Source organism: Cyprinus carpio, chromosome A17 (assembly GCF_018340385.1).
Source record: "Cyprinus carpio isolate SPL01 chromosome A17, ASM1834038v1, whole genome shotgun sequence".
In the NCBI taxonomy this organism is placed as follows: domain Eukaryota; kingdom Metazoa; phylum Chordata; class Actinopteri; order Cypriniformes; family Cyprinidae; genus Cyprinus; species Cyprinus carpio.
In genome coordinates this window covers 25257875-25329963 of record NC_056588.1, presented here as the reverse complement: position 1 = coordinate 25329963, position 72089 = coordinate 25257875, and the positions used below count along the sequence as shown (strand labels likewise).

Genomic DNA, 72089 nt, shown 5'->3' with positions numbered 1-72089 from the left:
CTGTGTCAAATTACACATGACATCAATCGAGGAGAGCACTGCGGTAGTTCAGATCACGTCTATTATCAGGATTTTAAACTAGTGTCTGATAACATCCAGCGAAGGGAAATGTAGTGTGCTAAGGATGTGTTTTTGTGCAGGACTCGTGTCTCACAGCGATCTCGACGATCGAGCGATTGAGGCTCTGAAAGAGTTCAACGAAGAGGGCGCTCTGCAAGTTCTCCTGCAGTTCAAAGACAGCGACCTGTCGCACGTTCAGGTATGTTTGAGAAGACCTGACTAATGCAGTCGCACACAGAAAGTACTGAGAGTTTATTTTTTGTAATGCTGTACTCATGCTGTTACACAAATCCTCACTATCTTAGGATGTAAAGGCACTTTTACTCACCCTTGGTAGCCATTATTGTTTATTTTATGCTATAATGTATCTTTTATTGAGATTTGTAAATCATAATACTTAAAATGACTTAAATAAAATGTAAATTTATGTAAAAATTAAGTTTGATTTACATTTATCAATGATATGTATTGCTTATTGTTTTGCATACAATAATAAAAAAAATTATAGTTGTTTTCTAGTTATCATTAATTCAAATTTTGTTAAATTTAAAGATTTTCGATTCCAGTTTTGATTGCACTGCAAAAACTACTTTAAAATAATAATAATTAATAATAATAATTTTACTTTTTAAAATAACACTGTCTTCGCTGCATGGATTAAATATTGATGAATCCTTATTAAAGCTACAGAAGTTATTCAGTCAAGAGCAGCGAGTGATTTTTCTGTCATTTTTCCAATGCACAGATTTAACCCTTTAACTGTCACCACCCATTTTTTAAAATAGGCATTAAAGTGCACTATCCAAACTTAAATTGTTGTAATTTATGAACACTTTGGAATATAGACCTGAGGTTGGTCTCTTTTTAAAGAAGAAAATTAGAATTTGGAATTTTGTGGAATTTTTTCAAAAAATTTAAGTATCAAAAAGTTATAGAAGTTTAAATGTACTGTAAATAAAATGTGCTATATTCATTTTATTATATTTTATTTATTATAAATATTTTACATAACAGGTTTTACTCTAAAATTGGCATAAAATTAAAGCCTTGTGTCTAAATAAGTTATGTTCCAAATTTGAAGTTCATATGAAAAAGAAATTGAGGTTCCTGTGAGATTTTATTTAGGGCGTCATACCACAAACAGCCACAGCTTTTATTTAAAATACAACTTTTGTAACAATATACACTACCGTTCAAATCCTTAAGGTCAGTGTTTTTTTAAGAAATGTTTGATATTTAATTTTAGTAACAATTTATACATCGGTTTTATTGTTTAATGTTGTAGTTTCTTTTTATTTATCAACGGACCCCAAAAAAGTATCACGTCATGTTCCCAACAAACAAAAAATTTAGTACAACTTTCAACATTGACAATAAATCATCATATTAGAATGATTTCTGAAGATCATGTGACACAAGACTGGAGTAATGATGCTGAAAATACAGTTGCATCAGTAGATCATGTGACACAAGACTGGAGTAATGATGCTGAAAATACAGCTGTGCATCACAGAAATAATGTTTTAACAGATTTTATAAATGCAGGCTTGATGAGCAGAAGAGACTTAATGCTGCATAATTATAATAAAGTCTTTCACGTCACCATTTCGGCAGCCTGCACTTCACCTAATAGGCCTGTAGGGGCACTTGGGCTTCATTAAATATGATAGTTTCGTGAAATGGTAAACGGTGTATCAATATACATAAATACAAGTTAATTAAACATTACTAAACATTAATGTGAGTTCTCGTGCTGCACAGTTAACATCCATTTTCTCAGCGATGCAGTTTGATTTATAAAATGAGACGAACTGCAGATTCAGATCACTTCACAAGCGCAAGTCCATCCGTCCATGTCATTTTCAACTGATTTATGAATAATTATACTATGTCATTGCTCGTGAACACGCGTAACAGTTAGCGGAAGCTAGAGATTACAGTTTATAAAGTTTTAAATATGGGTATTTTTCTAAAAAAAAATTTAATAACACTGCCATTATAATAAAGTTTGGAAGAGTCAGGAGATTTTTAATATAACTCTGATTGTATTCGTCTGAAAGAAGGAAGTCATACACACCTAGGATGGCTTGAGGGTGAGAAAATCATGGGATAATTTTAATTTCTGAGTGAACTGTCCCTTTAACACATAACACAGTCTTACGAGGGTATTTGTCCTTCTTGTATTTGTGTGATGAGACACAAAAGAGTCAGCTGTCCCGGGCCATTGATCAGTTCTTATTGTCGAGCCCTGGTTTTTATCTCCACAAACACACCTGCTCACCCACTGCTCATGTTTTGAACAGAATAAAAGTGCCTTCCTCTGTGGAGTGATGAAGACGTACAGGCAGCGGGAGAAACAGGGGACCAAAGTGTCAGACTCCACTAAAGGACCAGATGAGGCCAAAATCAAAGTAAGTCTCTGCAGCCAGTATTCAGGTTTTTTAGTTCCTAAAGCTGTTTGTGTTGCTGCTTTCTTTTCTATTGCTCCGGTACCTGTCTGACGGTCAAGTGTTTTTATTTTCTACTTCGCAGGCTTTGCTCGAGAGAACTGGCTACACACTTGATGTGACGACAGGCCAGCGCAAGTACGGCGGTCCTCCTCCGGGGTCGACCCATGCTGGAGTCCAGCCCACCGTCGGCACAGAGGTTCGTGCTCTAGTCGCTCAAACACACTACTAGATTGTGTGAGGGACTGATGCCGGTTTTATCCTGCACTACTGTTAGATTCTGTTTTGAAGATGTGTTAAAATGCACCGTATGGCATCCATTGCTTAGACGCGTAAATCAGTTCATTAAAACACTCAACTGGAGCTTGCATAAAAACCAAAAATAGACTGCCGGATAATGAAAGTGTTGCACTTGTCTCCACTGTAAAGCATAATGCACACTGCATGGAAGGGGAATCAGTTTAAGTAGTGTTTTAACTTATCAGTTAATTGCTGGAGTAGAAGTAGACTCGTGCACGATCCCTTAAATGTACACTCTACAAATGCATACATTTTGTATAAACATAGTGTTTAGTTCTTGAATGATTCAACATTTTTGAACAAATCATTACTCCATTCATAAAGACGAATCCGTTTTGAACAAATCAGTTGAATGACTTGAAGTTTTTTTTTTTATTATTTGAATTCATATTCAAAGTATTAAAAAAAAAATAGATTTCATTTTCATCTCATACTATTATGAAATTGTAATTGCAGTATAAATAAAAACATCTAAGTGCTACTTGTGTAGTGCAAAAATGGATTTTGTTGATACTGATTTAATTTGATTTGTAATTATCTATAATGTCTTATGTTTAATCAATTAGATTATAAGAATAATAATAATAAAAAAAAGTTGGTAATTTATTTTACGGTGTTCTTTGGGGATGCACCGATCATTTTTCTTCATGGCCGATACCGATTTCCGTTTTTTTTTTTTTTTTTTTTTTTTTTTTTTTTTTTTTTAAGCAACAAACAAGTAAGAAGGAAAATATACATAAACAAGATGTTTATTTGGTATTTAATAGGCCAAACTGGCTTTTGGCTATTGAAAACAATAACTGTAACCATCTGAAATTAACGGCAGTGACTGCACAGTAAGTAGCCTACATTCAATACAAACATAGATGGTACAGACATCAGCATTTAGCTTTTGTTTTTGAATTGGGTTGAAACTACAGTACATAGAACTGGCCTTAAATGAAAAGATTAACTGTAACCATGTGAAATTAAAGGCAACAACTGCATAGTTCTACAATCTAAACAACACAATCAACACACATTCAAGAAGGAATTTCTTAATCAGCATTCAGTATTTGTTTTAGTTTTTAAATTTGGTTTTAAATAAAAAAAAAGGTCTTTACCAGTGAGACTAAATAAAAGTATGCTATATAAATAAATTATTAATGTTAAAATCATGTTGGTGCGAATAAAACAAAGATGCAAAGTGTTTCATTCGTCCAATTAAAAAATAAAAAATAGGGTAATGATTCACATCTGTATTTTTTTACTGGAGCCAATGAAAAATAAATAACTATTGGCTCAAGTTAAAAAAAAAATATAGATGTGAATCATTACCGTAAAAAATGTTAATTGGATGAATGAAACACTTTTTTTCAGTGTGCTACAGCAGGTGAATTTTAAATCAAATTAAGTCAATGTAATTTTAAGGTAAAATAAAATGCGAATGATTACAATGTAGTCTGTGCACGCGGGCGCACTTCCGGAAAAATTGGCCGAAAAAAGACCAAAAACTGATTTATGGACGGTCAACCGGTGCATCCCTAGTGTTCTTGTTACATGTTAAATATACTTACTATAGAAATGAAAGCAAATTCTGCATAATTACTATCAACTAACCTTAGCCTTATGCCTCTATAGTATGTTTTTATTAATATTACTCCGTATTTAATTGTGTAATTACTCTTTAACAAGGATGCCTTAAAATATAGTGTAACCAAAAAGACAAAAATCTCAGAGAGTAGTGAGATGTCTTTTTTTTTTTTTTTTTTTTTTTTTTTTTTTTTTTTTTTTTAATTTTATCAATTAAGTCGAATTTAATGTTTTGCCACGATTTTATTTTTTTTATAATTTTAACGATTTTGAATCGAAATATTACCAAATGTTAGAATTAGACACTTTGAAATTGTCAATGTTAACAGTAAAGAGAAAAGAATGATCCACCTGCATGTTGGCGAACCTGAAAAACATTCTGAAAAAAATCTACTTTTTATTTTTTTTGTCATATAGCCCAGTGCTACTGACAATATAATGTTTGTTTCAGTAAAATGGACTCTGTACTGTATTTATGGACATCAGTCTGTATCTTATGGCTGATCTTGTTTGTTCAAATGCTCATAGATTTTTGTGGGAAAGATCCCGAGAGATCTCTTTGAAGATGAGCTGGTCCCTCTGTTCGAGAAAGCCGGGCCCATATGGGATCTGCGTCTGATGATGGATCCGCTCAGCGGGCTGAACCGAGGATACGCCTTCATCACCTTCTGCACTAAAGAGGCTGCTCAGCAAGCCGTCAAACTCGTAAGTGACTGTCTGCTTGTTCTTCTCTCCACCTGTGATTCTTCAGATTCTGACTGTAATCTTTCCTGCAGTGTAACAACAATGAAATTCGTCCTGGGAAACACATCGGTGTGTGCATCTCTGTTGCCAACAATCGTCTGTTTGTGGGCTCCATCCCCAAGAGCAAAACTAAGGAGCAGATCGTGGAGGAGTTTGCCAAAGTTACCGGTTAGTGTTGGTGTTATTAACTGTTGAGATGTCCGTGTATATATGTGTGCGTTAGAAATGGACTGACGCATTGCTTTTACAGATGACCAGGAAAATCTACACCAGTAGTTTGCTGTTGTTTTTATATTTGTGCTGGAAGGTCCTAGCAATAAGACTTCCCAGCTTTCAGCTTAAATCACATAATTCAGTTTTATTTATTTTTAAGAAGATCATATGTGACCCTGCACCGTAAGTCGCACGGTTATATTTGTAGCAATAGCCAACAGTACATTGTATACATTGTACATTTTCTTGTCATTAGGATATTAAGTAAAGTTTATGTTCTATTAGGATATTTAGTAAATTTCCTACCGTAAATATATATAAAAATTTATTATAATTTGTAATATGCATTGCTAAGAACTTCATTTGGACAACTTTAAAGGCGATTTTTTTCCAACTCTTTCTTTAAATTTTCATTTTTTTTTTTTTTTTTTTTTTTTTTTTTTTTTTTTTTTTTTTTACAATCAGATTCCAGAATTTCAAATAGTTGTATCTCGGCCAAATATTGTCTGTTCCTAACAAACCATGCATCAATGGAAAGCTTATTTATTCAGCTGTGTGTATATATATATATATATGTATATATATATATGTGTATGTATATGTATATGTATATATATGTGTATGTATATGTATATGTATATATATGTGTATATATATGTATATGTATATATATGTGTATATATATGTATATGTATATATATATATATTCAGATGTATAAATTTGTGTTTTGTGGTCTAGGGTCACATATTTGTTACAGTAATAAAAGCATGATGAGCTCTCTCTTGTTTAATCATAATTTCAAGTTAATATCAATCATGTTAATGTGAAAAATGCTGTTTTTGCTTGTGCAAAGACAGAGCACTTATATTGTGCATATGTACATGCACAGCACCAACCTGTTTCTGCTTTAGTTTTCTAAACCTATCTAAATCTATTCTAACAAAGTGAAATGTTTATTCCAAAGAAATATAAATTACATTTAAAATGCATGATTACCTACACAATGCTTTAAAATTACCTTATTAAAATACCAGATTTTTCCCCCCTTGTACGTTATTTGTATTTAGTTCAGTAAGTAAAAATTCAATTGTGTCAGTAGTAATTATTAAAAAATTACTAGTTATCACTATTAGTAATTTTTGAAAAGGTTCAGCACTATTTAAAGTGAAAAGTTTTTGTTCATATTAATTATCTGTTATTGTAATGGAAAAAACGGTTTGTCTGATACTGAAAGTATATTCAGAAGAGCTGCACGTCTGCAGTGAATTTGTCCGCTTATGTTTTTGTTTGATTAACTGAAGAGTCGAGCGTTTGTGATGGATTCGTGTCAACAGACAGTTTTCCAGGAAATAACTTTCCGTCCTCAATCTCCACAGAGGGCTTGAACGACGTCATCTTATACCATCAGCCGGACGACAAGAAGAAGAATCGCGGCTTCTGCTTCCTAGAGTATGAGGATCATAAAACGGCAGCCCAGGCGCGGCGCAGGTTAATGAGCGGCAAAGTGAAGGTGTGGGGGAATGTGGTGACGGTGGAATGGGCTGATCCCATAGAAGACCCCGACCCTGAAGTCATGGCTAAGGTACGTTATTTTCCACGAGCAGCACTACACAAATCTGTGAGGTAAGGGTGCTGACAAAACCAAAGTTTTATATCACGATGAGAAATTTTATTCCACGATAACCATATTTATCACAGTATACTGGATTTTGTTGGAAATATGGTTATGATACCGCAAAAACACGATTCAAACCTTACCGTGTCAGTTTTTACTGATATCATCTCTCTATCTGTGGGTTTGTTCACTTGCGTGATTGCATAATGTAGCACATACATTCCTCAATTCTGAGAAACGCCTTATAATAATTTTCTAAACGCCTTTGTCTTTAGACTTCTGCTTGATGCTTTTAAAGCTTTCAAATCTGCATACATACAATGTTTTTCTGTGCATGTAAGAAAAATGCAACTCTTTCAGCTCTAGACTACTTAAAATAATCCTGTAATCTCTTATTTAGCATTACAGTAATTACAGAAGCCGTTCTAATGTAAAGTGCATGCATAAATAGAATGTGTATGCTGAAGATTATAGTGAAGTTGCAATGAGAATCACATTACAACAATGAGAATGATTTTTAAATTTGAAGGTAATTTGTGCTTATTTGTTATGCCAATGTTAGAGGAGAAAATATATTAAATTGTCTTTACGCAAAATATTTTCCTCTGTGCTAAATGAGATTCACATGCCTTGAATTATAAATGGTTAGGTTTATACTGAAGAAGTTTTTGCGTGTATTGTTCAGGTCAAAGTCCTCTTTGTAAGAAACCTGGCCAGCACAGTAACGGAAGAGCTTCTCGAGGAGACGTTCTGTCAGTTTGGCAAGCTGGAAAGGGTTAAAAAGCTTAAAGACTACGCCTTCATCCACTTTGAAGAGAGAGATAACGCTGTTAAGGTAATTATCTCTTCCTCTGCATCATTTGGGAGGTTGTTGGTAATTTATGCAAAGATTGTAACCAGTGTTTTTCCGCAGGCTCTAGCTGAAATGCATGGGAAGGATTTGGAAGGGGAACAAATTGAAATCGTCTTTGCAAAGCCACCTGACCAGAAGAGGAAAGAGCGAAAGGCCCAGAGACAAGCTGCTAAAACTCAAATGTAAGGCGATTTATGAGATCTGTCACATAACTAACTTCCCTTGATCTCACACGGAGAAATATAACACAAGAATGCTCTCAAGGTCTAAAAATGACTTGAAAATACAGAGCAAAAGTCTATAGGACGAAATATATTCGCTTTCTGAAGTCACCTGATGCGTTGTGTGAGGAACAGACTGATATTTATATCTGCTATACTGTTATAAAGATCTCATTGATTTGCATTACAAGCATCAGAATTTCATCTTTCTGTCTAAGTATCAGCATTAGCACTAAAGTGCATATTTCTTCTCAGTTTGAGTTTCTGAATACAATGGAGCAGTTTTTCCTTCATATTCCCACTGTATGAGCCACAAAAGCCTATACTGCTCAACAACAAAAAAAAAACATTAAATATTTTTTAATATATTATATTTTGTAGAGTTCAATAAACCGTTGCATTAACAAAAAGTACAATATTTTTGGATACTATATATACTGTATTTCATATATCAGACTTAACAGTAGGGATCTGAACATTTTGGCCGATAATTCTTTATAAAAGCTGATATGTTGACCGATAAAGCTAAATCCAAATTTTTATATAATTTAAGTCTCACCATTAAAAGCCATTTAACACTAAACAGTTAACACTTTAACACGAAGTGTCTCTGCAGAAGATAATGCATTATTTGTTGGCTTTAATATATCGGCAAAATCTTTTTATCGGTTTGATAAAATTAACATTTATCGGCCGATACCGATATGGTGGCCGATATATCGTGCATCTCTACTTTACAGGGTTAAAATACAGCAAAATGACCCCAACTTTTTTTTTTGTCCACTCACATGTTAATATTCATTACTCTGTAGGGCTGGGCGGTATGCTGTATATATCATTACCGCGGTATAAAACTTCAACCGATTTTTTTCCTTTGTGTATGCCGTGATATGTAAATAAGTGGGCGTGGTTAACTCTAGTGCAGCGTGTGACACTGAGACGCTGCAATCTGTCAGAGAAACCGGGAGAAAGAGGAACAAGCAGATCAGGAGGATCTACAAAGGATTCAGTTTTCTGAAGGGCTCTTAATAACGTGATTTTGCTGCAACAAAGGTGCCGCGAGTCAACCGCGAGAACAGCAGCACCCAGACAGCTTAGAGGAGCACACAGCGTTATGAATACAGCTTACTTTACTACAACAGTTATCATGTATCATATACATGTATATCAATGTCATAACGAATACAAATAGCCTTAAATAATGTGTAGTTATCGGCATCTTTCCATCTCTTATGTGTACAGCTTATTTCTACACACGATAAAACAATAACATTAGATTTAAAAATAATTAATAATTCCGAAACTACAAGTTGCATTTAATATCAGTCAGTTTGGGGGCAGTTCATCTAAAAGTTGAGTGTGTTTTTTACTAAATAAATAATTTACCAAATAAAAAATAAATAAAACAAATGGAATACTTTTCATTTCTGAAGTATTTGAGTTTATTTATTGTATAAAGCCCATTATTGTTGATTTTCATAACAGCTACATATATAAACAACTATATTGTGTAATATATTACAGTGAAATAAAAGTGACACAGATTCCTCTGTATAATGAGAGTTGTAGTTCTGTGTTTTAGTGGCTGTTGTCTCTCCTCTTCAAGCCCACTTTTCATGCCTTACACGCTTTCAAATCTGAGGTGTGAGCAACCAGTGCGGAAAAGATTGTAAACACGTGCGTTTGTTTCAGGTATGATGAGTATTATTACTACGGGCCACCACATATGCATCCCCCGACGAGAGCGAGAGGACGAGGCGCTAGAGGAGGTTATTCGTATCCCCACGACTATTACAGCTACGAAGATTATTACGATTACTACGGCTATGACTATCACAACTACAGAGGCGGCTACGACGACCCCTACTACGGCTACGATGACTTTCAAGCTCACGTCAGAGGAAGAGGAAACAGAGGAGTCCGGGGCCCCACGCTGTCCAGGGGCCGCAGCTCCACCGCTCCCAGAGGACGGGCCGGTTTCTCTCAGCACATGGGTCCGGGGTCCAGCCGAGGCGGCCGGGGGTCCAGGGGAGGCCTCCAGCAGAGATGTCGAGTGGTACGTGATGTGTGGGTGGAGCACTCCTGGAGTGTGGGCAGGAGGTTTTGAAGCGCTCTAGGCTAGATGTGCACTTATTTAATAAGTCAAATTCGACAAAGGACATGGTGATCAAAATACATGTTTTGGCGTTTGTTTTTTCCTTCCCCTCCTTTTCGTATTGCTTACATTTGCAAGACACCTTGTGGACGAAACGGACCAAAGGTTTGCACTTTTCTTTCATTCCTGGTAGTTAAATTCACAGCACTTACATACACAGATTCATTTTAGACTGCTACATATGCGATTAATTAGCGCTACTCTGTTTTAACATTAAAGGATAAACATGAAAGTTACAATTTGTTGTTTTAAACCGAGATCTTGTAGTCTGTGCTGGTTTCTGTACACCGTTTTCCAGCCATAGTTTAAAATTGTATTTTTTAGAACAACAGAATGGAGTAAAAACATAATTATATAATTAAAAATTTAACTGAAAACTGCCTTATGTGCTATTTAAATATTTAGTTTTTGAGTGTTGATTAAATTCAATGAATCCATTACATTTTATTGTTGGTTTTCAGATAAATTAAACTTTTTTTTTTTATGCTCGGCTTGTGTTTGCTCTGAAATGGTTCAGATTTGCTTTTTACTAATGAGAATATTTAAAGTAAAATACAGCAAAAATCTAGTTACAATTTTTATTTTGTAACTACATAAACAAGGAAGAATTAATCATGTAAATTTTACAGTAAAATAATGTGAAAAAAATTGGGGTAGGAATGACAAACTATTTTAATTCAGAAATTGCTAGTAAATTTCACAGATAATTACTAAGGAATGACAAGTAATACTTTTTAATTAAATGTCAATTTAAAGTAGAAAGACAAATAGTTTTTCTAGTAAACCGTACTTCAATAATTTACATAATTTTTTTAGTGTCCAATATTTTATTGTATGAAAAATGTAGCTTTTATGATGATATGCAAATATTATGCAGATTACTGAATATGTCTTAATTTGGTTCAGTGTAAAATACTCAGTTGACCTGATTCACAGAAATAGTTTAAACTTGTGCAAAAACTATTTTTTTTGGTTTCTGCTAGTTTAAATAAGAGGCTTTTAAAACACCCGTGTTAACATTTGCATGCGCTCCAGACAAGGAAGGATTGTAAACAAGTCTGAAGATTGGCTCATTGGGAAACTTCATGGGCAGAATTATTGCCTTCGCTGTAATGCATCGCAGAGCCTGTCTGTTATAAACGTAATGATTCAATCGTATACGTATCAGGTGCACTCCTGCAGCTGGACATGCTCGTGCTTCAGCACATGCATTAATATCAAAGATATTAATGTACAGATTTTGTGCTACTCATGTCCTCAGCGTTCTGTTTTTCTAAACTTTGGATGATCCATCTCTTGTGCTTTTATTGTGAAGGTCTTGCATGAACCTGTTTCTGTACAGCTGCTTGTGTTTGTGTGAATAAAGCATGCATATTTTCTGTTTCTCCAGGGAAAGGGGGTCGAGGCTGGTCCTGACCAGGTAGTATGAAGACTGACTTGTTGTATGGGGTTACACCGGATGCTACCAGTGTTCACAAGGTTAAAGCCAACTCAAATGTCCAATGATAATCCAGCCTGTATTGAAGCAAATCTCCTATACTGCCATCCCCGACAAACCATAAGAGTTCCTGAGTCGAAACCCCCAGTTCCCCCATTCGGACCCCATCTAAATAAACCAACTCACTACTACCCCCCGGTTATATAGTCTAAACTCGCCCCATTCTGGAACTGAACTCAAGGATCCCCATACGTCAGATGTGTTTTGCACTTTTGTTTCTTTTTCTTTTTTTACTCCTGCGTTTGAAGTGGCTCGGAGGAGCTTGATGCTGATGTATATTTTTGTGCTAACTACAATTGTGTTGTCGGATTGTCCATGTTAACCTAAAGCGCTTGGATTCGGCTGGAGGACATCTGCGGGTGTTTTGGTGTAACCGCCTCACATGGACAAGTCAGGCATTCCAGGAACGTGGTTCTTTTCAGAACTTGTCTTTTTAAGGGTCGGTTAACTACCTCAGTAGAGAGGATTCAACTACCCTGCCTGTACTGTAAATAGGGACACGTCGAAGCATAGGAGCAGGGCTTGTTTCTTATGAAATATGCACAAGGGCAGCAGTGATTCTTAATGTAATATAGTCAATCCGCTGCTGCTCTGACATTGCAAACAGTAAAACTGGGCATGTAAATGAATCTCATATGATGAGCTGGAACAAGCCCTGCTTTTATCCTCCTTTCAACTGAATTAGCTGCCTTGCTTCTTCAGATTATGTAGTTACTGGGTGTATGATTGTATGATAGTTTGGAATAAAATGTTACTTTTCTATTGGCTTAAACATCACAAATGCATCCGCTGCATTTGCTAAGCCCTGCAGTGTCCTTTTTTCTGCCAACGCCGGGCAGTTCTCGAGAGCACCAGTCGAACCGCAATGAATTATGTAGGTTTATAATCAATCATGACTTCAGGCGAGCAGTCGGTAATAGCGCTTGACACTTTCCCGAGATGAACTGGTTTTTGTAGAAAAAGGGATACTGCAGCTTCAGTTTATATTCCATATATAGCAAGCAGGTGACCGAACCATTCAACCGGTTTTGTACACAGTTAACTCCCTCTCAATAAAGCTGTAACATTGCAACCTTTTGAAAAGATGTGAGCAGTTTTAAACTATTGTTGGTGGCCAACAACGTTTTTGCATTCCAGCAAATAAATTGTTTTATACTGTAAAATGAGGTGAGTGTAACTTATTTTTGTAATAAAGGTTTTGAATTCTATCTTAAAACCCGTTCACTGTCTTAATCTTGTCTGCTGGAAAGATACGAAAATGCTGCCGATTTCTTTTTGTACACGAGTATGATACTCCGGGTTGTATAGAGTAAAACCAAGATATTTCTACACTTGATGCCATTTGTCTAGATTTACTTTTGAAATGATTTTCACTCACAAATTGCTAGTAAATCTGTTTAATCTCTATAAAGTAATTTCTACACTTCATTAGGTATTTGTACTGTTTTGATGAGGATTATTCATCTCTTTGTCAGCAAAGGTAAATTGTGGAAACTTTGGACACTAGGTTGCTGTATAATAAGTGTATTTGCTTTTTAGTTCATAACTCTGCAATCATAGGAGGGTCACCAAAGATTAATGAAAAGATTTGACCCATATTTAGAGTAATTGACCTGTATCTTTCAAACACATTGTCCAATCTTAACTAAACTTGGGACTCATAGACAACAGGACATTCTGATGATGAGTGCCAATTTTTTTCCAATTCTGCCTATAGGGGGCGCTAGAATTACAAACCCCTCATAAGTCCACAACCTATTTGATCATGTAAAATTTGATGTCTTTAGGGTAAGTGCAAACCAAGCCATAAAAAAAATAAATTGTAGAAATCAACAGAAAGGGACACCAGCGGCCAATCGAAATTCAGCAAAAAATAATTTCAGTAAAGGACATGAGACTGTAAAAAATGAGTGAGAACTCGCCACAATGTAGGGCTGTAAAAAAACCCCGATTATTTTGATAGTTATTTCAAAGATCAGTAGTCTTTGTTCTATTATTCAGATTTAACAGCTAGTTAAAACGTTACACATTCCAACTAATAAATAAAACAAGGTAATCACTTCAGCTTTTGAAAATTTCTATTCTATTACTATAGCACAATTACAATTATTAAAGGATTTTTTTATTTTTTTACACGATACAAATACATTTGGCACACAAAAAGATGACAAAGACATTCTCATTCACCATTTAAATTAACTGCATGAAAGAGACTGACTGATGCATCATTCTGCCCAAAATCTTTTGTCATATGGATATGGGACAAAATAAAAGGTAAGTGATAAGACATTTTATTTTTGGATAAATTATTTTATTTACAACGTTGGTTCTATTGCGACATTGTTCTATTGTTCATATCATATATACGTGTCCATTTCCATATCATTTAGATTATATGATCCAATACATTTTGGGGTGTGGCGCACAACAACAAATTTGGCTTACCTTGTGGGTGCAATTTCCAAACATTGCAAAATATGGTACACATGGACAACTGGTCAGTCTGAAAACACTTGGTCATTTATTTGTAACTGAGTGACAGATGAAGGCTGTAACGTAATGTTCTTCACTAGAGCCACAGAATAAGAAATGACTCTAGGTCCAATCTTTCAGCATCAGTAAACAGAAACCTCATTCCAAAAATCAAACAGCATCCCCATGTGACTATTAGCCCAACTAGAGGAGCAAATCTGAAATAATAGTTCTAATTTAAATATAAACGTGGCCCCCTCAATCTCTGTTGTGATTACTTCACTAACTTCAAGAAGCAAATAGTTGAGTCTTTTCTCCTATTGCTTCCACAAGTGGCAAAGTGAAAAATGTGACCCTGGAGCACAAAACCATAAGTGTCTTAAGGTCATAAGGGTCAACATCATCTGAAAGCTGAATAATAATAGACCTTAATAATCTTTCCATTGATGTATGGTTTGTTAGGAGGACAGTATTTAGCTGAGATACAACTATTTGAAAATCTGGAATCTGATGGTGCAAAAAAATCAAAATATTGAGAAAATCATCTTTAAAGTAGTCTTTTTATATAAAGTGTTTTGATATATTTGCAGTAGGAAATTTACAAAATATCTTCATGGACACATTAACTTTATGATTTCTGAAGAAAAATCTATAATTTTGAATCATACAATGTATTTTTGGCTATTGCTACAAATATACCCCAGCGACTTCAGACTGGTTTTGTGCTCCAGGGTAACAAATCACTCATTGTTTTGGGTGAGTTTACAGTGATGTCGTTGGAAAACACTACAGGAGTGTTAATTTGTTTTGTTACAAACTAGTTTGCTTGGTTATAAAACCTTATAATATAAACTTATATTTTTGAAAAACCGTGCTCAAACTTAAAAGACCTTGCTGTGAAAGAAAGCTAGAGTGAATTATAGTTAAATTTAACACTAAAATCACACCAACTTTAAACAATGAACATGAATATGCCAATAAACACTAAAGACTGGACTTTGGTTTGCTGTCAACTGATGTCTTTATTTTGCCAAATGCAGACATACAAATCATGTTCAATTCATGCATTTCAAACTTATTACAGAAGAAATTAAACTCTGATTGAATCTAGTGTTTTCTGCTCTCAGACCCCCAGGAGTTTCTTGGCCATATAGCCAGGCATATTGTAGAGGAACAGGGCCAGAATGGCAAGAAGCATCAGCACAAACACAATTTTGATGACCAGCCACTTGTACTGGTTGCAGATGAGATGACGGACTGCCTTTAGCGGGCTAAGGAACCACAGGAATGTAATGTCGGGGCGGCTGGTGGGACAAAACCATTGAACAAGCTTTTAAAAATTTGGTTTTAAATAATTGTGAACGTGCACTGATTTAAAATGTGTCTCATTGATGACATGCAATTTTGGCAGGTTCAGGTGTGTAATGGCGCACATCAGTGCTCATAGACTCGTGAAGTTAGTCAACACTGCGTTGTTCTACTTAAGAAATTCAACACTAGAATTATAAGATGATAATAAGATAATATAAGAAATATTGAAGGATGGGTATCCACGACTGGACTGTTTTTATATAGGTGTAACTGTTAATAAATAAAATGCATGCAGTTTTCTTTATTGATTTATTAGTAGCATCCAAAGCACACAGTAACACATCGTTCAGTGTATAAATGTAACGTCCAACAATTGGAAAACCCCAGAAACCTATGAATTGATATAAAAAAAAAAAAAACATATTACATCAGCACTAGATATGCAGACAAACATGACAACTACGTTTTTAGATTTAGTTTGTTTTCTGAAACACAACGAGCTAACGACTATGATTGGAAACGAGGTTCTCAACGATTAAAATGTGAAAAGCCAAAACTAGTATTTTCCAAAAGAACTGCGACACTCTCCTGTCAGCGTTTGATGATCATCAGTAAGGGCTTTGCCGTTTAATAGTATGTTTATAGTCATCATTCAAAACTAATGATTTTTAACACAGATGAAAAACAATAAGTATGCATATGACTTCTCCAACAAACAAATAAATCATTCCAAAAACAACTGCCTCAGTCAAGTGGCATAATATTGCAGTGATGCTGAATGTTGCAGGCATCGAGAAAGCTTTTCAAGCCCCTAGAAGCTTTTTCACCATGTAACCTGGCATACTGTACAGAAACAAGCCCAGCATCGCTAATAACAACAGAACCACCACAATTTTGATGACCAGCCACTTGTACTGGTTGCAGATGAGATGACGGACTGCCTTTAGCGGGCTAAGGAACCACAGGAATGTGATGTCGGGGCGGCTGGTGGGACAAAACCATTGAACAAGCTTTTAAAAATTTGGTTTTAAATAATTGTGAACATGCACAAATTTAAAATGCGCGTCTCATTGATGACATGCAATTTTGGCAGGTTTAAGTGTGTAATGGCGCACCAGTTGGACTGGTTTTTCAGAGTATAGGTGTAACTGTTAATAAATACATTTTTTTATTGATTTATTTGTAGCATCCAAAGGTTCTCAACGATTAAAATATGAAAGGCCAAAACTAGCATTTTCCAAAAAACTGCTACACTCTCCTGTCAGTGTTTGATGATCATCAATGAGGGCTTTGCCATTTAATAGTATGTTTATGGTCATCATTCAAAGCAGTAATGATTTTTAACACAGATGAAAAACAATAAGTATGCATATGACTTCAACAAACAAATACATCATTCCAAAAACAACTGCCTCAGTCAAGTGGCATAATGACTGAAAATGTTGCTCTTACTTTGGTTTCTCCAGAGGCTCTGGTTCATTGCGTCCTTCACCAACAGGACTCTTCTCGGCCTCCTCACCTGTCAGCAGCTGAAGTTCTGCTTCTACTTTCCCTTGAGGGATAAAAAACATGTTGAACTAAAAAAAATGCTACAAGTGCAGACTGATGGTTTAGGATGAGCATTTATAGTTTGAAAAGTCAGATCATGCAAAAATTAAATCCTGTCATTTAATTTGTATGATTTTCCTTTTTTTCATTAAACATAAAGTTATTCTGAAAAATGTTTTAAGCACAGTTAAAAGAGAAAGGTGGTTTTTACTACCAAGTCCCGAAAACAACAAAAAGGCACCATAAAAGTAACATTACAGTAGTCCATATGACTTGCAGGAGGTCACAGGATTGTCATGTTTTAGTTGTTAAGCGTGTCATGTGAGAGAGTTTAAATATGTAGAAGTGTAAGATTTGAAATTTAAATGCTTGGAAGGGAGCATTTTCAGTGAATCATTTAATTTTGGTTAGGAAGAACAAGCAATAATGGTAACACTTTCAGTTAAATTAATGTAGTTACACATTAAATGTTCTTACTATAGTAAAATGATAATTATTTACAAATAGCCCTAAACCAGACTTTAACCTTATTCTAATTACATGTAGTTAAATCATTTTACTCGGCACTTATTTGTGTATTTACATTGTAGCAACATCACCTTAAAACTAAGTGTAATGGAATATTGCACATATAGCAATCGTAGTCATATTTAATGTTCTACCAGCCAACAGTTGATTGGTCCTGACGTGTTACATTTTAGTCATTTAACTTGCATGCATTTAAATAGTCTTTGCGCTAGTGTTGCTGTGAATGAGTTCACATCACTTTCAGTCAAATTCCCTCCTCCTCCCCAGCACCACCTGTCTAGAGCTGTTTATGGGGGAATTATGTTTGTCTGTTTGTGCCGCTGCAGCTTAGATGCTCACGGCACATATCTGCGCATATCTTATGCTGGGTTTCTTTCACGCTACATGACTATTTCATGAAGTTGCTGTGGATTGCACATTATACAATGGAACAAACTTCACACTATGTGATCATCGCTTGCCTAAAAAAACAACGATTTGCCTCAGATTTTGGGCTTTTGTCAGCATCTCAAGAAAACTGTTTGCAGGTGAAAATCGGGCACAAAATCATGTAGTGCATACCCAGCAGCATGGTAAGTAGATTTAGCCATTTAGTCGCACAGTTTCAGGACAGTGCCACCTAGTGGTCAGGTGATATGACAAATATGCTTATAACTTCTGAATGGTTTGACCAAAAATCACAAGACTGATCTCTTTCAATTCAGTGCAGCATATGGATTGCAACAATACCCAGTGTTTTAGGGTACTCAAAAGGTTTAGGGGCAGCGCCACCTTGTGGTCAAATATTATAATATATTATAATATTATAAACTGTATCTGAGGCTATATCTCTGCAAAGCTATGTGTGTGGCATTGTCACCTCACACTGAACACACCACATTGCTTTGACAACATTGCCACCTATTGTTGATCACTGCTTTGCTTAACTCCTCATTTTGCCTCTGTTGTGCTTGGCCCCTTTGCAGCTTGTGGCTATATATATATATATATATATATATATATATATATATATATATATATATATATTATATATATATATATATATTATATATATATTTTGAATTAGTTTTGAATTTTATATTTTATTTAATATAATTAGTTTTTGTTTTTTTAAAAATGTCTATATATTTTTATTTCAGTTTTAGTTATTGAAGTACATCAATTCAAATTAAAAGAAAATGAGAAACGAGTGTATTTATGTGCAGGCCACTTACTGTAATTTCCAACTCGTCATTTTCATCTCGTGCCACAAATGGCCACCAGCCTTTAATTCTCTTCTGTTTGAAGAGGTTAACCATGGGCATGTCTTGCTCGTTAATCACCATGTCAATGGAGCACTGCTTCGCTGTCTTTGCACCACGAGGAAATCGATTCAGGTCTAGTTCAATTGCACCTGAAACAGAAACCAAACACACGTGCCAGCATGAATGAAGGTCATTAAGTAAGAGCCTAAATGTAAATTGAATCATACAAATCATAAAAATAATCATAAAAATGCAACAGCACACCCAGGAAGTCGTCTGCAGAGAAGTGATCCGCATCCCACACTTGCAAATTCAGTCGGGCAGGAATTTTATACTCAGTCTCATCCCAAGAAAACATGGACTCTTTCTTTGAGATGACGATTTTCTCTTCAGCCTGTAGGTAGTCAAAGGGGTAAATGAAGCGCCAGTTGAAATTGCCCTCTCCCGTCAGAGAGCGATAGTGGACATCTGTGTCCTGCTTGTCTTCTTGTTGACCTTTCAGCCATCTGTTGGTCACAAGTTACGTGAAAACATATATCATGAAAGATATATGCATTTGAGTATCTTCTGTTCACCTTCTGATTGTATACACTATGTGAGTTCTTGTCATATTGGCCCTATTTTGCTATCTGATTATGGCCCTGTTTATTTAGTCATCGATATTAGTATACCTATTCAGAAGTCAAACTATTGGAAATTCAATACTTTGTTCTTGAGCAATACAAATTTTTGCCCTCTTTTTAGACAGAAGTAATTCATTATTGGCAAGACAATCAGAACTCGCCAGTTTTCCCCGCAATAAAATGGGACACCGCCCCATTGCTGATGCTTCTTTAATGAAGAAACTCAGAATTCAGAAAAGGAAAGAATTTGAAGCTGAAGTAAATTACCTGTAAAAACAACATAAAAGATTGCCAAATCCAGATAAGTGGATTTTGTTAAATAATGCTGGAGCCAAGCTTAACTTAGATTATACAGAACATAACAAGAAATTACTATTTTATAATAAACAGTGTTATTATGAGTTCAGTATCAAACCCAGTCGCCTTTTGGTCTATCATTTAAAAAACGAGCAAAGTGAAAGAACATGACCTTTGACCCTCAGGACGTCAACCCTTCTTTTTCTGGTTTCTGTGGGAATCTAGTGAGGATTTGCTTGATTGACTAAATGAGATTTCTCTTATTTCTGATGATGCTAGGAGTCTTCTGAACGCCATTCAATCAATGCCATCCGGTAAAGCTCCCAACCCAGACAGGTTTCCAGGTTTTCCGAGTTTTATAAGCAGTTCTGGCCTGAGCTTTGCCCTATTTTAAAGGGGACATCAGATGCAAAATTCACTTTCACATGGTGTTTGAACTTAAATGTGCCTTGGCAGTGGGCTTACACAACCACTGATAAAAATCCACCCACTTTTTTTTTTTAATCCCTATGAATCGTAAGCACTTTCTCAGAGCAAGCTGTTCACAGATTCTTGGCAAAGTGACGTCACTTTTGCACAGGCCCCTCCCACGACTGTTGACAGACACTTCCGTTTTAGCATAGACCTGCCCTGAGTGAGCTGTAAACAGTCTACCATTGTTTCCAAGCAACAGCAGGTGTAGACAAGAATGGCTGGTGTTTTGTTGTTGGATGTAATAATGAACATAGCAGTCGTCATTTACTCCCGATATCTGAGCCGCTGAAGACGCAGTGGATTACTTTTGTTTTTGAAGGCAATGTGCCCCCCGATCTACCTAAATGCATTTATGTTTGTGCGAATCATTTTACACCAGAATGCGTTGTAAACGAGGGTCAGTACAAAGCAGGTTTTGCTAAAAAGTTGTTCCTGAAGAAGTGAGTATAAATTTATATTTTTTAATGAATCTTTCGCCTTTTTCCTAATAATGTGCCACATAGGACGCAGTGTACCAGTTTTGCTTTTGATGGTAATGCACTTAATTCGTAATGTATGCGTGAATCATTTTATTCCAGACTGCTTTCTGAATGAGGGATAATTCAAGGCAGGTTTTGCTAAAACTGGAGGATCACTGTTTGTGATCCAGCTGCACCTACACAAGTAGTAAGTCTCATATTTTATATGTTTTCTGATTATTTGCAAATTGCCTATCCTCTTCTATAAAAGAAACGGGTCGCTGTGGACAGAGCTCTTTTTGACAAGGTAAAAAGGGTGTTATTTTACACGACCATTGCGAAATTATAACCCATTTTAACCCAATTATGACCCTAAAGAATCATACCAACTTGTAGAAAATGGGCATCCGATGTACCCTTTAATGCAAGTAATAAATAATATTTTTGAGATGATGAGGCAATTATCAGTCTGCTTCTGAAAAGACCCAACTAAGACCCAACAAATTGTTTCTCTTATCGCCCAATTAGCTTAGTTAATCTAGATTCTAAAATTATAGGTAAGTCCTTAGCTCGGAGGCTTGAAACTGGTTTGCCTTACACTGTCAACCCAGATCAGACTGGTTTTGTGATATCCAGGTATGGCTGACAATATGCAAAGAGTTTTGAATATTATAGATTATATAAATGTTACCAAGCAATCTGCCTTTATTGTATCCTTAGATGCCGAAATGGCACTCAATAGGGTGGAATAGTCTTTTCTTTTGAATTGGGATGTAATTTTATAGGTCTGATCAAACTTTTCTATTCTAATCCTATAGCCCAGGTTAACACTACTAGAACTTTTCTAACAGACTTCCTGTAAGCAGAGGCTGTCATAAAGACTGTCCTCTCTCATCATAGTTATTCTCTCTGGTTATCGAACCACTGGCTGTTGCTGTGAGAACTAATGCTAGCATACACTGTATTAAAATAGGTCTAGAGTTTAAACAAGCGAGCCTGTATAAGCTTCCGGTTGCGTACAATGATTGTATGAGGATTTTGCTGAGTAAAACCAAGGTGGAGCAGTGCAAATGATCTATTCTGTAAGGCACAAGTTCAATATACATTTAGAATAAATGTACTTGTCGGGTGAAAAAAAATCCCAGAATGGCATTATAATGTTTTCAAACCCTAATCTTACTGTGGTGCGATATCAGTCACCGATGAGAAAGCATTGGTATAACTGTCTTTTTTAATGTGTTGTTGTATTGTGTGTGTGTTTTTTTTTTTTTTTTTACTAATGGACCTTGAGTCTGGAAATAAAAGTTGAATGAATGAATGAAATGAATGAATACACACACACACACACACACACAAAAAAAAAATCATCATCTGACTAATATTTTCACTGCAACAAATACTCTTTTGGTGTGGAAGGATGTTAAGAAATATTTATTAATTCCAAATGAGTTGTCTTATAGGCTGATGATACATGGGGCAACTTTTTGCGCAATTTTGCCAGGCAACTTTTTTTTAGCAATGTTACTTGGGCACTTTCTCATTGAGAATGGGTAACAAATATTATATATGGATATATGGATAGTTGGATACTTTAGATTGGTCGTGGGCCCTGTGTCTCAATTGGTTGCCCGTTGACGGCAACATTAGCCAAAGTTGCTCGGCAACATTGCTCAAAAAGTTGCCCATGTATCATCAGCCTTAGTCTTGAGTCTCCCATTGAGCTCAATCCGTACAGAACACTGAAGTCCAGAGGAGTGTTGAAGTAAGGTCACTTATTTGATGACGACCAAATTAATTCATTTCAGGTGTTACGAGAGGAATTTAATCTGCCCAGTATTTTTACGAATTCCTTCAAATACGACACTTTTTAGAGTTAAAATGAAAAGTAGGGGTGTGCAGTGGAGCCAGTATTTGTATCTGTATCTGTAACAATCACAAAATTATTCGTATCCGTATTCAGATCATACCGGAAGTAGGCGGGGCTTGAACCGGGCGTTCATACAGTTACTTGAGAAGACTGTTATGCCTATGGTTTTACAGCGTATCTTTATTTTTCACAGTTATCACTTAACAAATAGGCCTATGTCATGTTTGACTAATATACATACACACACACACACACACACAGACACACACACACACACACACACACACACACACACACACATATATATATATATATCATACAAGCAGAGATTTCATGAGAAACGTTTAGTAATCATTTTAACACGACTGATTTTAATTTTAAACTCTTTAAGCTAGTCTTTTTTTGAACTTAACTAAACAAATGTGCAAACCAGCAAAAGATAAAGAAGCAAACATGTAGGCCAAGAAAATGTATGTGACATGCAGAAACGGCAACGTTATTGGTGATTGTGCTGTGCTTATTCCATTCATTTGTGTATCATATCGTACAAGGTTTAAATCATTGACATTTAAACATACACAAATAGCACAACATATGATTTTTGTATTTTAGTTGATATTGTCCTGGCAAGCTCTGATTCTCGGAGATGATTGATGCTTGGAGGGGCAACAGCAATGCGGTTGTTTGATTTGCGCTCATTTCATTCATAAAGTTTACTTTCATTCATTCACTTCACTTACTCATTATTGCGTAGTGACTTTAGAGGTTTATGTGTAATTTTGCGCTGATCCCCTGACTCACCTGTTATCCAGCAAACACCAGGAGTGTCTGTGCCAGCCTCAGCCGAATATTATTTGGCAAAATTATTCGTTATCCGTTTCGAAGCCTTTATCTGTGCCTTTCTAAATAAGTAACGAAAGTTGTGTGGGTTGGAGGAATTTTTGGTTTTTCTTACTCAGAATTCGTGCTCTGTATTTAACCCATCCAAAGTGCACACACACAGCAGTGAACACACACACGAACCGTGGGTATAAACACACACCCGGGGAGCGTTTCGTGCCAGTGGGTATCCTTCAACCTTAGGGTTGACACTTTAAGGGTCGGTTTTGGGCACAAAAAGAAAAGGTACTATACAATTTGGTCTAGCGAAATAGAAAAACCAGCTTTTTTATTTTACTCTTAAGAAGGAGATCTCAAATAGTCTTTCTAATGTTGGTCTTCACCCCAAAGATGACTTTCATCTTTCGGTCTTCCTCACAAACAAAACTATACATTTATTCACAGCACTTATCCCAGCTCTCCTCCATAGAATATTCCCCAATTCCTCTCAGCTATGTTTTAAATGTAAGGCAGACATTGGCACGGTGATGCATGGATTTTGGGATTGTGATAAAATCAATATATACTGGAAAGAGATTTACAAAATTATTCAGAAGGTTATTGGAAAGATTTTGCATTGTCCCCAAATGCGTACCTTCTTGGTCCTCTTTCTGGAACTTTCTAAAAGATACTCTGTGACTAATGTCTTTCTAATTTTGGTTCATAATTTTCTTTTCTTTCTGTCTTTGTACAGACATTCAGTGCACATATTATTCTTAAGAACAAAGACTGTACATGCTGTTATGAGATGCCAGTACTACTGTTGTTTTATTGTAAAATCAAATTAAAAGAAGAATAAGAAATAGGGTGAATATTATTTTGTGAACAGTAACTGGTCTGATCATGTGTATTTTAAAATGTAATATAACCTAATTACAAGTACCTGAACTTAATTTTTGAAATCTGAATAGGTAATCCAGATTACATATAATTATTTACTACCCAGCACTCAATATATATATATATATATATATACAAATGATTAGAATGAAAAAGATCTCATACCCTCTAACAAATATGTCACTGGATTTTTCCCCTGTGAAAATGTCATCGTCCTCCAGAACGACTTCGTCTGTGTTCCACACGATCACCCTGAGCTCAAATCTGTCAATGACCAAAACAGGTTTAGAAAATATAATATTCATCTGTATTTTGCTAAAGAATTTCACTAGGTGCTTCCTACTTCTTTGGCTTCCTTGGTGAAATATCGATAGCGGGTCCAGGCGCAGGCATATCTTTCGGGAACATGTCCACCCACAACTCAATCCTCCCCTACATCAGAGACACTCATATTCATTACCGGATCATTAACACCATTTCATTAGCAGACAGTGGTGCTGTTTAGGACACTATCCCTGACCTGCTCCATCCCAGGTTTATCCGGATTCAGGAGAGACCTCGTCTCCACGTGCTCTGGGACGAGTTTGCAGCCGATCCGTGGAATATCTTCCCAGCGGTTTAGTACAGCAAGAGCCAGGTGCTCATCCGTCTGTTTCTTCAGTCCTGTCCGAGAAAAAAGCATGTGCATTTATTCTTATGTGCTACTTTCCAATGGGATCTCATAACTCAATGAATGCATGAAGCATGTTTGAAGCAATGAATGCATTAATGCAACATGCAGATTTTAAAATATTGCATTTCAAAATGGTTTGTGGAAGCGTGAATACCATTTTCATCCTCAATTTCAGTCGGTCCCGTGTAAACTCTGTTCGCCACTTTCACTCGCCCCCCTGGGCCGTACTGGGGCGGATCCATTTTTCCATCTTTGCAGAGTTTGGCAAGGATTTGCGTTGGCTTCAGTGGGTCCCTCCACACATTATAGCCGTGACTAAAGAAAAACAGTAGGAAACCTTTTATCCAAGCATCCTTTTCTGAAGCCTGTAACAGCGATATTGTCACTTCTAGTTACCCCAGATCATGACAACATTTTTCCATATATAAAAATACTTTCAAGTGATTTATAAGATTTATTACACTGTTATTTTATTATCTAGTTATTAATATTTTGCATTATATAAAAATGAGAAAATGTCATTGGATACATAATATATATATATATATATATATATATATATATATATATATATATAGCTGAAATGAATAAAAATAAATGTTAAAATGAAATAAAATATAATGTTAACCTGAATATAAATAATATATATATATATATATATATATATATATATATACACATACATTCAGCTAGTTGCATACTTTTACATTTTCCTTTTAATGTATCTTTATTTACTAAAATAATTCAAACAAAATCTGAAATAAAATTGATAAGAATTATAGGGACATTAAAGTAATAGAAAAACAATGAAATTACTAAAACTAGAATTCAAAGGAAAACAGAAATAAATCCTAATTCAGAATACTAATAAAAAACTATAATAGTATATCAATGTTATTAAAATAACACAAACCCCCATGTGTTTAAAAGAAGTGAGTGTTACACACGTTGCGTAGCTGCCGCTGAGACCACAGGTAGGCCTGTGCTTGCTGTAGTAACGGTTCTCCAAGTCAATCTTTGTCTCCCCAATCAGGTCATCAGTTCCCACCAAATCCCAGTCGTAGATGGACACGGTGAGGGTGGAATCCATTGGGAGCGTCGCTTCGATATCAAAAGACCTGGGAGTTTGAAGTTTGCAGTTAATATTAATCGAGCGATGAAAGAGAACATCAAAATCACTGTGTTAATGTACTGACTTTCCAAACACAGGGTTGAGTTGTTTAGAGATGTAGTTCTCTTTGTCCTTGATCTCAGTCTTTCCGAGCTTGATGGCGATATATGGGTCGGCCTTCCCATTGATGTCTGCAGGATGCAGTTCTGTTGCCTGAGACAAAGCCACGCATTTGTTCAAACGGCCAAAGAGGAAAAAACTCAATGTAATGCTCTAAGGTGTTTAATACTACATACCTTGACCACATAGACTCGGACAATGATGTTAATGGTGTCGTTGTGTGGGATGTTCTGGAACATGCCCATGTTGGAATCAAAGCCCATTTCTCTGGACATCTCATCAAATACAGGGACTTTGTAGATGCACAGGGATCCCTGCAGTACACACAGCAAACACAACTGCTGAATGTGTTTAGTATATTGGTGGGCTACTCTTGAGGTCACATTATTGGTACAAACCTTACAAAAATTTACTCCAACATTTTTATCCAACTGGAAAAGACACCCGTTTCATAGAATGATGTTTATATTGTTGTCGATATAAACATCCACAAAACTGAAATCATCTTGGGCCAGATTCACAAAGACTTATTTTAAGAAAGAAGTAAAGACTTTTTTTTTTAGTTGTTAGTGAATTTCAACCAAATTTTGACCCAGTAAATTCATTTAACATTTTACATTTTAACATTTAAGTCAAATTGGTTTGAAGTTTTAACTTAAATTTACAATGATTTACAACTGTGATCATCTCACAATTATAAGCAGAAAAAAAAAAAAAAAAGAATTGCTAGATGTAAACTCAAAATTGAAATTCTGACTTTCTCATAATTTGGAATTTTCTTCTCAAAATTACCACCAGTTTATATCTTACAAGTCTGACTTTTATCTCTGAATTTTGAGTTTACGCAATTGCGCAGTGCGCAATTGTTTTCCCACCATGGAATAAAAAATAAAAATGGTAATTGCATCTTTTTTTTAATCTCACAATTCTATTTTTTTTCTTGCAATGGCAAGCTTATATCTCACATTTCTTGACTTTTGTCTCAGAATTACAAGAAACAAAGTCTGAATTTTGAGATATAAACTCAGAATTGTGAGAAAAATTCATCATTATTATTATTTTTTTTTTAATTTTCCCAGAGTTTTGTCTTAAGACCAAGCTAGAAAAAAAACTAAAACATTCTTAAGTATTACAAGAATACAAAAAAAAAAAAAAAAAAAAAAAAAAAAAAATAGAACAAAATAGCAGTTAATAAGAATTATATTCTTAACAATGCTTCATGAATCTGGCTCCTGACTTCCACTGAATCCATCGTCTTTTTTAATCTAATATGTCAATATTTCAGACACATGATATACATTATCAAAAGTTTAAACAAATTAGTAGAATTATTGTTTCTCCTGATATTAAAAACCTTGTTTTTATTATTATTGCTAACTAAAGATAAAATTAAAACTAAAACCATAAAAAAGTACCTTGAAATAAAATAAACATTAACTGAAATATAAAATATAAAAAAACATAAACTTGATTTGTTTCAGCAAGCTGCCAATGCAGCATTTCACATTTTCTTTTAGTTTTAACTTAAAGTACTAAAATAACTAAAACTAGAATAAAATTGATAAGAACTATATAGACATTAAATAAAACAGCAACTAACAAAAATGACAAAAACACAACAAATTTACTAAAACTTTAACTAAAATTAAAATGAAAACTAACTCTGAATATTAATAAAAACCTATAATAGTATATCAACGACTGTGAGATTCTGTTCGTCCACGTGAACATCTTGTGTCTAGGGACATTGTGTCCTAAAGTTGATGTGCTAAACTTAATCCTTGCTCATATGACATGTTTATCTGATTATTACGTAATGGAATTAGTTATGCTTGGTCAGCTTGTATTTTCCAGATGGTCGATTGTTTCACTTCTCCAAAATGCTGTATATATGTGTCACACTGGACACAATAAAGCTGAGCTTAGAATGAACTGCACTTTGTGTGTCTCATTCTTTGGTCCCTGGTCTCCTCTGCTCAGTAGCCCAACCTTAACCAGAAATTATATTTGCGATCTCGAAGGCAAGAATATACTATTTATTCTTACAACGACACTAAGCAATGCTGCCGATGAATATGTTTTTGCAGAACTATATTTTTAGTTAATAATCAACAAGTGTGTAGCATACATGAGAACTCTTTTAATATTGATTTCTGAAGTTGGTGTAAGAGCTCTAAACTAGAGCAGCTACTAAATAAAACATAAGTACTGTTCTGATTTGTTTATAATTCATGTGTTTTCTTGTGTTCTTTCATAGTTCTGATGATGATGTTACTATTAACCTAACATGTAGAAAACAGTAATAATAAAGCATGTCCAAATGTATGACTGGTTGAGTACAGCAAGTCAGAAGCAAGAGAGCAATAAGCAATGAGTGACAACAAACCTTGAATTTTCCAATAAGTCTGTCTTCATCAGCTGCATTCTGCTCAACATTAGCATCATCCGAACACTTGCCTCGATAAAGGTTGAAAGTGTGAAGCCAATCTTCAAAGCTGTCAAACTGATATTCAAGCTCTCTGTTGAAAATCTATGGAGGAAAGAAGAATTCCCACACTCTTTTACATCCACGAGACATCCCATACGCTCTCAAAAGAGATGAAAGTTTCATCTAGGCCTTTCATTTTCAAATGGACTTTTGCTATTAAAAGGATAGTTCACCAAAAAATGTTTCTTCATTGAAACAGATCTGTAGAAATGTAGCATTGCATCAGTGTCTCATCAATGGATGCTTTGCAGTGAATGGGTGCCGTCAGAATGAGAGTCCAAACAGCTGATAAAAACATCATAATAATACACAAGTAATCCACAGCACTCCAGTCCATCAGTTAACATCTGGAGAAGACAAATGCTGTGTGTTTGTAATAAACAAATCTGTGTTTAACCACAAACCATTGCTTTTGGCTAAAATATTAGTCCTTTATCCATAATAGTGCTTTCTCCGCTAAAAAAGTGTTCTGGTCTGAATCAGGAGAGAAATCTGCACAGATCAATCACCGTTTACAAGCCAAATGTAGGTGGATTCTGATGTGAGAGACAACAGGAGATGGACTTTTTCACTGGAGGAAGCGTTATTATGGATCATGTCTTAAAAAAAACGTCTTAATGCTGGATTTGTTTCCGCTTTTGTGTTCTCCAGATGTTAACTGATGGACTGGAGTGCTGTGGATTACTTGTGGATTTTTGTGATGTTTTTATCAGCTGTTTGGACTCTCATTCTGACGGCACCCATTCACTGCAGAACATCCATTGCTGAGCAAGTGATGTGATGCTATATTTGCTAAAGTCATCAACATTTTGGATGGTCTGAGGGTTAGGACATTTACAGCAATTTTTCATTTTCAGGTGAACTATTCCTTTAAAGACCTAAGTACAAATGTACCTTCAACTCTTCGATTTGGTTCTTCTTCTTCTCTGGTACTGCCTCCCCAGGCATGGCTTTGTTCTTGTTCCCCTTTCCTCTCTTCTTCTTGGTCCCTTTCATATCAGAGGCATTAGGAACATATTTGGTAATAAGGGCAAAGAATCAAGCGTATGCAAACTTCTGAACAGGAATATTTATGTAATTTCAGTTAACTTGGAATTTGAGGATTATAAGTAAATATCTGTCAAATAGCTTTATTTGGGCAGTACTAAAATAAAAAATAAATAAATAATGAATTATAAAAGACTGAAATATACTGTTTTACATAATGAACTGTCTTATGCATTTAATTATATATCATATGCTAATATCAAAGTATTTCATGTTACAAATGCACTTGGGCAGCTATTTTTAGTCGTGCTCACATAGCTCCTACCTAATTTAACATTTGCATATTTTAAAAAAAGTTAAAAGTTATAAAACATTTTGTCAAACATATTTTTGACTTACCCTCTCCAGAGTCAAAATCTTCCTTTTCTTCAGCTTCTGCTTCCTGCACTTTAATGACCTAAATCGTTTATAAATAGTACAATAAAATCTCAGTTCAATCATGCATTTTCAAGGCATCTTCTGTAAAAGGCATGTAATATAATTTCACTCTTTCATAGCTCTTACGTCTTTCAGTGTTTCAATCGAGGCAAAGTATTTGGACCACCAGTCCAGCATGCTTTCATCCAGCTCCTCCTCTTCCACCTCTTCGCCCTTCTTCCGCTTCTTTTTCCCTTTCCCACCTTTCTCATCATCTGGCTGTAACAATGTTAAGGACACAGAATTCATTTTTTACTCATAAAACGAATTAATTTATGAATGCCAAGGCAATGAACATAATAAGAGAGAAACAGATCTGTCATACCATATCAACTTTAACCACAGCATCAGACGCCTGAAACAGATTCAGTAAAAATTCTGTAATTTGTGTCCAAATGTTTGACTGATACAGTTAATAGACTTATTTCAACTATTTTTTTGTGTTTCTTACTGAGTCAAGTTTGACCACTGTCTCAATCTTCTTCACAGCTGGTTCTGGCTCTGTGTGGATCACAACCTCCTCTGCAGAGGAAAAAACAATGTTAGTTGTGCTTGGTTTAGGTCAGAATAAGGAATTTAAAGGAATATATGCACTACTGGTCAAAAGTTTTGGAAAGAAGTCTCTTTTGCTCACCTAAGCTGCATTTATTTGATCAAAAATACAGTAAAAACAGTAATGATGTGAAATATTATTACAATTTTAAACAGCTGTTTTCTATGTAAATATCTGTTAAACTTTAATTTATTTCTGTGATGCGCAGCTGTATTTTCAGCATCATTACTCCAGTCTTCAGTGTCACATGATCTTCAGAAATCATTCTAATATGCTGATTTGCTGCTCAATTGTTATTAATTATTAGTGCTCAGTTATTAATAATGGTTTTCACTATTATAAATGTAAATTCATTTGGCATTCCAGTGGATGATGTAGGAGGTCAGGATAGCGTAAGCTCCGGTGAGAAGTGACGAACACGAAAGCGTAGAGAAGAGGGCAAAATACCAGTCATGAATTAGAAGTACAAAATGAAGATTTTTAAAGAAAAATGTTGGAGGATTTCAATGTAAGCCAAGATGAGACTGGTTTTCCTTTGCTGTAAACAAAACTTGTTTCTTGCGAAACTAGCATATTCTCACCTACGCCTGGAACACCACTCTCTCATGAACGTTTATAAAGTTTTAAATATGGATATTTTTCTAACACAAACACATCGCTTCGCTCAAGTAGGCCTTTATTAACCCTCTGGAGATGTGTGGAGCACTTTTTATGATGGATGGATGCACTTTTTTGGGCTTCAAAATCTCAACACCCATTCACTGCCATTATAAAGCTTGGAAGAGCCAGGACATTTTTAAATATAACTCCGATTGTATTCGCCTGAAAGAATAAAGTCATAAACACCTACGATGGCTTGAGGGTGAGTAAATCATGGGCTAATTTTCATTTTAGGGTGAACTATTGAATTATTAAATTGGAATAATTTTCCTCAATATTACTGTTTTTACTGGATTTATTTTATTTTATTTTATTTTTTTATCAAATAAATGCAGCCTTGGTGAGCAGAAGAGACTTATTTCAAAACCTTAAAAACTTATTCATTCCCAACTTTCAATGGGTAGTATATATTCAGTAGTTAAATATGGACTTTTTGATTTTATTCTAGTTTGGATCTGTCCTGCAGTCCAAATTCTGGATTGTAGTGAACTGCAGAAGTTATTAAATCTAAAGTTTCAAAAAAAAAAATGTCCATTTCAATTCTCATATAATATATATTATATATATATATATATATATATATATATATATATATATATATATATATATATATATATTATGACGATAATTATTGCTTTTGTTTAATTGCTCTTAGATGAAGGCTTAGATGATGGATTCTATGAAACAATCATTTAACCTTATCGACTAAAGATACATATTTGACAGCTTTTATCTCTGCATACACACCCATGGCAGACCAGTTGCTGACACTTTTGTCCGATGGCCTGTAAATGAATTTGCGTAGAGATGTGACAGCATTAGAGCCAACTAGTGTGTAACGCCCAAACGCCCGGCAGTCCACCACACGGATGTTCAGAGGAGGATGGAGGAGCTCGTTCTCAGGCAGGTCTGTGAAAAATCATGAACATTTTCCAATGTCTGTAGTACAATCAAAATCATTTTGAAAATGTCTCATACTTTCTGAGATATAAATGTGCAAAAACCTCACCACTTCAAACCACTTCACCAGAGTGCTGAAGTTGGGGTTTTTCTTGTAGTTCTGAATTAACGCTGACTGAATGCCTTTCCCTGCACACTCGATGTCCACGCGGGGACGGTCAACTTGGGCCAGATTCACCCGCTTCAAGTCCCTCAGGCCCCAGAAGAGAACCTGCATGAATGTTTTGTTAATTTATTGTGATGCAAAGTTTTTTAAGGTTGTAGGTCAGCAATAGATTCTGGGTCGGCTCTGTAGCTGTTCTTCTAAGAACAACTCACCTCAATTCGGTATTTACTCAAGACAGGTCTTATGCCAATAGGAACAGGCAGGATTGGACCACGATCGAAATCAGAAGGTCCATCTATTGGGGGCAGGTCGGCCTTTCCAGCTGGTCCAATCTGAAAGATTTCCACAATACAGAAGTATATATACATACACAAACACAGACTAAAACTTAAACAGTTTCTTGTTCCTGTCAGATGCACCTGCAGCAGTTCAAAGGCCGCCAACATTTCTCCTGCAGTGCCATTGCCCCGGTATATCTGGTAATACTCCAGTTGAGGAGGGAAGCGTGGTGGCCCATAATGCTCATCTGACATCTTGGTTATAGGTTTAGCGAATGTCCTACCCATGAAATCAGCTTTTCCTGGGAAGTAGAATGAGATTAACCACATTTATGGAAGTGAAAGCATGAAAAGCAGAAGGAAATGAATAATTTGCAGGATATCAGCACTCACAACAGTGTCCTGATCATAGATCTCGATGACGATTATAGGAGGATCATCCCTCAGTTCACCAGCCTCACCATAGAGCTCCACATTATCAAACACCAGCAGCTGATCCCATGTAGGACACAAGGTCTCATTCAGGACCTGAGAGGAAATAATCAGCTTAATACGCCCTTCCTTCTAACTTCTGTATGCAGTAGGATTGATGTGGCCATGTACTACATCACATCTCAAACAGTTCAATGCTCCACTGCTCAAGCAGTAAAGCAGCACCAAACAACTTTTTCACAGTAAATATTTAAGTTCAAGCCCATCAAGTGCTACTGCATGTTCAATGCTATGAGAAGACACTTTTCTCTTGGCTGGTTGTGACCTGATGGTGCTGATAAAATGGGTTCTGGGTATTGCACCATTAGAATTGAATTGACAATCTATATTCCATGAAATGAATTTGAGTTGATGTAAAAATGAAGTAGAAATTTAATTCAAATGTCAATTTTAAAATGTAGAATAAATTCATATGCTTAAATTCAATGGTTTTACATGTAATTTTTTGTCAGATTAATTTTATAATATAACATTAAATTATGTTTGATGTAGCAAAAAGGATGTGGAATTTTAATTTAAATAAATTCTTAGATTAAATGCATATGCATATAAATTCATATAATTCAAAATCAACTTTTTAAATTAATTTTTGCTAATTTTTAATTGTACCATATAATATTAAATTATATTAAAATAATACAAAAAATACTCTTTTTTTCAGATTCAATTATCTTTTAACCTTTTATCATACACACAATATATAGGGTATTAATAATTAATAATCATCATGTTTGAAATGCCACCTATACATATTCAATGAATTAATGAACTTTTTTGTCTTTAGTATTTATTTTGATAAAGTTTAATTATACAATATTTAAATAAATAAATATAAATAAATATGGAGAAATTATGCTCAAGAAGTATAACACGTCTTTCAAATTTGGTTCAGATTTGTTCATTTGCTTAAATTTGCTCACGGAGGTCAATTGTCAATAGTAAGTTGGCATGAAGCTTTTATCTCACCTCTGTGACCTGGCTGTGAGTAGAAAAAAATACCCTGGCAAAAGGGTCTGACAGGCCCGTGCTGTCGGCTGCAAACAGACTGCGAGCCTGATAAATGTGAACCCTCAGTTGGAAGATCTGCTTCACTGTTAGCATACAATAAAAGAGTTATTATCACTGACTATTACACAGGCAATCTGAGGTCACTCATATAAGTTCTTTGGTATCTTACTGGTGTACATCAGGCTGATGGGGGGTGAGGACTGAATGCCAGGCCCTTTCACTGCCTTGTTCTCCTCAAACCCATTTGGTAAGCCACTCAAGTAGTCCTTACGCTGCCTGTTCAAGCCGAGCCACAGATACAGCTCAGTTTTAGCCTGAACGGTCCAGCCAGCAGGTCCAAAGCTTTTCTTACCAGGGAGCTAAAAAGATAAAAAAAATAGTAAAAGAAAGTAAATTAGTACTTGTTGTTAAAGTATATCAAGTAGATGTTCAGAAAAGCCAATTAAAAGTATCATATATTTTTGTTATTCATTTTTTAGCTCATAAATTATTTTTTATAACCTCTTCAAACCTTTAAATTTAAAGAGTTTGTTTAATGCTGCTGTGCCTTCACATGTGAAATGAGTCTACTGGTGTCGTCTCTACAGAAGTCACTCATCCATTCACCTCATGAGTGGTATAGTGAATTTGGGAAACCCTCTTTAACTGGAAGATCCTTCGACAGCATTCAACTGTTTCACCGACTGTTAGCACAAATAAGTGCTGTGATTCCCCCCTGGGCACTTTAGCATAAAAGAGCAGTTTCTCTAAGAGAGCAACACGGACAAGAGTGTCTTTTATAGATGTCTCTTCATCCATGTGTTTCTGGATGAGGTCGTTTCCTGGGCCCTCTAACAGTTACAATCGTTGATCCATCCATTATTCATGGATGGTTCATGTCCTCGTTGTGAGACCATGACCATGGCAATGCAGAGATCTCAGGTCTCTCTTCTTGTGGTGGAGAAAACTCCCTTTGCTGCTACCCAGCGCGGACCAGATAGCACAGTTAGCACTCTGGTAGATCTTACGATATGGTTACAGTGGGAGCATTTCCGCCAGGCCAGTCATCACAGACTTCCCACTCCTCTTCGATGTTGCTTGCCATTGAGCTACCAAAGGAAATTGCTGCCCAGTGGACCACCCACTGGCCCAATGATGGAATCCAACAGTGTGGGTGAAGGTACAATGCGTGCTGGTCTTTTATTAGCGATTCTACAAAGTTCACTTAATTATTAGGATATAGTTTCAGTTTTATTGTAGCTCTTTGTTTGATCTGACTCCATTTTTGAAGTTGTTCAAATTCGACTACATTACTGATAAAAAGCTGATCATAAGATTAGATGTGGCTTAATTTAGATATTTAATTATTCTGGACAACCCATACTTTCAATTGTTTGTTCATTAGGGACCCAGTGCCACACAGAGTTTCATGCCGGCTGGAGGTCATGGATCTCACGATCACAAACTTCAGAGGGTGAAGGGTGCAAATTAACCAATAGTAGGCTACAGGATGTTTGCTCATACAAAAAGTGTAGTTTTCTTAGTCATGTTGCTGCAACTTGCTATACAATAGACAGAAATCAAAAGGTCCCACACGAAGTACATCATGCTCCATTCATTGGGTCTTCAATTTGACCTATCCTAGACACAGATTTGAGGTAGCAACAAACTCCACATTTTACTATGGTGCTTTTCCACTACATGGCTCGGCTCGTCTCGGTTTACATTTCCACTGCAGTTTAAAACAATTTAGAGAGGGCAGGATTATAGACATGTTAAAATTGCTCTCTACTGCTGTGACATCATCGTAAAACCGACACAAACAAACAAACAAACAACAATGGAGCATATATTGATGGAATGATGTTCTTCATTTTCGACGTGGATGTTTTTAACTGCAAGACAGGCATTATTTTGTTGTTTAAAAAAGGTACGCTTATTCGAAACTGTTGGGTTTTTTCAAATAAAGCTGAGTTCAGTCCTCGCTGGTTGTGCGGATTTAATCTAGCGAGTCTAGTGTCTTGTGTCACAAGTTCAATGACGCAGGTATTGACGATTCTCTCCAGCCAATCAGTGATCAGCAGGGTCCACGTCACATTTTGGTATACATTTGGGTACTGTACACAGTGGAACCCCCCCCCCCCCCCCCCAAAAGCAAACCCTGCCATGCCGTGCCGTACCATGCAGTTAAATAGCGACATAATTCGAATATTACATTTTATTTGTCAGGGGAGAATGTTTCATGCTTATTGCATAATTAAACAATGAGAATACAATTCAGAAATTATAAATACATAACATCAGTTGCTCAAAGATGAATCTAAGAGTAAGAGATGCACACATGGCAGCAGAGAGATACACAGCATGTGAGTGTCCAGGAAGCAGAGCTCCAGAGACTTACACACACTGTGCGGGGGTTTTCTGTTACAGAATCCCAATGACTTACTTGCCACGTTCCCTTAAATACTCAGACCAGAACAAATTAATTTTCAAATCTAAGTTGTAAAACAGAATACCTTTTGGTTGGTCAGGATTGCATGACCCAAGATTCACACATGGTCAGAGATTGGAAAACAATCTCACCAGAGACCCTGTGAATTGAGACCATTTTACTAATCACACTGAGACATTTAAAATTACACCAAACTTGAAAGAGGAAAAAATTATAGATTCACAAGATAAATCATATATTCTATAAAAACAATCTTAGTTCATTTTTATTAACTTGAGCCTGGTGGGGGAGAAGAGGGAAAGGGGAGAGGGGAGAAGGATTCAGGATAAGCAAGAGGAGAAATTTGGGCAAGGTGGTGCCCTTTGCTCTTTCTTTGAGATCTTCTCTCCAGATTAGTGAGTTTTAATGTTTTATTACAGGGTGTTTGATTTTTGTTCTGTCTTAGAAGGAAAACCATCCTCACACGGTGGTCCTGACATTTCATTTGGGGCTCCAGGGGAGGACCAGATGTCAATCACGGCATCAGAGGAGGGGACAGAGTCCTCAGCAGATGACAACTTGGCTGTGCTTCCCACTCCTGGGATGGTTGCAAAGTCAGAGTCTGATTCTGAGTTGATGACCATACTTTTCCTGGCAGCCACGAACATCGGGCTTGAGTGGAAGTCTCTGCCCAACCAGGAGCGTTCACGGCTGGATGATTGGTTTCTGGTTGGGGGTTTTGACAATTAGCCATGCTCCGTCCGTGCCAGAAGCCACTTTGCTGTCTTCTCTCTTACTACCCTCGATGGCGGGTTACCAAGGGTTACGTGGAGATCTCCAAGGCTGAGCGTGTGATTGTGGTGCAATTATGCCCACAAAGCTCACCCACCTAGAGGGATGGTTTCATATCTCCCATCCAAGCCTGTAAGTTGATGTCAGCCCTAGCTGCTAAGGCTTACAGTGCCACTGGACAGGCAGCCTTTATCCTGCACACGATGGCCATCCTGCAAGTCCATCAGGGCAAAGCACTAAAGAAAGTGCACAAGGTAGTAGTTCTGAGCTGGGGTTGATGCAGGAACTGTGCATGGTGACCACCTTAACCTTAGTTAACTAACAGGGGTCCTTAGGTCAGGTGATGATCACCTTACTGCTACAGGAGTGACATCTTTGGCTCAACCTTGCTAAGATGTGGGACACAGACAAGGTTTGCTTTCTCAGTGCCCAAAGTGGCTGGCCTTATCTGTGACACAGAGGGACTTTGCCCAGCAATTCTTGGCAGTCCAGAAGCAGACAGAGACCATCAAAAACATCTTGACCCAACGTGGGCTGGCTCCCAGTCTACTTGATGCCAAAGGCATCCACCTGCTGTACCTCAGCGGTACCATGTCAAGCCTCCCACAGGAATGCAACACAGGCTGTCACCCAGAGGACAGCAAAGCAGCCCAGACGCACTCTACACAGTCTGGCAGTGAGTGATGCAATGCTTCCTCACTCTCAGCCTTATCCTCTCCTTTCGAAACAGGCCAAGAGGTCACACCTCAAGGATGCACTGCTTCCTTGTGTGTCTCTATCAAGTCCTTCATAGAATCCAGGGAGTAGGGTAAGTGTTACTCTACACTCACCCTCTCTACTCTGGGATGCATTGCCTCCCTACTTACAGCCCTCACTTCATCGTACCCCAAAAAGGTGGTGGCTCACAACTAATCTTGGATCTGCAAGTTTTCATTTTGGCCCTGCACAAGCTCCCATTCAAGATGTAATGCAGAAGCACATTCTCATGGGTGTTCACCCCCAAGACTGATTTGCAGCTATTGACCTGAAAAATGCAAACATCCACTTCTCAATCTTGCCTCAACACAGACAGTTTCTTCAGTTTGCTTTCAAGGGTCAGGCATACCAGTACAAAGTCCTTCCTTTTGGGCTGTACCAGTCTCCCTGTGTCTTCACCAAAGTTGTATAGGGTGCCTTTGCCCCATTAAAGGAAAAGTGGGCATCTATATCCACAACTCTTGATGACTAGCTCATTCTAGCTCACTCTCGAGATCTGTTGTACAAGCACAGTGACCTGGTGCTCTGGAACCTCTGCCAGTTGGGACTTCAGATCAAATGGAAGAAGAGCAAGCTCTCCCCCAGTCAGAGCCTCTCTTTTCTTAGTATGTAGTTGGACAGCACTTCTCACATACGAGCATGCCTAATCAGTGCTGAACTGCCTGAATTTATTCAGGGGAAAAACAGCAGTTCTGCTGAAACAATTTCAGAGGCTTCTGGGTCATATGGCATCCACAGCCATGGTAAAGCAGCTCGGATTGATGCATATGAGACCAGTTCAGCACTGGCTACACAGTCGAGTCTCAAGATGGGCACCATGACAAACTCCGTGTAACCATCATGCAGAGTTGTTGCCAGACTTTCAGCCCCTGGTCAAACCTTACCTTTCTACGGGCAGGAGTGCACTTAGAACAAGTGTCCAGGCATTTTGTTGTCATAACTGGCTGGGGTTCTGTGTGCAGTGTGCATGCAGCGGTTGGCTTCTTGATAGGACCACGACTGCAGAGGCATATAAATTGCCTTCGGTTTCTGGCAGTACTCCTGGCCCTGCGCTGGTTATGACCGTTGCTTCTCCCAGTGAGCCTCCTTCAACAGACCCTGTGAAAAATCAGGGAGGATGAGGAGCAGGCCTTGATGGTTATGCTCTACTGCCACACCCAGACCAGGTTCTTGGACCTGATGCCCCTCGAGACAGCCCTTACCTGGTGAATTATCCTGAGGAAGGTCCTTCTTTCTCAGGGAGAGGGCACAATTTGGCACCTGCATCTAGATCTTTGGAACCTGCATGTCTGGCTCCTGGATGGGATGCAGGGACTTAAGTGGTCCATCACAGGCAGTGATAGCCACTATCAATAAGGCCAGAGCCCCCTCTAGGCAGGCTTATGCCCTGAAGCAGTGTGTATTTATTTCCGTGGGTATTTGCTGTGTGTATTCATCCATGGTTTGGTTTTCCTGTTGGTTAACCTGTGTCTTTCCCTTAACAGAACTGCTTACTATCCAGTCTCTGCATTGGTAGTAGCAGAACCTACCGCAGTGACTCTTCCATATTTAGTACTGCCCTGCTGGTCAGTCCATATGTGCACTCTCCATGATACCACCCTTCAGATAGGATGTGGTCTCTGTAGCGTCCCTATCCACACAGACTTAGACTTAGAATCAGAATCAGAATGAGCTTTATTGCCAGGTATGTTTACGGTCTGTGTATCTTTTGGCCATTTAATTTTTAATTTAATATTGAGTGTAGAAAATGAGAAAACTGCTCCTTTTTCATTTTTTAATTGTTTTGCGATAAATGAAAAACAAGAATTTGGATGAATGTTTTTCGTTCAGGGGTAGAAAAATGAATAAACAGCTTGAATATTCGATTTCTACACGTGGGCGGGAGTTAAACGCCCCTTTCTGCTGATTGGTCAGCCAAAGATCAAACCGTGCTGTCATCGGTTCTTCTGCAGTTCTGCGTGGCAAAATACTAGTCCTCTGCTGCTGCAATTGTAGGGATTCTTAACCCGTTTTATTGCAACTACATTTCATCTTTTTTTCATCAAACAGCCAGACTAATGAATGGCTCGACACAACCCATACTGTGGCAGAGCCTGGGCTTTTTTTTTAATTTATTTTTTGCGCCACTAGGGCCAGGCTTTTTTTTTCCATGTCATAACTCAGACGTGGGCTGGCATTAGGTTTTAGGCTCCTCCTTATTTTCTATTTTATAATATATTATATTTATATATATATATATATATATATATATATATATATACAAACCCGATTCCAAAAAAGTTGGGACACTGTACAAATTGTGAATAAAAAACAGAATGCAATTATGTGGAAGTTTCAAATTTCAATATTTTATTCAGAATACAACATAGATGACATATCAAATGTTTAAACTGAGAAAATGTATAATTTTAAGGGAAAAATAAGTTGTTTTTAAATTTCATGGCATCAACACATCTCAAAAAAGCTGGGACAAGGCCATATTTCCCACTGTGTGGCATCCCCTCTTCTTTTTATAACAGTCTGCAAACGTCTGGGGACTGAGGAGACTAGTTGCTCAAGTTTAGGAATAGGAATGTTGTCCCATTCTTGTCTAATACAGGTTTCTAGTTGCTCAACTGTCTTAGGTCTTCTTTGTCACATCTCCCTCTTTATGATGCTCCAAATGTTTTCTATGGGTGAAAGATCTGGACTGCAGGCTGTCCATTTCAGTACCCGGATCCTTCTTCTACGCAGCCATGATGTTGTAATTGATTGATGCAGTATGTGGTCTGGCATTGTCATGTTGGAAAATGCAAGGTCTTCCCTGAAAGAGACGACATCTGGATGGGAGATATGTTGTTCTAGAACTTGGATATACCTTTCAGCATTGATGGTGCCTTTCCAGATGTGTAAGCTGCCCATGCCACACGCACTCGTGCAACCCCATACCATCAGAGATGCAGGCTTCTGAACTGAGCACTGATAACAACTTGGGTTGTCCTTGTCCTCTTTAGTCCGGATGACACGGCATCCCAGTTTTCCAAAAAGAACTTCAAATTTTGATTCGTCTGACCACAGAACAGTTTTCCACTTTGCCACAGTCCATTTTAAATTAGCCTTGGCCCAGAGAAAACACCTGCGCTTCTGGTTCATGTTTAGATACGGCTTCTTTTTTTACCTATAGAGTTTTAGCCGGCAACGGTGAATGGCATGGTGGATTGTGTTCACCGACAATGTTTTCTAGAAGTATTCCTGAGCCCATGTTGTGATTTCCATTACAGTAGCATTCCTGTATGTGATGCAGTGCCGTCTAAGGGCCCGAAGATCACGGGCATCCAGTATGGTTTGACCTAATAAGTTGCAAATTGATCCTCCAGCTGTTCCTTATATTTACATTTAACTTTTTCGGCCTCTTATTGCTACCTGTCCCAACTTTTTTGGAATGTGTAGCTCTCATGAAATCCAAAATGAGCCAATATTTGGCATGGCATTTCAAAAAGTCTCACTTTCAACATTTGATATGTTATCTATATTCTATTGTGAATAAAATATAAGTTTATGAGATTTGTAAATTATTCCATTCCTTTTTTACTCACAATTTGTACAGTGTCCCAAATTTTTTGGAATGGGGTTTGTATATATATACAGGTCCTTCTCAAAAAATTAGCATATTGTGAAAAAGTTCATTATTTTCCATAATGTAATGATAAAAATTAAACTTTCATATATTTTAGATTCATTGCACACCAACTGAAATATTTCAGGTCTTTTATTGTTTTAATACTGATGATTTCGGCATACAGCTCATGAAAACCCAAAATTCTTATCTCAAAAAATTAGCATATCATGAAAAGGTTCTCTAAACAAGCTATTAACCTAATCATCTGAATCAACTAATTAACTCTAAACACCTGCAAAAGATTCCTGAGGCTTTTAAAAACTCCCAGCCTGGTTCATTACTCTATAAACGCAATCATGGGTAAGACTGCCGACCTGACTGCTGTCCAGAAGGCCATCATTGACACCCTCAAGCGAGAGGGTAAGACACAGAAAGAAATTTCTGAACGAATAGGCTGTTCCCAGAGTGCTGTATCAAGACACCTCAGTGGGAAGTCTGTGGGAAGGAAAAAAGTGTGGCAAAAAACGCTGCACAACGTGAAGAGGTGACCGGACCCTGAGGAAGATTGTGGAGAAGGACCGACTCCAGACCTTGGGGGGACCTGCGGAAGCAGTGGACTGAGTCTGGAGTAGAAACATCCAGAGCCACCATGCACAGGCGTGTGCTTTTGAACCAGAAACAGCGGCAGAAGCGCCTGACCTGGGCTACAGAGAAGCAGCACTGGACTGTTGCTCAGTGGTCCAAAGTACTTTTTTCGGATAAAAGCAAATTTTGCATGTCATTCGGAAATCAAGGTGCCAGAGTCTGGAGGAAGACTGGGGAGAAGTAAATGCCAAAATGCCTGAAGTCCAGTGTCAAGTACCCACAGTCAGTGATGGTCTGGGGTGCCATGTCAGCTGCTGGTGTTGGTCAACTGTGTTTTATCAAGGGCAGGGTCAATGTAGCTAGCTATCAGGAGATTTTGGAGCACTTCATGCTTCCATCTGCTGAAAAGCTTTATGGAGATGAAGATTTCGTTTTTCAGCACGACCTGGCACCTGCTCACAGTGCCAAAACCACTGGTAAATGGTTTACTGACCATGGTATTACTGTGCTCAATTGGCCTGCCAACTCTCCTGACCTGAACCCCATAGAGAATCTGTGGGATATTGTGAAGAGAAAGTTGAGAGACACAAGACCCAACTCTGGATGAGCTAAGGCCGCTATCGAAGCATCCTGGGCCTCCATAAACACCTCAGCAGTGCCACAGGCTGATTGCCTCCATGCCACGCCGCATTGAAGCAGTCATTTCTGCAAAAGGATTCCCGACCAAGTATTTGAAGTGCACTTTTCTTTAACTGAAAACATAATTTTTTTTGAGGTAGGAATTTTTTTTCATGAGCTGTATGCCAAAATCATCAGTATTAAAACAATAAAAGACCTGAAATACTTCAGTTGGTGTGCAATGAATCTAAAATATATGAAAGTTTAATTTTTATCATTACATTATGGAAAATAATGAACTTTTTCACAATATGCTAATTTTTTGAGAAGGACCTGTATATATATATATATGTTACGACCCAGGCCTCTGTGGCTCTCTCCGACGGCCACCGGAGGGCACCCTCACTGGAGTACTAACAGTTTCATGGACTACATTTCCCATATACCCCGTACCTCGGCCTAATCACCACCAGGTGTTCCTCATTTCACGACCTATTTAAGCAGAAGACAAACACTCACTCATAGCGAAGTCTTGTTTAACCTGTCTAGCATTTCTGAGCGTTTATCTCTGCCTGTTTATCTGTGTATTACCTTGGACTGTTCTGATTCTACCGATCCTCCGCCACCTGCCCCATTGATGCTCTGCCTTGTCTTTGACCTACCTGTTGTCTGCCGCCTGCCCTGATTCTAGCCTGGTAACCGAACTTGATCTTGATTGTCTCTGATATCCTTGCCACTGTTGTCTGACCTCTGCCTGGTACTTCTGGTACTCACACATCACATGGCGTTCGTCTGCTTGCTGCTTACCGGTAAAGCTTTGGAATGGGCTACAGCGATGTGGCAGGGTAATCGCATGTCCTTCCCCACTTACGACTGTTTCATTTGCCAATTCCGGGATGTGTTCGAGCATTCCGCCAGCAGAAGGGAGGCAGGAGAGGAATTAATCAGGGTCGCAGCACCGCAGCCAAATGTACACTGGCTTTTCAAACCCTCGCTGCTCAGACGGGCTGGGGCGACGAACCTCTTCGGCTATTCTACCGTAAGGGACTCAACCATGATCTACAGTCTGAACTAGCTTGCAGAGAGGAGGGAAGGAGTCTGGAACAATTCATGGATCTAGCTATTCGTCTGGATAACCTGATACGCTCACGACGCACTCGTCGGAGTTCACCCACCCAGTCAGTCGCACAAGGAGGCATCGAACCAGAACCCATGCAAATCAGCGCTACCCAACTATCCACTGAGGAGCGCGAGAAACGCATCCGACAACATCTATGCCTATACTGCGGTCAGGCCGGTCATCTGTGGGCTTCCTGTTCCACTCGGCCTCCTCGTCGGGATTCCACCGCAGTGAGTGCTAGCCTTCATTCCTTTGGGGTACCGGTGGCTATTAGCACTGAGGGGAGGAGATTTGAAACCATCGCCATGATAGATTCTGGGGCTGCGGGGAATTTTATTGACATCATTTGCTGAAACTCATGACATTCCTCTCCTTTCATGTGAATACTGGGTGGCAGTGGCAGCGCTAAATGGTCGACCGCTGGGTTCTGGGAGAATTAAATACATAACGCCAGAGATCCATCTGCAAACTGGGGCACTCCACACAGAGGCCATTAGACTGTTCAGCAAAGCCAAAGCCTCCAAGCTTCCTCCTTATCGACCCATAATTCTTAAAGCTGGGGAACTCCACACAGAGGCCATTAGACTGTTCCATCGACCTCAGCCAAGGCGACAGCCGGCACAGGAACCAAACTCCAATCAGTGAGAGAATGTAGAAAAAAAAACCTTGGGAGAAACCAACACGGAGTGACTGTGCCATCGACCTCCTGCAGGATTTTCCCCCTCGCTCAACCCGAATCTGCGGCCATGAAGAAGTATATAGAGGAGGAACTGGCCAAGGGCTTTATCGTGCCTTCGAAATCACCAGCTTCAGCTGTGTTTTTCTTCGTCAAGAAGAAGGGTGGAAGTCTTCAGCCTTGCATTGACTATCGGGCACTCAACGAGATCAGTATAAAGTTTTGCTACCCATTGCCTCTGGTTCCTTCGGCCCTGGAGCAGCTCTGCAATGCCAAATACGTCACTAAATTAGATCTACGCAGTGCCTACAACCTGATTCGCATTCGCAAAGGGGAATGTACATGAAACAATAATGGACGTTCATAAAATGACTCATGGAAAATGCTCTTAAGCTGAAAGATCAACCATACACAGCCCAGACTGTTGGAATTTTTAAGTTGTTACTGGACGTTCATAAAATCACTCAACGAGATCTATATTAAAGTTTTGCCGTCATCTCTGTTGGGTTCTCCTTTTGCCCTTGGCCCTCTGCAGACACACTGAAAGATCAACCATACACAGCCCAGACTGTTGGAATTTTTAAGTTGTTACTTAAGACACACCTGTATTCTTTGGCTTTTTTTTTTTTTTTTTTTTTTCCCCAGACATTACGAACTTAGGTCAACCATGGTTGTTTTTAAATGTGCTATATAAATAAAATTGAACTGAAATTTAACTTTAAATAACAATGCAAGCACTCGCACCCAGGAATACAAGATTTTAATAAATGTAATAACTTGCCATTCCAGTTTGCTTCTCACCAAACCCTACAGTATGCCTTCAGAAAGTTTGGAATATATGCCACAAGATGCATATAATTAGCCTATTTAGGTTAGGTTGTGTCAAACCATTCATTAGTCTGGTTGTTTGAGGAAAAAAGATGAAATGTAGTTGCAATAAAACAGGTTAAGACTCCCTACAATTGCAGCAGCAGAGGACTGGTATTCTGCAGCGCAGAACTGCAGAAAAACCGATGACAGCACGGTTTGATCTTTAGCTGACCAATTAGCAGAAAGGGGCGTTTAACTCCTGCCCACATGTAGAAATCGAATATTCAAGCTGTTTATTCATTTTTCTACCCCTGAAAGAAAAACGAAAAATTAAGCCGAATTCTTGTTTTTTTGCAAAAAATGAAGAAAAAAAAACCCCAAAAAGGAGCCGTTTTCTACACTCAATATTAAATTAAAACTCAAATGACCAAAAGATACACAGACCGTTTACACTTACGAGGAATTTGTTTTCGTAACAGAAGCTTCCGCAGTGCAACAGAATGACAGCGACAGAACAAAAACACAGATAATAATAATAATAATATTAATAATAATAATAATAATAGAACAAGTAAGGAAGGAATAACAATATACAAATTGACATTTGTATGTGCAGGTATATTACAATAGACAGTTTTGTAAGTACAGGTATATTATGTTCAAGTTGAAGTGTAGACTATGTGTGTTAGATAAATAAGTGTATGAGTGTATAAATACTGTTGTGTGTTCCACAGTTATTGTCAAGTGTTCATGAGATGGATTGCCTGGGGGAAGAAACTTCGTGTGTCTAGCTGTTCTGGTGCTCAGTGCTCTGTAGTGTCGGCCAGATGGCAAAAGTTAGGCACACTTACCCAGTGTATTACAACTGGTTATGGCTGTACCGTCATCAGAAAGATAAAGAACTGAAGCACTCTTTTTTGTTGTGTAAAAGTCAAAAATTCGTGCTAAGGAACAGCAGATGTGACCCTCTTCGTACTGTTCTTTCGATCCCGTTCTCGGTATGAAAGATTATCTAGCTCACGATGAGGCGCTGCGTAGGTTACAACGTGGGATGGTCACTTCATTTTAGTGGTTGTGGCGTTTTCCATAGGGATCCCATACGTCAGTTGATGTAACATCTCTGTTACATGCATATCCGAGACATTCTGCTCCATCCTTTAATAACAGCTTCTTTCATCACATTGTGACTGATTCATAAAGCAATCTGTGCTGAAATGTGCTGGAAAACTGTTCAGATCAGACTGAAATGATCGGGAATCTTTTTGCAAATGAACTAGATTCAGCGACACTGATAGATTCATCACAAGCTGTTTTGGCAGCTTAGTTAAAAAGTCTTCGTAATAAATCAAGGAAATTAAATGGTATGGTCCTTTTTTTAAGATAAGTATTCTGACATAAAATGTTTTTAAGACATTTTCAGAATTTGCATTCATCCTAACCTTGAAAAAGATGGTCTGGACTTTCCCACAGTCCTTTCCAGTTTCTTCCTCTACAGGAGAGAAGAGGATGTCTTTGGAGGGAACGCGGGCATATGCAATGCGTTTGTTGTTGCTTATCATCCATATGTAAATATCTGGAACACTGTGCTGAGGCTATGATGAAAAAGCAAAAGAATTTGCATTAATATTTTTTACAGTGAAATTAATTAATCTATATGGCCACATAACCAAGCATATCTGTATTTTATCAGGTCTTGCGCACTACCTCATCAGTCAAGAATCTCAGCTTGTGGAGGAAGTTTTGTGCCAGTTTTATTTTGTCTTTCACGTTGCTTTTCTTTACTTGGGATCGCATATTCTTTGCTTGCTGGCCCATGTTTTCCTGAAAAAATAACAACAAGCTTTAGCAACAGACACACAAAAAAAAAGCCACAAGAATCAGATTTTAATATTAGTTCCCTTTCAGTAAGTCACTCTCGATGTCACGTCGGTGACCGACAAATTGGGATATCACTTCGATAAACCAATCTACTTCGAGTGTAAACTAAACGAGCCAATGCACACTGGCATGCAATTATTGGATCCAGCTGCCGCTGATCACAGCGTGAGTATAATAAGGCAGCAGGTGCAATGCATACCAGCTTTTCACTTCAGAGCCGAGCGTTAGTATTGTTCTGCTTAAAATGTGTCTAGCTGTGAACTACAAATTCAGCACGCTCTCGGAAGCTTTGTGTGTTGGTGAGATGGCATTCAGTGGTGGTCGTTCCCGAGTCAAGTGGGTTGTGCACTTCAGGCTGGACTACCCCCTGTCGTGTTGCAAGCAGCCAATTGCCCTGTGCGCCTCAGCACTAAAAGAGCATTTCCTAAAGGGCAGATTTCTCTAAAAGAGCTTCACGGGTGCGTCTTTATAAAAACGACAGATCGTCCTAATAAGGATGCCATTTCATCCGTGCGTTTCTGGATGCAGTCAGACCTGGCAATGGGTGATGGTCACAATCTCTGCCTCACGTGTCTGGGCATCAAGCACGCTGAGATGGCCTTCGTGGATGAGTCATGTTCCCACTGCGGGAAGATGACCATCTTGGAGCTGCGAACCAGGCTCCGCTACCTTCAGGGGGGCAGAGTCCTGTTGCCTGGGGCTTATTCTGGTTGCCGACAGACGAGAACCACTTCCAGCAACAGCGCGGGTGGTTTGAGGATTACAGTGGTGGCAAACCCCGCAGGTAACCAATCCACTGGGGACCATCACTCCTCTTGCACCTCCGATCCAGTGGAGCAACCCACGGAATGTGCTGGGCCCTCTTCAAAGAGCGTACCAGCGGTATCCACTGGGCCTCCCCCCGACCAGATGTCGATCTCAGCATCGGAGGGAGAGCTGTCTGATGAAGATTTGGCCACGCTGCCACCTTCCGGGATGGTGGCAATTGTGAATCGGATTCGGAGATGACAGCTATGCTTTCCCGGGCCGACTAGAGGGTAGGGCTCGAGTAGAAACCTCCACCGCATGCCGAGCCCTCGAGGTGGGATGGTTGGTTTCTCGAGGTGGCTTGCGCTGGTTCTCAGCCCTTTGGGCTGTCCCTGTCTCCCTGTGTCTTAACGAAAGTCGTGGTGTCGGCTCTTGTTCCCCTCAAAGAACATGGTGTTCGCATCCTCAGCTATCTAGACGATTGGCTTATACTAGCACAGTCTTGGGATCAGTTGTGCGAGCACAGGGACCTGGTGCTCCGGGAACCTCAGCCTGTTGGGCCTTCAACTGGGAAAAGAGCAAACTCTCCTTGACGCAGAGGATCTCTTTTCTCGGTACGGAGTTGGATTCGGTCGAACAGACAGCGCGCCTCACAGAAGAATGTGCGCGGTCAGTGCTAGCCTGCTTGAATACGTTCAAGGGCAGGACAGCGGTTCCACTGGAACTTTTTCAGAGGCTCCTGGGGCATATGGCAGCCACAGCAGAACTTAGGTACACCACTCGGCCTGTTACATATGAGACCGCTCCAGCACTGGCTTTATGGCCAAGTCCCGAGGTGGACGTGGAAGCGCGGCACTCACTGGGTCCAAGTTACACCGGCCTGTCACCAAACCTTCACCCCGTGGTCAGATCTTGCGTTCCTCCGGTCAGTGGTGCCCCTAGAGCAGATCTCCAGGCATGCTGTGGTTTACACAGATGCCTCCACCACGGGCTGGGGGTCACGTACAATGGGCATGCAGTCTCAGGGGTTTGGACGGTCCCGCAGCTGCATTGGCACATCAGTTGCCTAGAGTTGTTAGCAGTGCATCTTGCCTTGAACCGTCTCAAAGGGTTCTTACGAGGCAAGCACGTGCTGGAACGAACGGACAACACAGCGACAGTCCCGTACATCAACTGACAAGGTGGTCTGTGCTCCTGTCGCATGTCGCAACTCGCCCGATGATGCTCTTCTGGTTTGGGAAGGTTGTGGGTTCTGTTTTTGCTTTTGTGATTTTCAGGTTCTGGTCATGATCATACAGTTGAGGTGATGTAGCTGTGCTGTGGTCCAGCAGAATGGCTACTCCATCCCCAGACGGTCCAGCTGATTTGGAGACGTTTCGGAGCTGCTCAGGTAGACCTGTTTGCTTCTCCTGAGACCTGTCCCTGCCAGTTGTTCTCAGCATGGATGCACTGGCACACAGCTGGCCGCAAGGCCTATGCAAATATACATTTCCCCCAGTGAGCCTTCTCACACAGACACTGTGCAAAGTCCGGGAGGATGAGGAGCGAGTCTTGCTAGTGGCGCCGTATTGGCCCACTCGGACCTAGTTCCCCGAACTAGTGCTCCTCGCGACAGCCCCTCCTTGGCCAATTCCTCTGAGGAAGGATCTACTGACTCAGAGATGGGGCACCATGTGGCACCCGCATCCAGACCTTTGGAAATTCTATGTCTGGTCCCTGGACAGGACGCGGAGGTTCTAGCTGACCTACCCCAGGAGGTAATGAACACCATAACTTCAGCGAGAGCACTGTCTACGAGACACGCTTAGGCTTTGAAGTGGAACCTGCTCATTGAGTGATGTTCTTCTTGTCGAGAAGACCCCAAAGATGCTTGATTGCGGTCATGCTTTCCTTTCTGCAGCAAGGGCTGGAGCGAAGGCTGTCTCCCTCCACCCTCAAAGTCCAGGTTGCTGCTATTGCTGCATACCAAGACCCCGTGAATGGGAAGTCTTTATGTAAGCATGACCTTATCACCAGGTTCCTTAGAAAAGCCAGGAGTTTAAATCCTTCCAGGCCCCCCTCTATACCCTCTTGGGACCTGACTCTAGTGCTAATATCTCTACAGCAGGGCCCATTCGAGCCTTTGTATTCAGTTGAGCTAAAGTTTCTTTCATTGAAAACTCTGCTCCATCAAGAGGGTAGGGGACCTGCACGCATTCTCGGTCGACGATTCATGCCTAGAGTTTGGGCCGGCTGACTCCAAGGTAATCCTGAGGCCCCAGCCCGGCTACATGCACAAGGTTCCTACTACACCCTTAAAAGACCAAGTGGTGAACCTGCAAGCGTTGCCCCTGGAGGAGGCAGACCCAGCCCTGGCTTTGCTCTGTCCCGTCCGAGCATTGAGATGCTACGTAGACCAGACACAAAGCTTCAGGACCTCAGATCAGCTCTTTGTCTGTTACGGAGGCTGGCAGAAGGGGAATGCCATCTCTAAGCAGAGGATGGCCTACTGGATTGTGGATGCCATCGCCCTGGCTTATCAGGCACAGGGTGTGCCCTGCCCGTTCAGGTTGCAAGCTCACGCAAATAGAAGTGTTGCATCCTCCTTGGCGCTGGCTCGTGGCACCTCGCTGACAGATATTTGTAGAGCTGTGGGCTGGGTGACCCCTAACACATTTGCTAGATTCTATAGCCTTCGTGTAGATTATTTAGCCTTCATGTAGATCCTCCTGTGTTCTCACCTCAAACGGGTAGTGGCACCGAGAGGCCCCGGTTAGTGTCAGCTTGCTAAAACTGCTCCAGAGTGTCCGTACTGTAGACCCTGTTGAGATCCTCCATCACCCTAGGCAGCTGGGCATGGCAGAATATCTGGCTCCAGGCTTTCATGATGAATCTGTGAGAACCGTGAAGGGCTGGGTTCCATATGGAGACCTAATCGGTACTTGTATGTGTATAGTCCACGGTATAGCCTAAGAGCCCGTGTTTCCCTGGCAGACTTCTGCCTTCCCAAGAACATTTTAATCACCTCAAATTTCTCCATATACACCTAAACGGATGCTATATGTGTAATTGCTTCCGAAAACTCCTTCGGGAAGGATGGGGCTTCCGCAGCGTCCCTGTTCCAAACGGAACAGGTACAATTTCCCAGTGTTATCCAATCTCACCCAGTGAGGTAGTGCTTTGACAGTGGTGAGTGGAACTACTTATTCCGAGCCCCGGCCTACACCAAATAGGGGAGCAGGTGGCTCGCACAGGCCACTGGTAGGGGCAGCACCCATGGCGCTTTGGTAGGGATCCCAATTCTTCAGTCACCGACGTGACGTCGAGAGTGACCGACTGAAAGGGAATGTCTCGGTTACGTATGGTAACCCTCCCGTCCCGTCGCCACGGTTCCTGAACCACCACTGAGCGGCCGGGTCACCGGCTCGGCTCCTCAGCGAAAACCTGGTATGCATTGCACCTGCTACCTTATTATACTCACGCTGTGATCAATGGCATCTGGATGCAATAATTGCATGCCAATGTGCATTGGCTCATTTAGTTTACACTCAAAGTAGATTGGTTTATTAAAGCGAAATCCCAATTCGTCAGTCATCGACGTGACGTCTCCGTTCCCTCCTTCAGGGAATGAGGGTTACCATACGTAACCGAGACGTAACTCTTAATATGTGTTAGTAACAACTGCTTTTACCAATTCCTGCATGCATAATTTCAGTCTCTCCCGATCCAGTTTAGTCTTCCCAGTCTGATTCTGATCATTGTTTGCCAAAGTTACAAAGGTACTGAAAGGGATAAAAAAAAAAGTTCACTGTTATTTTATCTTCACTCTGTCATAGACGGTTGAATGAAGTTTTATGAAAATATTCTGTCAGTTGTTCCTCAAAATTTCAGGATTTTTTATTTTTTTTTCAATTTATTTAAAAACTTCTTCTGAATACTTCTGAATTATCAAGAAATCATGCTTTACTAACCACCATACACACTACCAGTCAAGTAGTGCACCTAATCACATGACACAAGTGGAGCACAAATAGCACTGTTTCCAGAGAACCACTCATAACTGGCTCAGAATAACATATATAAACCACATATAAACCTGCAGCCATTGCTGAGTTCCTCCAGGACTCCTCTGAGTCTGCGCTCAGGATAGGCTTTCTCTGTTTTAATGATCTCCTGCACATCGTTTAACCCTTCTTCCTATAAAATGATAGAGAACACAGGCTGCAATGTCAACATATAAATGTATTTTCACAGATTAACTGTAACCAGGATTATTATTGTATACTAAATGAAAAATATGATGTAAATGGGATTTAAGGCAAGACACTACAGGCAAAACCCCTTTATTTTTTTTATTTTTTTTTCATGCACTAGTCAATTTTGAGATTTTGGGCTAATTTGCTTCCATAACTAGACTTATTTCAGATTAGTGGAAAGAAAGAAATTCAAAATAGACACTATTTTTTGCGCTTGATCTATTCACGTCTGTAGATTTTAATTACAATAATCTCTCTACAATACATAATACATATACAGTAGAATTTGAACCTGGTTTTATCCAATGTTCTGATTTCTGTTCTGTAAATAAATTAGTGCACATTTCATTGAAAATGTCTCACTTGCATTTTTAAACACAACATTTACTGTAAGAAAAGTTGTAATACAAAACAATTCTCTTAATGTACTATGTTTCATCAACAGGGGAAGCATGATGTTATCTGTTAGTTAAAATGTTTACCCTATTCATCTGTATTGTTTTGCCTGAAGATTTATTTATTTATTTAGATAAAAATTAAATAAAAATGAAAAATAGTGGTGCAAAATGGTTGAAACAAAAATTAGTAACAAAAATAAGAATGTGTATAAAATGGTAAAAAGATAAATCTTTCAGAAATTAACTAATATAATCTATATTTATTGATTTATTACCAATTTATCTGCAATTCTGTCCATGATGTTTGCATTATAAAGTCGTCTCCTTTGGTCCTGCCACCAGCTCTTGATATAGATGCAGGGTTTCCTCTCGAAGTATGGGAGGTGGAAATAGTTTCTGCAGAAAAATAAACCGGATATTTCACATGAATTTGCACCAAAATGCAAAATAACATAAATAAATGAGTTTTTGGTTTATATGTTGAGTAACTCAACCTGTCAGTGATGACTGGCTTCATTGGAGGAGTGCTGGAAACTGATGTCATATCTCCACCATCATCCACCTCCTCGTCACTAGAGCCGTGAATGAGCTCAGACTCCTCGTCATCGCCATCACCACCCTTCCTCTTCTTTGTTTTTGGCTTGGTTGGAGTATCGAGTTCACTGCCATAGTTTCCTGATTTAAAGGACAGTTTCATGATGTAGTGTCTGACACACTTCCAGAAATAATGCATTACTTGCATAAAAGTGAAGTGTATCAACTCTATGCACTATTAAAAAAAATTTTTTTTTCCAAGAAAGAGGTATAGGATTATGTTTTACAAAAAAAAAAAAATACAATTTCAGTCTTTGAACTGTATTTGTTTTGGACTGTTTTGGCTTGTAAACCATGATTGATTTGTACAGATTTCTCTCCTGATTCAGACTAGACCACTTTTTCACTGGAGGAAGCATTATTATGGATTGGCCTAAAGCAACAGTTTGAAGTTAAAAGCGGATTTGTTTCTTACAAACATGCATCTTTTGTCTTCACAAGTTGTTAATTAATGGGGTGGAGTGCTGTGGATTACTTGTGGATTATTGTGATGTTTTTATCAGCTGTTTGGACTCTTATTCTGATGGCACCCATTCACTGCAGAGCATCCATTGCTGAGACACTGATGCAATGCTACAGTTCTACAAATCTGTTCCCACAAACAAACAAACTCATCTATATCTGGGATGGCCTGTGGATCAGTACACTTTCAGCAAACTTTTTATTTTTGGGTCAGCTATTCCTTTAAAGCCAGTTAATGGTCTTTGCATGTAAAAATTGGATGAGTTTGAATTTGAATGAGTTTGAATATTTTGAAAATATTGAATCAACCTGAACATAAGGTTTAATTGAAAAGATGGCATTTCAAACACTGATTATTAATATCATCTACTGCAACATTTCAGGTGTTAGTCCGTATCCTTTGTGTATGATTTATCTAATATTGAACTGGTGTCATTCATATTAAAATATGAAAATGTATTATTAAAAAGTATGCTCACAGCAGTAACATAAATTTCTTTGAAAGTTTAAAAGAATTCAGTAGCATTCTGAATGGTGAGCAACTGGTGACCTCAATTTAAAGGCTGATAACTAGTCTATCATAGATTGTACCTATTGTAACCTCAAAGTTGATGGGTTTGTCTCCAATCTTCCTGTCAATCATAGTGGCCTCAAGGAAACATCCAAAGAGAAAGAACTCCTCAATTTTTCCAGTGGCATTCTAGATATAAGCAACAAACAAACAATTGATTAAATCTTTTGTGAATACACTTTGTTGTAAATAAAAAGGTTATTAGAGTATGCTTTACAAGAAAATACTATTTCAGTCTATCTATGTTAATTAAATTAAAAATTAGTTTAAATTTCATTTTTAATCCAGTCTACTATTTGACATTTCTTTGTAATTAATTGTGAAATTTACTAGCAATTTCTAAATGTGTTTCTTTTGAGTGAAATTTGTTTCTACATCATTATTTATTTTATTTTATTTTTCAGTGTATGGGGGTTTTCCTATAACAGACAAAAAATGATGTAACTGTGCTCATAAACAATTCAAAACAGATCTGTTTTCTCAAACTGATTAATTTTTAACAGCAAGTCACATGCAGAATGAAGCCTAACTTTGGCTCTGACTGTGTAGATGATTGTTTTGCACACAAAGAACTACTATGCGTATTACTGCTAAATGAATAATGTACTGAGATAAATAAAGACAATTAATTATTCACTGTAATTGGCCTGTCGTAATTCTCTGTAATTGAATTGAAAATCCCCCCCCCCACCACCACGTCTATGGATCGCTTACATCTGAGATGTTGGGTACTCCCTCCACCTGCACCTCAGTGGAGCTCATTACTTCAGGAGAGGAGGTGTCCAGTATCTCCACGGCCAGATTGATCAGCAGTCGGGCCCTGAACGAAACCCCTTCCCCTAGTCCTTCATTCAGGTCCTGGTACTCATCCATGAGCGTGTAGCTGCGTGTGGAGCCGTACATGTTGACCCAAGCCGGCCCGAGAGTTGGAAGAAAGCCTATCAATAGAAACAGGATTGTTGTTTTTATTTTTTATTTTTACCTTTTGATAATATTTGAAAATAGTTTTAAACTGATCTTGAACAGCAGTGTAGTGAGTATCCAGAGCAACATGTGATAAACAACAAAAAAGACAAAGGAAATTTACTTCCAGTCAAACTTTTGTAAAAATTAAGAGTTTTAATACAGTAAAATTATGAAATATTATTACAATTAAAAATAACTATTTTCTACATTGAATATAATGTTTTCAGCATCATTACTCCAGTCTTCAGATTCACATGATCTTCAGAAATCATTCTAATATGCTGATTTGCTGCTCAAGGAGTTTTCTTTCTTAGATCATGTGAATCTGAAGACTGGAGTAATGATGCTGAAAATTTAGCTGTGATCACAGGAATAAATTACAGTTTAACAGATATTCACATAGAAATATTAATATTTTTTTCACAGTATTACTGTTCCAAATAAATTGTGAGCAGGTTTATTATTTAATTATAATTATTCAATTATTGGTACTTATATTTAATTATTCCAGACTTTTGCATGTTAGTGTATTACTTTTGCAGACTTTGCAGAGGTGTTCAGGAAGCCCTGTTACCTTTGTCTCCATCATTAGCAATCTTCCGCAGGTCAATGAAGTGCGTTCCGATGGCCACATCGTTCACTTTATCTGAATCACGGATCTGGACTTTCATTCTCCGGCACAGTGGTGGAAACTGCTCGGTGAAAACGATCTGCTCATTCCAGATCGGCTCATAGCTGCTCTTCTGAATGGACGTTTTTCCCTGCATTGTGGACCAATGGATGAAAAATATTTATGCCTCCCCCTTGTGAAAAAGAAGCTTTTAAAATCTTTTAAAAGGACTAATTATCAAGGAAATCATATGCTTTAAAGGAAAATATTTAACCTCTTAAGACCTGAGAAAAAAGTTTTAGGAAAAAATTATTATTTTTTTTTTTCTTCTTCCCCATGTCTTTACATTGTTTAGAGCATTAATAATAATGTACAAAAAACAAAACAAAACAAAAAAATCATTTCATTCATAAGTTGTGCTTTGTCCTCGTTAGAGGAAATTGGGACTTAATTTCTTTAAAAAAATAAAAAGACATGATTGACCATGCATATGCAAAAACAATTGATTTTTTAAATCACCAAGACATTTTTAGTTTTCAAGAATTTTTTTTAATTTTTTTTTTTTTTTTACCAAAATTTGTATAAAGATGATTCTCAACTATGTTATAACAGAATGATTTCATATACCATTTTTCTTTCTGCAAAATGTGTGTAAAATTACCATAAACGGGTTTTCTCATTATATACAATGTATCTATAAACTGAAACTAATTTGCATATTAAAGTGTTTTTGGGACAACATGTAATGAAAAAAAGATATGTAATAAGGGGAGTAATAATTGACAAGATTTTCATAATAATATATAATATTTCATAGAATATTGAAATATAATTTCTTTCCCTATTCATTTGTTATGTCTTCCAAAATGCATAATAAACATGCTTTTAGTCCCAGTGTCCTCATATAAGGACATGTATGAAATCAACGTCCTGTTTCGTAACAGAAAGTCATATTTTGATTTGAAACCCCATAACATTTTCATGAGATGTTGATTTATGACACACAATTTAAAAATTAGACATATTTAAATGATTATTATTAAATATTATCATATTTCCATAAGAGTGTCACTAAATTAATTTCAGACATTTTGAAGACCAAGGAGAGGGAGTGGTCAATGTGAAACATCCAATCATTTAGTATCTCTGAAAAGATCTGAATGTGCTCTGTACAGGACATCCAGACTTCAAACTGTGGCATGTACAGTCTCAGTGAAATTCACTAAAATATAGTGTCCTCATATGGCCGCAGGGTGAACTGAATGTAATGTTTTCAGACACTACAATGCATGATATTTACAATTAAATGAAAATGAATAATAGTTTAGATGTTGTATTATTGTTTAAGTGTGTTGAACTGAATGTTTTTTTTTAGCCCAGAGGTAAGATGTAGTTTCACGGTTGGTTTTTGGTTTTGGTTTATGTTCATGTCTTTATTTTGTCTTTTTCATAGTGATGGTTCCTGTCACGCGTTTCCCTTTATCTTATTTTTAATTTAATGTTAAGAGACAACAAACATTTTCAGCATATGATTTAGAGTGAATGTGTACTCTATTTTGCAAGTAGTTCAAGTGCATTACTTTTTTGTAGTTTTTTTTGTAATAAATTGTCTAGCAAGTAGTAAATAATGGTTCATGGCTGTGACGTAAACTATAAAATAAGACTAGATGAGGTCTTCAAAATGTCCCACTTAATGACTCAAACTTTGTTTCAACAGGAAACACATCAACACAAGAAAGGAAACTGTGTTCACCAGCGATCATGGTTTTTAACAGAATTTTGCAAGTAGATCTGGTTATTCCAGAGTCTTCATTTTTATAGTGCAATATAAAATATTATTTAGTGATCTCTGAATATTGTGTAAAATGTGTTTTGTTAAATGATTCAATTTATTTTCCATCATTATATTTTCAAATCTTACTAAATGACCATTAGTAAGAATTCTGCCCACCTTCTGTCCAGCAAATTGCACCTGGACATACGGATCAACCAAGTCCTTATTTTCTCCAATGAAAGCTTTTTTGACATTTGCCATAATGCTGGTGTTCATTTTGGGCAACCCTTCGGCTCGGTAGATTTTCACATAGAATCTTGCCCACTGACGCTCAGCTGGGACGTCTTCCGGCAACAGAAGATTACTGGAACAAGAAAGAAACCAATAAAGAGGAGAGATGTGTTTCTGCATATAGAATCGCCTTTAAATAATCCATTTATTGTTGGATGGAATTATCTGAGTGACCTCAGCATTTATAATGTTGTGTAACAGGTAAAATACTAAACTAGAATTTCACATTTGAATTAAATACTACTATAAGTAAATATTCATTATATAAGGCTGTCAAAATACTGTATGCTGGGAACACTTGAGTTTAGAGGTTTTGTTCAATGTAAGGAATAGTAACAGTGTATGCTGGGAACACTTGGTTTCAGTGATGCTTCCCTCTGAATAGTAACAGTGATGCTTCCCTCTGCCCAGTGTCATCCTCCTCTGTTTTCATTTTGCAACAAGTTTTGCAGTGTCGCCCTGTGCACACTGACAATGTCCACTTTGCATCTTGCATCCTGCGGTGATGTCATCGGGATCACATAAAGTGGCCCATTTGTGGAAGAACTGATGCTCTGTAAATGTAAAGAAAAAGCACACTTTGAGTTCTCTAGTCTAGTCTAGAAACTGAGAGCTTTATCCACCTTATTTTTAACATAAGAGCAGCGCAGGCTTCCGGTGTCAGTTGTTTCTATTTCTTTTACCAGTACAAAAACAGTCCTTTATGCTGTTTTATATCGCAAACAGGTATTTGTCATATTTTAATTTATTATAATAGTCATAAAGACACTGATTTGTAGCTCAGATATTTTCTAGTTATTTATCTATAGTTATCTATCTTTTGTGTTTTAAAACAAGGTGGATAGAGAAGCATGAAAACCCCAGTTACCAGGTTGTGTATAAACTGTGCCCACGTCAAGCTTGAAGCTCCCGACCAGCGTGCCACTTCGCAAAAGATTCTTAGAGTGGATAACCTGTATGGACACATTATTTTAAATCCATTTAAAACAAAGCTTAATGCAGATCGAAAAGGACCATCTTTTAGGAAAAAAAAGTTTAAAATTGATATTTGATGCTACTTACTGACACTTTCAGGATCTTATCAAACATGACATCCGGAGGAACGTGGAAGTCAAAAACGAAGTACTAAAAAAAGCAAAGTTTATGAAAACATTAAATTAGAAATATTAAAGGAAAGCTTCACCCAAAAAATTAACATTTGCTGAAAATGTGCTCACTCTCAGGCCATCCAGGATCAGGATGAGTTTGTTTCTTCATCAGGTTTGTAGAAATGTAGCACTGCATCAGTGTCTCATCAATGGATGCTCTGCAGTGAATGGGTGCCGTCAGAATGAGAGTCCAAACAGCTGATAAAAACATCACAATAATCCACAAGTAATCCACAGCACTCCAGTCCATCAGTTAACATCCGGAGAAGACAAAAACTGCATGTTTGTTAGAAACAAATTTTTCAAACTGTTGCTTCCATCTAAAATCTGAGTCCATAATCCATAATAACATTTCCTCCAGTAAAAAGTCAATTTTCTGTCATCTCTCACATCAAAATCCACCCACATATTTGTTTAGAGCTGTTTTGGTTCGTAAACAGTGCTTGATCTTGATTTCTCTCCTGATTCAGACCAGATGACTTTTTAACTGGAAGTGTTATTATGGATTATGAACTCGTGTTTTAGGCAGAAGCAATGATTTGAAGGTAAAAACGTCTTGATGGATTTGTTTCATCTTTTGTCTTCCCCAGATGTTAACTGATGGACTGTGCTGTGGATTATTGTGATGTTTTTATCAGCTGTTTGGACTCTCATTCTGACGGCACCCATTCACTGTAGAGGATCCATTGCTGAGACACTGAACACATTTTCCAGTGACATTTTCATATTTGGTTGAATCTTGGATTCCCTTAAGATGAGTACAATTTTCAGTTGATGTGATTATTTTGCAGTTTTTTTTTTTTTTTTTCCTGAGGGTGAGTACATTTTCAGTAGATTTTCATATTTGGTTGAACTGTTAATTTTAGATTAATAATTTAAAAAGGGACATACCTCATTGTAGTAAGGGCAGTTGGACGACTCCTTCATTGAGGTGTATTTTTTTTCATCACCAATTTCTACACACACCACTGGATCCATGTTCAGACCCACCAGCTGTCTGGCCTCTATAACAGTGACACTGACCTGGAAAGTGAGGTATTACACACAAATATGTTGTACTGTATGTTGAAGGTTTTCAAAAATACACATGCTCAAAATTGGCACAAAAATGTCTGTATGATACAAAACTATAGGGTTAATATATCTCAAATACTGTAAGATCTAGTCTCTTCACTAATACCATTTTTCTTTACCATTTTTATGCAATGCTTCTGAATCAGCAGATGTTTTGTTATTTTTAATCTTATGTATGAAGGTCATACCCGTGTCCTAAACAGAAGATCCACAGGTGCGATTCATCACTTTAACTATCAACATGTTCCACTAACCACAAACACAACACTGACTGTCTTCATTTTCATCACTACAGCTATTGTTTCAACAAACTTTGTGTGAAATGTGTAGCTTGTAAAAAAACTCTTTTTCTCTCATCAATGACAATTTGCCATTCTACATACTTGGAAATCAACTGGTCTTCCAGCACTGGGCTCAATCTTGATGTCAGGCTTTGATCTAAAGTAATTAAGACATTTTTGGATGAAAAAAAAAAGTAGAAGTTGATCAACATACAGTACAGTGTTAGAATATGGCAATATCTTTTCTTATCATTTAAGTAATATTTAACGCAACATAAATGTAATACAAAAATATCAAATTTGATTTGGAATCATGTGATTGGAGTAATTTTTGGTCACCTCTTATTGGAGACATTGGTTGTGACGGCAGTGACTGATGCGAGTGAGATGGTGTCAGGATCTGGCATCCTCATATCCTCCGTCTCTAGAATAGCCGGTTCATCTAACAAGTCAAATATGATGTCAATATGAACATTATGGACATTCATTATGCATTTTTTTTTTCAATAAACAAGTTATTTGCAATAAATAAAGGCTACATTCACATAAAATGTTTTATATCATTTATTAAATATATTTCTATATAAATATTGTGTAATATTACATAATTATTTAAATATGTTAATTGTTCACTATAAATAAAACTGAAATAATCATGTTAAAGAATTACCTATAATTTACAAATTTTCACACAATTAATAAAATCTTTCACCTTGACCTTTGCCATCATCCTTGGAGGCTCGATGCTTGCTACGCTTCATTGTTATGAATTTGATTTATCCTCTTGGTGTATGAATGTTTTGAAAATGAAAATGAAAAATAAATGTTAAAAATCTCTCAATTTAAATGTAACGGTCATGTCTTTGTAACTTTGTGTTGCTTTATTCCATTTCAATCAGCCAGGAATCCAAAATCAATGAGCCTTTATTAATTAACTAAAGTTTAAAAAAAGTTTTAAATAATTAGCAGATACATGAAGAATTTAACTGAATTAATTTGCATAAGTAGCATAATTATCTAAACAGACAGGTGCATCTACAACTGACAGATTACCTTTAAATAAGCATGCTGAATGTTTTAATTGAGCAAGCAAGCAAGCAAGAAAGAAAGAAAGAAAGAAAAAAGAAAGAAAGAAAGAAAAAGAATTATGTATGCGTAGAGCTAACTGATGCAATCAAGACTAGCTAATGGATTCTGTGCAGGCAAACCAACAGTTTTTAATTAGTTTTTTAATAGTTTCTGGTAGTTTTTCTTTCTTAAACAGCAACTATTTATTAAGGTTTTATGATAAAAATATTTCCATTGCAAGATATTTTTGGATAAAAGAAACTTATTTTACTGAAACATCCTCAATTCCACAAAAAAAGTGAATTTTGAATATCCTGATACATTTCTCAGTATGTTTAATGTTTTCATTAATCCACCAAACACCATAACAGTAAAGCCATATCTGAAAGCCATCATCATCAAGTTACATAGGATTGCAATATTTGGTTTTCCTTGACAAACAAAGCAAATGAAAGACTCGTATGCAAAGTCTGATGAAATACTGAAACGTACCGTACAGTGCAGCTGCTTCTCTAGTTCCTGAATCACATCTAGGAGTTTGCAGGAAGGACACACCGATTCCAGTTTCAATATGTCTTTAAAATAAATAGTTTACAAACTCATTATTGATATTTAGATGACAGAAACAGAGAGGCCACAAAAGTAGCTCAAAAAGAGTCTGCTTTGGTCTAAGCCTGAAGATGGGCAGGAGAGATGTGATATGGCCATGAATAGTGCATGAGTGCTGAACCCGAGACCGTGGTAACTAGAACTAGTTCCTGACGAGAGAGACAGACTGCATGGGATTTTGACAAGCTGCTACTCTAGATGTCCTCAGACTAACAAACCAGGTTAAAACCAGCATGTAAACTGCAGGAGTAACATGATTCTATCGAGAGTCTGAAGGGAGTGTGAACATAATGCCTTACTAATCTCTAACTCTCACCAGTGATGGGCTGCATCTAAACTAACTATACTACATTCTGCAAAGACCAACGTTTCCATACGATTTGGAGGAAATGGCAGTGTGCTGACCTATTATAAATGCTACTCTCTTCAAGCTATTACTTAATATAAATCTGATTCACATAATAAAAAAATAACTAACGCTTTTTTGCAGTGTCCTTGTTACACGTCACATGTACCTGTAGACTAGCAGTCAAACCTTTAGGATAATTCAGAATTTGTAATGTTTTTGAATGAAGTCTCTTCAGCTCACCGAGGCTGCATTTATTTATTGCAAAATACAGTAAAAACATAAATAATATGGGTATTATTACAATACAGTAAAAGCATTAATAATATTGTAATTATTTATTTATTTGTTTCCTGTTTGAATATACTGTAAAATTTAATTGATTGCTGTGATCAAAGCTGAATTTTCAGCATCATTACTCCAGTCTTCAGCAGCACAACTGTTTTCATCATTGATAATATTCAGAAATGTTTCTTGAGCAGCAAATCATCATATTAGAATGATTTCTGAAGATCATGTGACACTGAAGACTGGAGTAATGATGCTGAAAATACAGCTGCGCATCAGAAATAACTTACAGTTTAACAGATATTCACATAGAAATCTGTTGTTTAGTAATAATATTTCACAATATAAAATTGTTACTGTATTTTTATTACTGTATTCTATCTATCTATCTATCTATCTATCTATCTATCTATCTATCTGTTCCAAACTTTTGATTAGTAGTGCACTTACTACAATAATAACAGTAAATTATACAACTAACCGAAATCTAAACCCTATAGTAAGTACATGTTATTTAATATAACTCTGTACTTAAAATAATAATTATACTGTAACAATGTTCAAAATCTCAAAATAAATAAATACAAATTCTTTGCTTCTTTATTTTAACATTCCTTTTTTTTGTCTCTCACTTGGTACAATATTCTATTAAAAAATGTATTGTTTAAACATATATATGCAAGAGCTGGGTCTTGCATACAACTGCAAAGCAATCGGTGTAAAAAGGTCAAATACAAAGTTTAATCTTGCACGTTATTGCTCAGCATTTAAATGCAATGTCCTTGCCAGACTGAGAAAATTAACCTGTTTAGTGGTCCAGCAGGTGAAAACGGTACGTGTAATCAATCATTGATTCAAATACAATTTTGCATTGTATCATACTATCTTAAAGACAAAACAACTGTGAGATGCTTGAACATAAGCGTGTGTAATTGTCAGGAGACAAATCAAACTGACTCTGGCTTAAATAATCGATGATGACTTGTTTCAACTGCAACTTGCAGACTAGCTGACGATATGTAGCTTTGGTAACCCAGCAGTGTCATGTGGTCATCTACAATGCAAATTTACTGAAATGAGATACCGGTTCAACTGCTTATTCATGAAGATCCAAAAAATAGTCTAAAATATTGAACTTAACTTTTTTAAAGTTATAAAAAAAAAAAAAAAATGGAATTAGCAAGAGTACAAAGACCATAACAACACTCCAAATCTTGAAGAGAAAAAGTGCATCAATTGCTACAGGTTTTTACAAATGCCTATGTCTACATTTCACTGACTCCTAGTAATAAGTTCTACTTACATGTTGGAAATGATCAAATGTGCATGAAGCAAAACACCTGCATTGTGTTTCTTCCATCAACAATGCTTTACCAGACCACATATAATACTTTTTATAAGTCCTTTTGAAAAGTCAAACTAAAATAATCAGCTCATGCATAAGACATGCTGTTTGTAAGGAATACGTTTAAGGTCTAAAGTTGCCTGTATCCAGTGAAATATCTTAAATTATTAAATGGTGCCAATCAGAGTTCCATGCGTCATCCACAATGAGCATGCATCATTTGTATCGTCTTGACAGACATTTTTGAATCATTAGCCAGGATGATGATAAAACAGGATGATTATATACTGACTGAATGTTCTACAACAACAAGTTTTTAGTATGTAGATTTTAGATAAGACCCCCTCTTTAAAGGAACAGTTGACCCAAAAATAAAATTTGCTGAACATTTACTCACCTTCAGGCCATCCAAGAAGTAGATGAGTGTTTCTTCATCAGATCTGGAAAGTGTAGCACTGCATCAGTGCAATGGATGCTCCGCAGTGAATGGGTGCCGTCAGAATGAGAGTCCACAAGTAATCCACAGCACTCCAGTCCATCAGTTAATGGCTTGTGAAGAGAAAACCTTCATGGCAAAAATAGTCCATAATCCATAATAGCACTTCCTCCAGTGAAAAAGTCCATCTTCTGTTGTCTCTCACATCAAAATCCACCCAAATATTTGTTTAGAGCTGTTTAAACGGTGCTTGATCTGTGCAGATTTCTCTCCTGATTCAGACAAGACAACTTTTTCACTGAAGAAAGCAACATTATGGATACAGGATTTATATTTTGGACAGATGCAACAGTTTGAAGTTAAACACACCTAAATGATGGATTTGTTTCTTACAAACACACACCTTTTCGCTTTTTGTTTCATTTTGTACACATTTGCACAACCTAAACACTTTATACATTGAAATATTCAGGGTCCCTTCAAAAAACTGAACAAAACATAGAGATTTGAAGTGCTCTGTAGCAATTTAATGTAATAATTGATGATTGCTTGGGTGTTATCAGAGCTTCACCCATAGGAAAAAAATATTGCTCAGTGGTTGCTTTTCCTAAGCTCAGGAGACTTAGATGAGATTCTCATATATCTCTCATTTCAGTATAAACAGCATTACAGATGTTTCTCCTAAAATTCCTTAGGAGAAATAAAAGTAGACACAGCTGAGACATGAGACATATCTGAGAGAAAGGAGTCCAAAATATTTGAGAATATTTACACTGCTGTAATCTCTTTCAAGACCCCATTAGAAAATATGCTTTATTGCCTTGCTTAAATTTTCACCCTCTATCAAGACGTCCAGTTTCACCTTTAATGGTCAGGACAGTAGGAGTCACAGAAGCAGGAAAGTACCTATAGCTGGGACTCGAGCTCATGCTTTCTCCAAGGTTATGACTCTGACAGGTTACTCTACGCTCAGGATACTAAGGGCTGATTCTCAAATATGTCTCAATGAGATAATCAGCTTTGTCTTAAGATGTCTTCAGTTTTATTTTAGGAGAAATGTTAAACTTTTACCAATATTGTAAATACTAAAACTACATAGTTTAAATAGTATTAAACATGTCAGAATAAAAGGGGTTACTAGTTTATATTTATCTTCAATGGCCAGGCAGCATTGTATATACAGCATGTTTCCCAAGACTTATATAAGCACAAAGTGTTTTTTTGCTTGCATTTTTGCATGCATGTAAATATAGGTAATGCTTTCCTCTGTTAAATTATTGTGCAATAAAACACTAACTACACAAAACAACTTCAAATATGACAATGCATGTATTGTGTTTGATTGAAATGATGGTAATACATGACATTGAAGCTAACCAGAGGGGAGAAAGAATAAAATAAAAAAGAGATCTCTTTAACATTCCAAACGTTTCTGCTACACAGACATGAGGTTACTTTAACACTCTCACATTTGTCTCCTTTAAAGTTTTAGAAAAGATCTCATCATCACCACACACTGTGCTCAGATTTTTCTCCTTAGCTAGAGACACTGGATCTCCCACATTTGTATCCTCAAAAGTTTTGAAGAGATCTCAGTAACATCACACATCATGCTCAGGTTTCTCTTAAGCTAAAGACTCTGGGGGTCTCATATTTGTCTCCTTTAAAACATTATAAAATATCTCAACAACTTTACAAAGTGTGCACCAAGTCAAGTACTTGAAAGGCTCTAAATAAAGGGGAAAGAACACATGAATTCAGAGTTTAAGATAAATCATGCAGAAATAAGGATACTGTTACTTTTTATTATAATGTTTATGTGCTTAGGCACTATTTGTTGTTGGAAAGAGTAATGTACCGGATGCCTTTATCAAAATGGATTTACAGAAAAAAGTAACCCTGGAGCTTTTCTTTACTGAAAGGCAAATAAATGGCTTATGAATTGATTATTAATTGACTAATTTGATTAATACATATTATATGGTAGAAATGTTTGAGCTCATATTGAGAAATTTGACATTTGCACACATTGTAAAGTTGTTGAGAGACAAATGAGACTAAGGAGACTAATGTGAGAGCTCCCGAGTCTTTAGTGTAGGAGAAAAATCTAAACAGTGTGAAATGTTGTTTGGATTATAAATTTTTTAAAGATTTGAATGTGAGATGTGAGGAGTCTATTGTTAATGTGAAAAATCTGAGCACAGTGTGTGATCATGATGAGGTCTCTTCTTAAACTTTAAAGGAGACAAATGTGAGAGTGTTAGAGTTTTTGTCTCAGGAGACAAGTTTGAGAAGCAGGAGACTCAAGAAAAAATCTCCATTCGAACTTAAAGTAAACTCATTTCTGTCTAGGAGAAATATTTAAGATGTTAAAGAGATCTCACTTTTGATTTTTCTTTCCTATGCATGTGGGTTTACCTATGCTGTTTTCATTTACATTTGCAGAATTTAAAGAATATATGGAATTTTTTAAATATATATATATTATTTAGAAAGACAACTGGCCTTAACAATGTCTAAACTGAATGTTGTTAAAACTGACACAAATCTTGTTTGTCAGTTGGTAAAATGGGAATTTTGTTGGATGACTTAAATTGTAATTCAATAAATGCAAAGGTTTCTTAAAATCAGTCTATAGTTTTGGGGGCAAAAGTTTTGTAATATTTGCTTCCAAAAATAAAGGTTACAGAATTGAGGTTACAGTAAATATAAATGAGTGTGTAACTTGGTCTACAGACTGACACCTTTCACAATGTCATCCAGGGCGAACCAGAGCCATACTGATAGCTGGCTGCAATCTTATACGTTCTCTCTTGAAAGGCCTTTCTTGGCTTTGGACTTATTATCCCAATCTCTTTGTGCTCCAGTGCCTCTATGGGTGTACCATCTGACTGTGGTGTAGTATATCACTCTAATTTATTCCTGTGGTGTTTTTACATGCTGTTGGTCAGCTGGGGACTGTGGCAATGCTGGGCCTTAGCCAGTAACACACATCCCAATGAGTGATAAATATTATTTTAGTTTACACAACAGTTCTGGTCCTCAAATATGATTAGGTGAGCATCTGTCTTAAAGTTCTGATATTATAGTCCGTGATTTTGTATTGAGGTATTTTTGTTATATGTGAGTCTATAATATAGGATGAATGAAAGGATCAAAATTATTTTTAAATCAGCAGAGAAGTATCTAGATGTGAAAGGGCTGCTCCGGGAAAAAGTGAGAGACATCCTCACTGAAGAGACACAATCCTCTCAGACATGGGCTGGTTCATTTTAATGGCACTGATCATTCTACAGTGGAATTTAAGGAGCTTAATTGCAAATGTTGTGTCATGTGTCTTGGTTAGGAGCTTGCGCATTCGGTGCTTGAGGTCTCTGAATGCGCTCATTGTGAGTATTTCCAATGAGAAAGCTCTGTTCGTGTTTGTCCCTCTTCTCGAGAGATGAGGGAAAACCATCTGCTTCTCATAGTTCGGGTCCTGCAGGTCAAGCTTGCAGGGAAGTTTGAGAAGGATATGAAACTTTGAAGTCTTCTGCTGCAAACTTGAGCACTCGTCGGGTTTCAGATGCTCTTTTTTTAGGGTTATTGGAAACCCGCAGATAGCTCTATATTGAGTTGAGCAGCGTCTTAAGGGAACGTGTGCCTCCGTGTTTGGATTATAAGGCTGATGATACACAAAATTGCTCAAAAAGTTGCCACATGTATCATCAGCCTAACACTTGAGGGCATATTCTGCTTTTGCGTTGTTGTCTTGGCGAAGAGCACGTGTGTTCAGTACTATGCGCTCATTGTGATGAGTCATAATGTCTAGGCTCTGCTCATGTTTGTTCCTATTCCTGAGGGATGCGGGGCAGTGTTTGTGTCTCGTCCCGGGTCCAGGAGACCAATACTTAAAAACTCTAACAAAGGGAGCAGTCTCGGAGCTGGAACACAGCTAACTTTGAATAGTAGATTCCTAGACAAATACTTCAGCGCTTTTTTGAGAGAGCTTGTGCCAAGGGGAACCCAACCTAGTCATAAAAGCCAGGCTAGAACAACTGCCCTCAGACCTCTATAGGCCTATTCCAGAGCAAAGTAAGTTTGTGCTGGAGAATGACTATCCGCAGATAGTTACACTCTGAGCAGGGGTTGTTCACTTAAAGCCCTGAAGAGGGGGAACAGCCTACTCAGCCCAAACTTAATAAACGGGATTCAGAGGGACAACCTAATTAAAAATGGGGAGTGGTCTCTTCCATGGTCTGAGCAGTCTTCAGCCTTATCTGAGGGAACTGCTATTTGAGGATAGCTGTGTCTATCCCCCTATTGTTATGGCCACTGCTTACATAAGCCTTTGATCTTGGACTAATGATCTTTGTGTTTGCTCTTTAGCGAATCATTTACTGATGGTCTGGACCTCCATCTTGTGAGCTTCTGGTCAATAACATGGTGGTTGCTAGCCTCTATGGGACTTCACTGATTGGGGACCTGCATAGTATAGTTATCTGAGGATGGTTATATTCCAGCCATTGTTATGGCAGGACGGGCTTACTTAATACAGCTATCTGAGGCTAGCTGTGTTAGCGCTTTCCTGAAAACATAGCTATCTGAGTATAGCTATTTGCCAGCTTGCTGTTTGCTCCCCTGCTTAGGGTTTCTAAGTAGTGGTCTCCTTGAGCCCTTGCCAATATAGTGCTGTCTCTGCTTATAGTGTTTTTAAGTAGACAGCCCACTGCTGGTGGTCTTGGCAATTGCAACGGTCCCCTTTCCTAGAGCCTAGCTATCTGAGGATAGCTATGCACCAGCTCAATGATTGCTCACCTGCCTAGGGTTTTAAGTAGAGGTCTGTCAGTGTTGTCTCCCCTCTTAGGGTTGTAAGTAGACAGCCCTCTCTTTCGTCTGGGCAGTTTCAGTTGGTCCCCCTTCTGGTAGCCTCTTCCTAGGTACATAGCTATCTGAGGTATCTGGTTAGGGTTTTTGTGGAGTATTCTTATTTAGATATTTATTTGAGTATGGGTTTTTGATATGTCAAGGGGATGCGAGCATCAGTTAATTCAGAGACATTCCCTTGAGAATTTATGAATATGAGTTAGCAAATCTTTAGCCATCCACTAGGGGGCAATCTGACTACCATTGCTAGTCAACATTTAGAGCAGAGTTGGCTCGAGTATCAGTCACGCTTATTGATAGTATGAGATGATTTACGGTTAGCCGTGTCGGAAATCCAACCACGGACTGGCATGTTGTTATCTCAGAAACACGCTCAGCCATCACATTGAATCAGGTAAACTGGTTATATATTTATGTTTCAGTATAATTACGCACGCTATACCAGGGGTGGTTCTAAACCCTTTTCAGGTGGGTTTCAGCCCCCCTATCTGTCACCTTAGCCCCCAAAAATCTTAACGATCAGGCCAGTGTGCTTCAAGAAAGTTTTTCATTCTCACGTGTTTTAAGTCCAGTTTAAACACCTTAGCCCCCAAAAATCTTAACGATCAGGCCAGTCTCAATGCGGTACTCACGAGCTGTGATAAAGCATTTATATGCACATCCACACACACATGTGAAGTGCACAAACTGATAGCCTTCTCAGACAGCAGGTGAATACCAATGGTTGTCTTAAAAAGTATCCTTGTAAGCACAGTCGGTTGTTTTAAGTGAACGTAAACAGTAAAGAAAATATCAAATTTACATCTGTATCACGGATCCGTGCATTTCTTATGTAAGTAATGTTAATCATTAAAATTTTGTTAAAATTTTTTCTCTGCTTTAATAGCTTTAATGGATATTTGCATTTATGTTAATGTTAATAAAGTAATTCGGTGTGAATACGGTGGGGGGGGGGGCTGAGTGAAATTAGACAAACTTGGGTGGGGGGTGGCATATCCTAAAAGGTTGAAAACCTCTGGCCTAGACAGTGCTATTTCCCCTGTCTAATCAGGTGGACAAGCATGCACCTCGGAATGGCACAGTTGGCATTTCGTTCTTCATAATGTCCGCTAGAGGATGCAGCGCGAGTTCCCTAGAAGGGGAACGTCTCGGACTACGCAAGTAACCATGGTTCACCGAGAAGGAATGAGACACTGTGTCCCCTCACCAGGCCTTTGGCCTGCCAGTTTACGTCTCCTTCAGACAACGAAGTTGGTGATTGTGGTGAGGGGGGCATGGTTCAGCGAAGTCTGCAGTGGGAGAGAAGGTCGGGAGACGAGCGGTGAGTAAATGGGTTAAGTGCAAAATGATGAACACCTGTGTCTGATTGCAGTAAATGGCCAGGATAGAACGGTTAAAGGAGAGGCTGGAGAATATGGTGGCAGAGAGAGACGGGACGGAGACTCGGACACTGCTCGGCTTGGAGAAATCTGGGAGAAATTGAAAGCTTGCCTTTATCGTTTTGTGAATGTGCTGGATGCGCTGTTTTTGTTTTTGTGTGAAGTTCTGAATAAATATTAACCGAGTCTCCAAACGCCAACCCTGGTCACTTCCTTTTTCCCACTACGAACTTCGTTACAGTGATGTATTCAGCAGGTGCCCTTTATACTTCCAGGCACCCGCCTATGATGTTGTGGGCCACGTGGACCAATAGGATTAGCATGTTTTCACATGTGCTTCAGACACCGATCATGATGGCAGCATTCCCCATAGTGTCCATTAGATTATGGAGCATCTCGTTCCCTCTCGGGGAACCATGGTTACAGTACATGCGTAACCCGAGAAGTTTTATATAGTTTCAAGAAAACAGTATTTTTTTTTTAGTTTTAAAACTCAAAAGGTTTCATAAACTGGAAATTATGTAGTTGTTTTTTTTATTTATTTTTTTTATAAATTTTAATATTAATTCATTTTAGTATTTTTTTTTCTTTACAGTGTAGTTCTAATCCTAAGTTCTCTATAATACATTAATTGAAAACTTTATGTATTAGTTCTCATGCTGAAAAAGTAGTAATTAAATGATAAGTTTAAAATACCAAGGATGGATATTTTATTTGTGGAGAGATCCAATAAATAGTGTTTATAATTCGCTTCAGATTTTCAGACACCTACCCACCAGAACAGGTACTGTTTGACATGATTTCCTTTTTGGTTGTGCATTCCATTGCTGCTTTTAAAGGCTTATTGATATTGTTTCCCATACCTATTAACCATACCCATATATCTAATTTGCAACATGAAGCATGGCTAATAAGCACACCATCTGAATAAAAGTTATCGCGTCACTGCAGCTGCCCTTAGAAGTTGCAGTTGCCATAGAAACAGTCAGTGTTCTGAGCGGTTCTGAGAGCCGAGCTTAGGTCTGCACATGCACATTGGCTTCTCCAGCCCAAAATATATTTTTAATGCTATTTGAACAAAGAAGCAACATTATTTAAGGGTCAGTTCATGTCATATTTTATTTCTGATTTGAAATGTCATTTAAATGTGATTTCAGTTTTTGAGACTTCAGGATTAACCAGTTCAAGCAGATCACTGGGTTACTCTTCTCAAAAGGGACTTTGG

General features: G+C 37.8%; 2 protein-coding genes across 3 annotated transcripts in view; one reads left to right on the top strand and one right to left on the bottom strand.

Moving 5' to 3' along the window:
* LOC109070146 (heterogeneous nuclear ribonucleoprotein Q-like) overlaps positions 1-12895 on the top strand; it is a 17757-nt gene extending 4862 nt beyond the window's left edge. Inside the window, exons 3-13 of one of the 2 annotated variants that reach the window (XM_042774510.1) lie at positions 141-259; positions 2364-2471; positions 2593-2706; positions 4908-5084; positions 5156-5291; positions 6714-6919; positions 7638-7787; positions 7866-7987; positions 9719-10082; positions 10260-10286; positions 11572-12895. In XM_042774510.1, the coding sequence (XP_042630444.1) occupies positions 141-259; positions 2364-2471; positions 2593-2706; positions 4908-5084; positions 5156-5291; positions 6714-6919; positions 7638-7787; positions 7866-7987; positions 9719-10082; positions 10260-10286; positions 11572-11610 (1562 nt within the window). In that variant the 3' untranslated portion in view covers positions 11611-12895. The remainder of the gene's footprint in view (positions 1-140; positions 260-2363; positions 2472-2592; positions 2707-4907; positions 5085-5155; positions 5292-6713; positions 6920-7637; positions 7788-7865; positions 7988-9718; positions 10083-10259; positions 10287-11571) is intronic. The other variant, XM_042774511.1, reaches the window with a different exon arrangement.
* Positions 12896-15155: 2260 nt separating this feature from the next.
* On the bottom strand, positions 15156-62292 carry LOC109090005 (otoferlin-like). The gene is made up of 42 exons (XM_042774509.1): positions 62088-62292; positions 61240-61310; positions 60867-60969; positions 60630-60684; positions 60064-60195; positions 59087-59149; positions 58893-58977; positions 58466-58578; positions 57911-58138; positions 55924-56110; positions 55098-55321; positions 54404-54512; positions 53251-53431; positions 53032-53152; positions 52199-52299; positions 51794-51884; positions 47203-47319; positions 46938-47090; positions 34303-34492; positions 34092-34216; positions 33023-33161; positions 32775-32935; positions 32568-32687; positions 32299-32460; positions 32037-32199; positions 30528-30598; positions 30402-30431; positions 30164-30295; positions 29999-30056; positions 29507-29601; positions 28511-28654; positions 26301-26438; positions 26090-26217; positions 25841-26011; positions 25048-25208; positions 24741-24883; positions 24564-24652; positions 24386-24484; positions 19047-19288; positions 18753-18931; positions 16915-17015; positions 15156-16446 (listed from the first exon to the last, which is right to left on the bottom strand). The coding sequence occupies exons 2-42, from the start codon at positions 61286-61288 to the stop codon at positions 16266-16268; spliced, it is 5334 nt and encodes a 1777-aa protein (XP_042630443.1). The 5' UTR covers positions 61289-61310; positions 62088-62292; the 3' UTR covers positions 15156-16265.
* Positions 62293-72089: the final 9797 nt, after the last annotated feature.

What these genes read in the sequence shown, in the direction of transcription:
- LOC109090005 (XM_042774509.1), bottom strand. Translation starts at nt 61,288, where the DNA reads ATGAAGCGTAGCAAGCATCGAGCCTCCAAGGATGATGGCAAAGGTCAA. An exon ending in AGGGCGACACTGCAAAACTT is followed by an intron (nt 58,139 to 58,465) that starts GTTGCAAAATGA and finishes TTCTATATGCAG; the next exon opens with AAACACATCTCTCCTCTTTA. An exon ending in CAGTGGTCAAACTTGACTCA is followed by an intron (nt 30,432 to 30,527) that starts GTAAGAAACACA and finishes AATCTGTTTCAG; the next exon opens with GCGTCTGATGCTGTGGTTAA.